At 42.3% G+C, this 71,727-nt stretch overlaps 1 protein-coding gene across 5 annotated transcripts; it reads left to right on the top strand.

The window, feature by feature from the left end:
- The first annotated feature begins 16,963 nt into the window (after positions 1 to 16,963).
- On the top strand, positions 16,964 to 69,577 carry JADE1 (jade family PHD finger 1). 5 transcript variants are annotated; one of them, XM_032684844.1, is made up of 11 exons: positions 16,964 to 17,231; positions 28,708 to 28,785; positions 44,689 to 44,771; positions 48,215 to 48,372; positions 51,428 to 51,615; positions 58,047 to 58,258; positions 59,289 to 59,456; positions 60,024 to 60,140; positions 62,664 to 63,188; positions 64,912 to 65,029; positions 65,904 to 69,577. In XM_032684844.1, the coding sequence occupies exons 1-11, from the start codon at positions 17,171 to 17,173 to the stop codon at positions 66,791 to 66,793; spliced, it is 2,598 nt and encodes an 865-aa protein (XP_032540735.1). In that variant the 5' UTR covers positions 16,964 to 17,170; the 3' UTR covers positions 66,794 to 69,577. The 5 variants fall into 5 exon arrangements, with proteins under 5 accessions (XP_032540735.1, XP_032540739.1, XP_032540738.1 ...); XM_032684848.1 differs by lacking the exon at positions 16,964 to 17,231 and adding an exon at positions 24,065 to 24,096; XM_032684847.1 differs by lacking the exon at positions 16,964 to 17,231 and adding an exon at positions 24,816 to 24,834.
- The last annotated feature ends 2,150 nt before the right edge of the window (positions 69,578 to 71,727 follow it).

Raw genomic sequence — 71,727 nt, 5'->3', positions numbered from 1 at the left:
CACCGGCTGCCGCAAGAGAGGAACCCCGAAGACAAGATACAAGGACTCCCTGAAACACCATCTCAGCCTTGGCCATATTGATCAACATAACTGGTCTACTCTGGCCTCCAATCGGGAGGTCTGGAGACACACTATCTATAATGCTGCTGCTTCCTTTGAGAACGCATGCAGGATCACTCTTGAGGAGAAAAGACAATGCAGAAAGAATTGTATCTTGCAGAATATACCACCTAAGGAGTCCTTCTGCTGTGCCTTTTGCAACCAGACTTGTCTATCTCATATTGGCCTCATTAGCCACCAGCGCACTTGTAACAAACGTGGGTAGAGCCCTCCCCAAATCTTCGTTTGTGAAGCCGAGCCATGGTGATGATGATGATGCTTGAAAGCAATAAAGTAACTTACTCTTGCCTAATCCATCTCAACTGTTAAGGGTAAACAAACACATTGGCTTTAGACATGGTCTTTATTGTTAAGCTACTGCTGCCTTTCTCTCTCCTCCTACTTCTCTAAGGATATAAGAACATTGCTTTATTTTCACACTCAAATATCAGAACAATTCCTTTTCCCCTTTTCCTCTAGGAACAGCAATACAGTAATTTCTTTCAAATTTATTTCCTTGTCTCTTTAATCATTGTGACTTTGTACATAGAAACTTAATAAATTACAACATTGAAAAAATTATGATATTGTATTGAATTTTAAACTTGCATCTACAAGATAGAAAAGAAAGAGCCAATGGATTTCCGCCCCAAACCTGAAAGATGTTAACAGCTACAGCCTAATCAGTGTTTTTCTCTGCCATTAGATTACCAGAGGTCATATCTTGCAGTTCTCAGCTACAGCTTCTCCCTTCCAGATGAACTACTGTGTACAATTCAAAAGCCATTTACAAAGCCAGGTAGCGTCAGCACCCCATTTCTTTCAAATGCATTTTTGATCCTTTTTTTACCTCTTCTGGCCATGGTATTTAAGGAACTTATTTTTGCTGATTAAATTATTAAGGTATTTGGGAAATTTGCCTCAAAATAACTGAGAAAAGCATGCATCTGTAAAAACCAAACCAAACAAAAACTTTGTATGAGACCATGAGCAGCTGAGCACTAGGGCAGGAATACCACTAAAAGGCAGATGTGCCCGCTCTGCTGTCACCCCAGTTTGGGAACTTACAAGCTAGTTCTAGTTTACTGACTTTTAGGACACACTAAAAGGCCCATTTGTTCTCCCTAGCTGTGAGAAGATTGCGAGGACTCTGGTGAGAGATCATAAAATTGACTCAATTTTCACTTCCAACAGCAGTGATTTGTATGTTAATAATGTGAAAACTGAGGGAGAACAGTCTCTAGAGAAGCCTGTGTGTAGAACTATTCCCAAAGTGTGTCAGAAACAAAACCAGACACTTAATTTCTAAATATTGAGTTCGAAAGAAAGAAATTCATGCTGGTGCCTAAATAAATAAGTTCCCTTATTTTCAGAGATGCACAAATCACACACAAATCACGCTTGCCCAGCAGTCATTTGCACAGAACATCACATTTGCTCAACTTTTTGATTTGACCAGGCAGGAAGATAAGACTATACTAACCATTACACTAATTTAGTACATGTGCTCAATCTAAGAGAACCGTAGGTCTGCATTTGCCTACACAACATTTTCCAGTGCTCCAGTCTCTCACAACTGGTACGCTCCTTCAGCCATAAGAGGTTTTAAATGTGGCAACACCACTTGGTTTCAGTATTTCAGTCAAGTTAGAGATCTTTTCTCCACTGTGAACTGAACATGGATGAAAGCAACTGTAAGTGGAGGAGGGAGGAAGATGAAGGAAGATGTTCTAGTTAAAAGCATTTCTCTACCTGAACATGAGAATTGATGCATTCAATCAGTTAGAATTCTTTCTAACATTCTAGATGTAAGTGGGCAGGACCCCAGTAGTTTTTGGTGAGAAAGAGAAGTGGAATGGATAGAATTAGTAACAGTGGCATTGCTGAAGGAGCACGTGAAAACTAGGTAGGGACACACGGAGCAGAGGGACTTCAGCAGTTGTCACTGGAAGGGAGGAGCTACCAGAGGCATCATGGCAGGCAGTCTAATGCACAACTAGGAACCACTGGCAAATTAACTCATAAAATCATGGCACCTTCATGAACTAAAAAAAGAATCATAAAATAAGATTTTAAACGCAACAGCATTAAGAAACTTTGTGAAGTGAAAGTGCAATGAAAGAAAGTAATATGATGAACAGTGAAATAAATTTTGAATTTGAAAACAAAGATCTTCAGAAGCTAAATCGTATACATTAATTTTTTTTTTCCACAGTTCTTGGGACACATTCTTTTAAATATGTTTATTAGCTGGTATGTAGTTGGCAAAATCCTGCACATATTATGCTCTAGAGAAAGAGAATGAGAGGTAATTGCCTCAAACTTTCATCCCAGATGAAGGTACAATAAAGACCTTCCCTCAAGGAGATACATCAAATAACAACCAGCAAAGAGTTCCTTATGAGGCGTAGCAGTTTGAGCCACATTTAGAAATCTAAAATCCAATTTTTAGGCTTCCCCCACCCCTTCCCACAATTATCCTAACACCGGAGAGAAACTTTCAGACTGGAGGCTTCTGTAGGGGAAGGGGGAAGTATGTACATTTATTTACACAAATAAATACTATACAAACTAAAGGCAACTACATATATTACATTTCTATCAGTCAGTCCTTTCAAGCCCCTTCTTTAACTTTAGTCCAGGAGCCTTTAAGGCTGATATGTAACACAGTCCTTTGCTGTGGGAGTGTTCTGTGTTCCTGAACACTCCCTCCTCACCAAGTTCCAGCAGTTGTTTTGTTGTAGTCTCTCCTCATGAAGTCCGAGAAGATAGCTTTGAGTCCTTGCTCCTCTGCTGCTGTGCGATCTCTCTCTCTCTCTCTGCTCGTGGTCTCACCTCTGTTCGTAGGCTGCTGCAGTGTAGCTTATCAAGCATACATGTCTTGGAATCTTCATTCCTCCACATCAGTTCTCAGCTGCCTCTGGTCAGCTTTGGCAGGCAACTCTCGAGCTCTTGGCTCGTCTCCAATTTTGCCTGGGACTCTTTGCCCAAGTGTCGGGCCTACCTCCACGGCCCGTCCACTTGGTTCAGCTTCAGTGCTGAGCCTCTCCTCCACTTACAGTGGAGGGAAAGAAAAGCCCCCCTCTACAGCTTCACTGCAGAAAAGGAGGGGGAAGAGGGCTTGGCCGCAAAGCCTGCCCCTCTCCTCTTACCTCCGGTGCTGTGAATCTCTTCCTTCACAGCATACACTCCAAATGCTGACTCTAACTCTAGCCAAAGGCTGAGTTGGGGGTTGCAGGGGTCCCCTCTCCCCCCCGGAGGGGAAGAGAGGGAGCCCAGCCACCCCCTGGCCTTGTCCACCTACACACAGCAGACACCAACAGCAAAACCACCAAGACTGCACTGCCAACCATTTCGAGTGCTGTGATATATGATTTTGAGCAGAAGCGAACAACATGAGTGGTGATTGGCTCTCCAGGGAACACTGTCCTGGCACCCAGTCACCTCTGAGCCCCCCAGCTTCTCAGGGGGGACCAATCTCAGCCTATGACACGAGGTTAGATAAGTTCCACCTCTACAAACTGCACATTTCATAATCTGCTAATACAGCAGCTCATCCATACAGCTGTCCCTTTATTTTAAATACACCTGCTGTTTTAGCTGTGCAATAAAGTACTGAATTGAGTCTTCAGAAGCAAGGATGAAAAATACATAAGCCCCTGCTATTCTGAAACTAAAGGTGAAGTAAATCCTTTGCTTTTCTTTCAATTAAATGCTCTTCCTTCATACCCTACTTTACAAACCTTGTGGCAGGAAAAGAAAGAGGCAAATTATTTGTAGGAGACACATGATGCAACGCGCTGCATGATACAACTTAGACTCTGTTATATATGGTGTTGCTACACTCCCCTCAAGCTGGCAAACATCTCCATGTTAACAGGCCCCACTTTCTGCCCAGCTGGGCAGAAAGGTCAGGCTAAGAACATCCCCATGCAGGATCCATTGTTTTCCTATGAACTGTGCCTTGTCTATCAAATTAGTCACTTAAAGAAGTGAAACAGTTACTTGGTTAAATGATTGTTTCCCCTGGCTGTTAGACAAAATGTATTACATCTCCAGGCATGTGATCAAATGATTGAGAGTTTGACCTAAATTTACTTACTGTGCTAAACAGCCAAAGGAACAAAAAGATTACGCCTCAGTGCCTACTGTCAACTATGAAAATTATTTCTCAGTCTGTAACTGCAGATGAACTGCAGTTTTGTAGTTTTCTGTGCCAACTTTTTGGAGCAATTACAGGTCAGGTGACAAAAGACATTTTGTAGAGTTTAGGGCGCTTTTTTTCTGTTGTTTGGTGGGTTTCTTCTCCTGGAAGATTTATGATAACTGGTTTTGCACTTTTGGGACCCTAAAATGATATTTTTTAGAGATGCTTTGACTAAGCTTGTGTAGAATCTCCACTTGAGACAAATTCAAGTTGAATCCTTACAAAAATACCAATCTCAAAACAGCAGAAGTACAAAGAGATCATAGTCTCACACATTTGCTACATCAGACTGAAAACACGTGCACTTTTTAGAAATAAACTTTCTATAGGGGGAGGGGGCATTCTGAAATTTCATAGACTCCCCTGATTTCCACAGCACCTGCTCAAAGCTATTAACATGCAGCCTTTTAAAAACAGGTTGAGTTCTTTTATTATTATGTCATTTAAAAGAAAGCTGGCAAAATAATGCATTCAATTAACAAGACTGAATATTTCCAATTGAAATTCAAATGTTTTGGGCATCTGACTCCCTTTAATTCTTTTATAAATAGATATTCATATTCTGGTAACAGTAGTTTTTCAGTCCCTGAACGTGTGGCTCCTGGTCATTTTGAGAGGCTGCAGGGAATGAGAAATAGGGCTAAGGGAGTGATCTACATCTACAAAATAGTACTTATGTGCATAGCAGAACATGTATATGTGTGTCTATGCAAGCTCCTTCAACAGAAAAGTAACCTGCAGTAGTACAAGGAAAAAGAACTATGGAATAAACACTAGTCTGCGACAAATCTAGTTGCTAGAGTTCAGAGAAGCCCAAAGACTAATATGAGCAGGAACTGTCTCCACTAAAATCAGCAGCACCTGGTTCTCGTCCTTGAGATCAAAGGGTCTGGCTCAATTTAATGGAAGCATTGGTACCATGCCATGGGCAAAGCCTGTCAGAAGAGGAGGCCACTGCAGGACTAGAGGCTTTATCAGGTGACAAAACCAGAAGAATAGGTTAAAAAAAGAACATGAAAAGGGACTTACTGCTTCCTTATGAACATAGAGTCCATAGTGAGACACTTGAATAACTGTGTATATAAAACTTGTGAGTTTAAGTGGCTGTATTTGCAAAGCCCATTTGGAATACTGTTTTTCTGAAGTGTAGCTTTACTGTTCGGTCTGTTACAACACTCAAGTTGACGAGTTGCATTCAGTGTTGTAAATGGTTTAACTTGACAGAAATATAACATAAAATAAGTTTTATTCACATTCCTCCCTTCACCTACTCAACACTGAGCATCTCTCACCTCCAGCTTCCTTTTGGCTCCTCTCACCAAGTTCAACAAAATGAGTTTATTCTTGGTTATTCCTGTAATCGCTTTTCTTTCACAAAAACTGCTATCGTAGGATTTTATTTAGGTTTTCTTCTTTGTTTTTATGTGAATACACCTTTTTACAAAAACAAATGTCTTTTTTTCCCAAGATGTAAAGGAAAGGTTGAGGAAGAACCAAGTTTATTCCCAGTCTTAGGCATAGCCCAGCTTTATTTTACAAGATCAAGCAACAGGACATTCAAAAGCAGGCAGGGTGAAGGGAAGAGACACACTGAGAGCATGTTGATGAACTTCTTTCAGCATCACAAGGCTTCCTTCTTTTTGCAATTCATTTAAGCTCTTACTCCAGGTTTTTGAACAAATTCACTGCTATAGAGTGAATAAGAGCTATAACCAATAAGATTTGTACTTGGCAGGTAAATTCTTTGGGGATGGCCCTTCTTTCCTCTTTTTTCAGAGCCCTGCGGCCTTGGATGCATATGTGGTGTGACTGTGTAGATCAGATATTGCATTGTGACCCTTCCTACCACAAAAACTGAGGATGTTGGTTAGACTTCACAGTCTGTAGGATTTACAGTGACTGATTTTTATTTTTTAAAATGAAACTTAAAGATGCCTTTTTTTTTCCGCAAAAGGTGAAATTACTATCTAAAATATGTATAACACAGACAATGATTTTACAAGTTTACTTACACTGCCTAATACACCCCTTCAACCCTGACTCTAAGAGCAAAGTGAAAAACTAACACACTCCACCCACCTCTCCCAAACAATTCAAGTGCTGTGATCCAAGATCCTGCAATTTTTTTTATTCTGAAAGCATGGGAACTAAATGGATTGGATACCATATTTATCCAGTGACAAGTGCAAAGGGAGCGTAATCCTTTAGTCTTTAGCTGCTTTTCAATAGAAACCATATTTTTCACATAAGATTCTGTGTCTACTTAACCCTAAAACATAAGATTCTGTGTCTACTTAACCCTAAAACTAAGAGATTAAATGACTATTTGGAGACCTGGGGTGATGGGGAGAAGGGATGTTTGCAGTCAGGCAAGGGGTGCAGTTCATTTAGTGGTGGATAAGAATGTTTGTAAATATCAAATACTGCGTTATCCAGATATAAGTACAAGAAAATAATTACCTATTTTTAAATAGAAACAGAAGAGAGAAAATACCTGGCCAAGGTTTAGAACAGTAATGGAGAGACTAAAGCTGTGTCTATATTAGCAGCTGGATTTTAAATATGAGTATGGATTTGAAATGAAGCCCTTGATTATCCCAATTTACTGCATATGGATTCAGTTCTCAAAGGGATCTAGGAACAACTGGATCCCTCTAGGAAGGATCTGGCCTGGAATTCAGGACTGAGCACGCTTTGGTTTTGGAGTTTGTTAGGCTATATCCCTCAGTTTGGGTTTTGCCACTGTGAGGTTATCTTGGAAGACACGAGGGTCAAGATGAGGCTCTCAAATGCTGATGGCTCTCACAGCAGCCTGAGGAATCCTTCCTCATTCATCTGTATCTATTTGGAGTTGAAATCCTTTTCCTTCTGTAACTGTCCATCTTTCTCTTTCTGTCTTTCCGTGCTGAATTCCTATTTCTCTTTGTTTCCACTTTGTATAATGCCTTTTCTACTTTTTTCACCACCTGCTGCCAAGTTTATAGTTACCTGTCTTACTTCATAAAATTCAGAAACCCTCAGCTTTGGGGCCTCAAGGCTCTGATTTGATCTGTGCAAGGACTGGGATATTAGTGTCATCAAATAATCCTGCTGTCTCCCTGGAAGTCATTAATCACATGATGGCTGTTGATAGAGGAGACTGGCAAGCAATGAGGAATTCAACCAGCTAAAAAAGTGAAGGTAGAACCTTTGAAGGTCAGGAACAATATTTGTGCTTGGGAACACCAGAGCAGATGTGCACTCTTTATGTGGAGCTTGAACGGATCTTTACTTGGGAGTGTTCCAGCCATCTGGTGCCATGGCTGAACTCCCACATCTCTATGACAGAGGTGCCATGTAGGAGAATCCAGACGAGAGTGCCTGTTCTGATGTTTGCTCCAGGATCCCAGTTCCCTTAGAAGGGACAGGCCAAGAAATACCTTGTTCCATATTTCCAGCCATCCCTGGATTCAGTGAGCCCTTGTGCCAGTGCCCTGGATTCCAGCCCCATAAAGTGTGCTGCTTTTTCTGTATGTTGCTCTAGGAGGGGGGGAGTCGGTGCCTGACCTTTCTGGTAGGCTCAGAGCCACAGCGACACTGTGCATTGCTGGTCTGATACCTTTAAAACACCTCCTTCAGAGCCATCAGCTGTGGAAAAACTCCTCCATGGAACAGCTACCTCAGGAATTCTCTCCCCAGTCCCAGCTCTTGGGTGAGTACATAGCTGAGCCCCAGTGTTGGGGAACTGTTTAATGCACGTTGCAAAAGCACACCTCTTCCAGGCTTCTGTGCTGAGTGCCTACAATGCAGCCCCTTTCTCACACTAACTGCCATGGATTAGCTCGCTCACAGGGCAGTAACTTTGGGGAGCCTGTCCCTGACCCACAAACACAAGAATAGGTACCATTTTTCTGACTTAGAAAGCAGTTATTGGCTGAGGGGCTGTTGGATTGCACTAATCCCTCTCTCCCCTCCATGTCTCAACAAGCAGGAGTTGCTGTGCCATCCATCAGCCCCTCAACAGGACCCACAAGGATGTGACCGTCTGTAGTTGGGACTCCCTCTGCAGAAATAATGTGCAGCACAGGGTCATCCCCCTTGTTACAGGAGCTTTGTTGGTTCCTAGTTTCAGCAGAGAGCTCACAGACAGGGTCAGTTATAAGTCTCTTCGGATGGGAAAGAGAGAAAGGGCTGTTGTTGGCTATTGTGTGCTGCCAGGCTATCACTCCAAACAGGATGTTGTGTTCATGTAGTACCATAGTTTTACCAGTTTGGGATGGATATATAGGCAGGAATGCCAGAGAGGGCAGCCTACAGCATTCTTCCGAGTTCCCTCACATGGGAGTCTGCAGAGACTTAAGCAAATGCTGATAAAAGGCTGCTGCTGGGCTGTGATCACCTATTATTCTTGGGAAACAGGAGATTTTCTACCTCCTTCCTCTATGGCACAGGCTACACAAAGTGTGTGTAGGGGGTGCTGAATGGGACAGAAGTTTGTGTCTCAATAAAAGGGAGAAAGAGAAGGTTTTTTTGCTGAGAGGGTATTATTCCTCCCACTCAAGCTGACTGCCTGTTATTAATTTTCCCTCTGCTGTGCTAAGGCTGCTGCTTTACCAGCTCTTATGAAGCTTTCCTTCACCTGTGCTTTCTTGTCCTTTCTCACCTCTTCAAGCTTGGAGGGACCCTTAGTTTAGGTTGTGAAGCCCTGGAGAATAGCTACCCTTCAGAAAGTTTTGAAGTTTTGTGAAGATGCTTTGGCCTTAGGCCATGGTCTGATCCAGTGCAACCCTTCTAAACCAAATATGATGGAGATATGAGGCATTTCAGCACCAATCTCATAGATCTGCTAAACACTCTCTTCAGGCTAAGATATTTCCTGATGAGAAATAACTTAAAAGCCAAGCTGCTGGCCCTCAGTCATTTGAGCCATTTAATGTTTTTCCTCTAACTCATTTTGTTTGCAAAGTGCATCACCCTGTTTCTGTAGCTAAATACTCACAAAGGGATCTGGTATGATTTGTGAAAACTACACCAGTTTTTATTGAAAACTTCTGTCTCATGTCGTGACTATTTTCTTAATGAAACAGCTGCATGGTTGTTGGGATCCCATTTGTATTGATATACATTACTGATGGGTTAGTTCCCTGATTCAGAATTGGCCATCAGTCATGCTCCTCAAGGTTGTGATCCTGTTAATGTTTTTAAGGTAATGGGATTTGACCAAAGTCACTATTTGCATGGGAAATGCCCTTGGAAAAACCAAAAGTGCTGAAGGAAGGTGATCTGAATTGCTAGGCAGTGGGTTTTCCTTGCTGCTCAGTACTACTTTAGTGGTGTAGCTGGGAAGCAATTTCTAAGTTGGTATCTTTTAAATGTCAGACTGTTTTAAACTAGTTGTGGTAATGCAATACCATGGTGACATTTACCATCAGCAAAGAAGTGTTAGTCTGGGCATCCTAACCTTCTCCAGCAGGCAAGAGGTGAACTTCGAAAACTTGCCTCTTTGGGAGGTGCCAGTTGCACAACACCACACATGCTGGTCCGTGTTGGGATAACAGGAGCAAGCAGTAGCTTTTGTAGCTGTCGGGTTTTCTGTAGTCACATAAGCAAAATCCAGAGTTGACAAAATATTTAAAATGCAAAACAATGCCAGTAAAACAACTGCCTTTTCATTTGGCACTGTAGCTTCTTAGGCAGCTCTGTGGGATTGTGTCTGTCTTGCTTTGCTGGATTTGGAGGTGTGTGAGACTGAGAAATGATGTTTGATGGCTGGCTGTGTTGTCAGCCTTCATAAATAAAAGCTCCATATCAAATAATATCACCTATAACCTACACCCCAAAACTTCACATGGCTCTTTGGCCAGTATATAAACATACATATGAATTGATGCCTCTTAATATGCCCAGTTATTTAAATTGATTGATATGGATAGGTATAAAAGTAAATTGGTTTCAAAATTCATAGGTATTTATGCCTATCAATTGGTATTGATATCTTAGTGATGACTCCTGTAACAGTAAGTCTCTCTATCTATCAAAAGGTATCAATATTGATAGGTATTGATATGTATCAATGCTTATCTAAATCAGTCTACCAATACCTACCTCTCAGTAGGTATTAAAAAATATAGATATTATGGAGTATTGCTATTGAAAGTATCAATAGGTATAGATGCCTACTGATATCAAAGTAAGTATCAAAATCAATAGGTATAGATCACTATTGAAATCAGTAGCTCTTGGAATTGAGAGATTTTCATGCCTGTCAATGTCTATTGATGCCTATTGATTGCAAAATCAGTATAGAAATTGACAGGTATCAATTCTTACCTTTTGATATCAGTAGGTATCTATGCCTAATGATATAAAAATAAATATTGAAATTGATAGCTATGAATGCTTACCAATATTGAGATTAGCTTTGACAGACATTGATATTAAAAGGTATTGATTCCTTTAAAAAGGTACCATACTCTTTATACGCCTATTGGTGTCAAAAGTCATATTGAAATAGGTTTTGATGCTACTAATATTGAAATTTGATTTCAAAATTTGATTTCAAATTTGATTTCAAAATCAAGAGGTACTGATAACTGTACTTATCAGTAGGTATCAATGCCTTTAGATAGATATGGAAATTGGCATTAAAAAATACAGGCATTGGTGCCTATTGATATCGAAAGGTATACCTATGTGTATAGGTATCAATGCCAGTCAATATCAAAGTTTTGAAATCAACAGTCATCAATGGGTAGTGATGCCAATGGATATTGAAATCAATAAGTAGCAATGCTTGGTATCAAAATAGTATTGATATCTTTACTATGCCTAGGTCCATGGGCCTGGGTTCAAGTTACACACACGAGATGGCAGTGGCTCAGTATGTCAGAATTCCTGTTTAATTACACTGATTTGTAATATCCCTTCAGTTAAGTGGGGATCAATGTTGAATGGTCAGACTTACCAGGAGAGTTTCTGGCACAAAAATTGCTTCAAAAAGGAAGTGTTTTTGCTTAACTAACTGTGCTGCATTTAGTACCCAGGGGACCAGGAGTGTGATGCTTTTGACTTGTCAACAGAGTCCAAGTGTCATGGCAGCTGCTGGGAGGAACAGCTGCCAAGAATGAAAACAACATAAAGAATATCCATGAGGAACAGGAGGAGAGGAAATAAGCATTAAAATGAAAGAAAAGGCTTGAGATAGGTTCTCCTCAATGAATAGAAGAATTTTGATGAGGAAACTTTATGTTGACTGAAACAGAGTAACCTTTAAGGGAACATATAGTTTGTGTTCTGGCAGACAGATCTAGCCTGTGATTTCTGGTGAAAAGTGCTATCTACTTTGACCATGTAGATTATAAATATATTGGTTAAATGCTGTTGTGTTTTAATTACCTATTAAATAGGAAGGGATGGCTCACCAGATTTTGGGTTTAAGCTAGTGCATTTTCCAGGAAAACTTTTAGCCAGTTCCTGCTTTGAAGTAAGAAACCAAACTGCAGATTGTTTTCTTAGATGGCTGGAGCTTGTTATATGTAACAAGTAATTTTCTTCTGAAAATGTTATTGCTTCTTCAGTTCATTTACTTTCTTAGCTGTTTATCAGAGGACTTTTTGTTCATTCAAGAAAGATTTAGTGTAATCACGGCATAGATTTGGACATTACACTAAAATCACTATAAAGGTCTGGAGGATATGGAGTGAAAGAGTTCAAATATTCTGGGTTTTTTTAGTTATGTCAGATTTAAGTTGTTTGATTCATTTGACCTTTAATTCAAAGTACAAAGGTTGGTATGAATAAAATACAAGAAGTGCTTTGACCTTGTATCATGGGGCACATTTAATATTCAGAAAATATTCCAAGAAGATTCTAAAAATTACATCTCAAAATTGGGGTTAAAAAAGATGAGGAGACACATTTTATGTCTTTTTCCTTTCAGAACTGCTACTTTAATACTAGAACACAAGAATTAGTCATTCCAAAGTCTGGCACCTAAAGCAGCAAAGAATAAAGTTGCCTCTCCCTATGAAATGTAGCAGTCAGCAGTTCTTCCATAGATTTAAAAAAAAAAGGAAAAAAATGTTAGGAAATGAGGACATTCCAAACTCTGGATCACAAATTTTGTACATCCACTAAGGGACACTTTGTGGTTTATCATTTACCACAAAATAGCTGTGGAATTGTCCTTCATGTATGTTCTCTTCAGTTTGGGTGGGTTGGTTGGTTTGGTTTTGTTTGGTGGGTTTTTTGGTTTTGGCTTGGTTTTGTTTGGTTTTTGTTGGTTATTTGGTTGGGTTTTCTGTGTGTGAAGACAGATGACATGTCCTGTGCTCCTCAAATGTCCTGTGCTCTTGTAGCACAAGCAAAAGGAATACCAATAATGTATTTTTCAAAATCTAAATAGAGCTCCAGAATAATCAGAAATTATTTTTATAAGTATAAGTATAGTATGGCCAGTCTTCACGAACGAAGATTTGGGAAAGGTCTTTACCCTTCGAGCCTGCGCAGTGGATTTTTTAGGTGAGACACAGGGTGCGCTGAGCTGAGCCCACCCTTTAATCCTAAGGTTCATCTGCCGGGGCCAAGCAAGCTTGGACAGTGGCAGTGAGGTCCTCAGGACGTAGGTTTGTTTAGAGTGACCTTCTCTTAGATGGATGGCCTTACAGGGCTAACGAGCTCCATCTGCCCGGGGGACTTCTCTGACCGGGAATCAAATCCGGGCCGCGGCGGATGATTTTGAATAATCATGAAAAATCAGTATTTTTTAAAATTAACAAAAGTGGGTATACATTTTAAATAAACTGACTGCAGTGATATTTCACTCAATAGGTTCTGTTGTCCGTTTGACACAAAATATGTATCTGCACACAACAGGGATAACATGGTTCAAGACTGAACATGTGTTAAGGAAGTTGTTCACTCCTGCACATGTTTATAAAATTCTTCTCTTGGGGTTATTTCACTGATTTCAATGAGATAGAAGTTTCTTTTGATTTCTGCTGTACTAGTGAGATCACAGCTTTCATCCTTTTATGATCCTCTTTGCCACTAAAAGAAAATTCGGAGGGCTTCTGAATGGAAAAGTAGCAAATTACTGGTAACATAGCTTTTGGTTGCCCTGGGAGTACTCGCTGCATCCTTCAGTTTAATTTGCTTAATATATGTAATTAATTAAGCAACTGCAAAGTGATAGAAATGTATTTGTGGATTCAGTCTCTGTAAATTAGTGATAAATTTGATAGTGCGGGACAATCGTTCTTTCTCTGTGGGACTAATGATAATGCCTCAGGAGTCATTTGTGGAGCTCATCATGTTTACCTATTAAAATGAAGTCATTACATTTTGCTGTAGAAATCTTGGAATGCTTTTGGTACTACCTGCTGTGAATTTGGCTGTGAATTTCCAGTAATGAATAGGACCTGAATCCACGTGGACAGGACTCTGTCCACTAACATAAGTATTTTCAACAAAGGCAAAAAGTGGTCTCTTAAAGGGTGGAGATCATTTAAAATGCTTGGACTGAATAGCTGGAATCTGTCTACTTGTCTACAGAGAGCTTTAGTGCAGCAGGTGTTGTGCCCACATTGTGTATAGTCTGGGCAGCTACACATGCAGCTACTGAGCCTGCCTGCACAACTGATAAATTTTTTGTATATGAAAATGTGTAGAACAAAGTTTGGAGTCTAAACTGAAAAAAAATTTGAAATTAGGTTCAAGATCAATCCTTCCTACTTCCTTATACAGCATTCTTGTTGTTTTTCTTCCCTCCAACTATTTAAAGGAAACTGATAGTTTAGCTGGAGTCCAGGCACACGGTTATTAGTGTCATCTGTACCCAAGAGATAAGTGACGTACCCTTAGTGCAAAGAAAAAAAAAAGGCAACTTCACTTGTTTTTTTTTTTCCTTGAGGAAATTTATGTGGTTTGTTGTCACTGTCAAGCAGCATAACAAACTTATAAACTTAACTACAGAGTCATTAGGGTTAGAAAAGACACTTAAGATCAAGTCCAGTCAAGATGGCAATTAGATCAAACTTCAGTGGATGAGCCATTTGGAGCCTGGGGTCTTGACTGTCTCTGTAATTGTCCCATGTTTTAACTTGTTCCACCTGCCAAATCTCTTAGAAAGTGGATTATTTGTTTATTTTTGAAGCCGCAGGCAAATATGCAGGAGATTTTCCTGTACGTGAAACAAAATGATTTCTCAACAGGGAAGATGAACACACCGGTATTATTAATAGAGCTTAAAGTCCAAAAAAGTTAAGATATTTTAGCTGGTGGCCTATGTTTGTAGCATATCTAGCAAGTCTTATGCAATTCTCAGACCTAAAATATGTGTTGTTTTAAAAAAAGTCAAGCATTAAGAGTTTTTTTCCACCTGTTTTTAAAAAGTTGTATAGTCAGAACAAAGCACAAAGATATGAAATTATTTAGCCCAAAACTTAGGCTTTAATGTGCGTTCTACATCTCTTTTGTCAAAGTTGAGACATTGTGCAAGAGAGCACATGAGTCAGGAAGTGGGATGAGAACAAGCAGTCCCTTTGGCTCTGCAGCACACTGTTGTGAAATTCATCTAGGAGAAAGTGGAAGCATCTAACCCATAGGTAGCCCTTGACCATCACATCTGGCTTTGCTGGGCTCATGCTGAAGCCATGACCTCGTTATGCAAACTGAGGCAGTTTAGATCACACCAAGAAAATCAGAGCTGTAGATCTTCAAGGAATGTAATAACCAAGCAGGGAAGAACTACGTTTAGACTATGCCAGAACCAGACAAATGTGCAAGAATTTGCTGAACTACATTTTTAGCCTTGGGCATCAAAGTCCTTTGAACCTGGTCTCGGTAACCTAGCACATTTTCCACTTGTGCTTAATGCTCTAAGACCTGGCCTAAGTTTTCACAGTGTTGAATATGTCCATTTTTCTTCTGTGAAGTGTGAATGGGGTTGGGATAAGCAAACACCTTATTAAGTAGTATTTCATTTGGTACATATGCTGGAAATGACATGCAGCTTTTAAACTTGTTGGATGTTCAGGTTGAGATGGTGGTTTTCAATCAGGGTATGATGTGTTTGATACATCAGTTTATTAAGAAATATCATACAGATAGAATGACAATGTCTATATAGAATTCTTTATAATTATAAAACGTAGGCTTGGGAAAAATCCTAGCTTCACAAAAGTTAGTGGAATAAACACTCATTCCCAGGGAAAAGAGACTTTCAAACTCATGCTTTTGATTTCAATGATTGCTTACAAACTGTAAGTACATGGAAGCAATTTGAAAAGTAAGACAAATATTGGTGTCTTCGTTCCTTAGCTGGGCTTTGGAGACATCCACACCTTGAGATACTTGTGAAAGCACAGCATGCATGTGTGTATGGAGTAGCAAAGGATTTTGTGTGTATGTTGTAGCTTCATTTTCTGGACTGCTGTTTTTTCATGGGAAAAATACAGAACTCACGATATTAGTGTACCTTTGTCAACTTTTAAAAGGATTTAAAACATTTAACCAGGTGATGTTAATTGCATTCTGAAGGATAAGCATCTTAGTCTGTCAATGGGACTCCTTCACTGGGGATAGTATTTCCAATACTTATTCATTTCCTTCACATGAACTGACAGGGCTCACACAATCAGTGATCTTCGTTTCTTATTACCTTGCCCAAGGTTTGGGACTTTTTTGCTGTCCCTGATTTCCTTCACTGAGATCAAACTCTTGCAAACAAGATAACTAGGATCTCTGAGCCACGTGTCAGGCACAACATTTTATTAAGGTAGTCATGAAGGATGTTTAATTTTATTGAAAGAGACAGACCCCAAAGAATCCACAGGATTCTTGGAAAATCCAGCAGCTCTTGGAAAAGATAAACTTTTAAGGATAGAGGCAAATTGTGGCTCTAGGCTCCAACATCAACACGTTGGGAGAGGAAAAATTCCTTTGCTCCCTCTGTGGGCATGTCCAGCCAGTTAGTCAATATGTGCTTTATTGCACATATTATTGATCCAAAGCACCACACCAGAGTGCCAGGACACGATGTACTCTGGCACAGCACTGGCTGCACTGGGTCTGGCACTCTATCAGGCTTTCCCGAACTTATCTTCTGTAAACTCTTTTTTCCCATCTGTGCTGTGGCTGGCTCCCTTAAGTAGTCGGGCCCTTTCCCAGAAGAGATCTAAGTCATTGCGGGCTCACCTTTAGCTTTGGCTGAGGGCAGAGATGCTGCTATGGCTGGCTAAATATTTGAGAGGCTGAGTAGACCGGAACTGCAGGTTTGGCACTTATATAAGGATTTGTGTGTTCACTGCAGGATGTGCCTGTTTCTCCCTTAAAGACACTGGATTACAGTCAGTTGGCACATTTGCTTTGCCCCAGTACTTGCTCTTCCACATGAAGAAAGTAACCTGCCTCAGATTGTCAAAGAAACATAAATGTGTGATGGTTTCAAAGCGTGTCCTGGGTGAAAGTGAGAGAGAATCTTTTCTGACTTGCGCAGTTTGAGGAGCAAACATGGGTGTTTACCCTGTGCCAAAATCTGCCCACGTAAGCAGATCAGACTTTTTTTTTTTTTAATGTTGTTCTGGAAGGTCAGAGACTATTTTGTTTGCTGCAGGTTTTTTTTTGCTTAGTGAAGCAAAGTTCACAGGAGCCAGAGTAATGATCTGATTTCCAACTTTTCTTCATTATTCCCTGTGTGCTTAGTTAAAAAATATAACTGTGGCAGTCTCAGCTTTGAGCAAATAAACTGTAACTTCCAAATAAGCAATAAACTCCTTTGTCCATTAAAAGAAAAAGTAACTTCAGAATTACTGATTAAAAGATATGACATGTCTCGAGGGCTGTTGACATCCTGAGCATTTGCTTTATGTGCCCTGAAAATTCACCATGCAGGTGTTTGGGGTTCTGCCTCTGAACATCTTCACATGCAAGAACTGTGCCACCTCCTGTAAGTCACTGTTCTCATAGAATATGAAGCAGAAATTTGGGGTTAGACACATCCACTATGCAAATGCAGTGTTAAGGGTAGCTGACCTTTTGTATTGTGTATGTTTCAAACAGCACTGAAGAATTATTCTGTTGTAATTTGTTAGGGTTGAATAACAAATTAGAGTCTCTTTGCTTTGTCAGGGGCATTTTTTATTTGTATCTCTTTACAATTATGTCTCAATGTCTTATTTGCAAAAGAAATAATAATTCTCCATCTGATAAAGGTATTGAGGCTTTTCTTATGTTGATGGATTCTTTACTGGGTATGTATTTTTGATAAAAAAGCGGAAGCATAACAGTGCTGCAATGTTGTGTGGCCCATGATTATATGGGATAAACTGCCCTTTTTATCCCAATAGCCCCCCGCCTTTTTTGGGTGTGAGAGATAGAGGGAGGTTAGATAAGGGCTCAGCTTCCCCTATTGTGTAAACATTCTTTTGTGCTGGATATTCTGAGCCTCTGAGTCCCATTTGGTACTGTTGAACCTCTGCATATATACAACATATATACAAGTACAGGAGACAGTTTTTATAACATTTATGTTGATTAAAACTTTCTAAATTGGTTTTTGTGCTTATTTACACAGTGGAACTTGTAGAAAAGCTCAGCAGTCAATATTGCCACAAGAAAAAGACATTTAGTATAGTTTTCTCAATAATTTTTCCTACTTGTTAAACACTGAATAATTTAATTTATAAAACATAAAATGGGTAAAGTAATATAGATGAAATAAACAACAGTTGCCTGTCTGACTAGCATTTCTTTTATTTAGTAGTGATGACTTTTTTACCCCCTTGGTGCCTTACATCTATGTACTATTGAGTGAAATTACTAATATTTGATGTCAGTTTTGGGACAACTGCATCAGTGGACCTCTGTCTATTTAGGGAGAAAATCTGCCCTTTGTCGAAATTATGATTGACACATCCCCTAGGAAGGAAGCATGGAAACTGAGGAAAAGGTGTTATACCTATTGAGGACAAACAGAGTATCTCCTCTGCATTGTAACTTATGGCTAATTGTCCTAGGTTTGCTTTTTGCTGTGGAGGGTGTAGGATTTCTTGGACCTTGTGGCAGACGTCAGTTTCATGGTCTGGAAACAGGTTTAAATTCAATGAACTGTGAGTCATTGCATTTGGAAGATGTCCCAGGAGAGACCACAAATAGAATCAACTCTGGGGCAATTCAATCAAGTACCAAATGGAATCCAAAAGGACCATGTGGGAAGTTAGTTTCTAGAAATGTTATCACAAACTGCTCAGAGCTATTTCAACATCTGATTTTTTTTTTTAAGCTTAATCTATTTCTGACTCCTAAAGATCCAGAGTTGAAGTTGCAAATTTTTTTCAAAGTTATTTTGGCACTAGATTGTTACTGAAAAAAGAAATTGATTTTTGTTGTGCTTCCCCAATAAACTGGTACCACTACTCCACTTTTAGCAACCAGCTATCAGCCTGCACTCTGCAATCAGAAAATCTGTAATCAAATTCTTTTGAACTCTTCCACAAGTCTTGTCACAGCACCTTTCTTTCACTATGTGATTTCTGCCTTCACAAACACAATTTAATATTGAAGCTCATTTAGATCAGTAGGTGTAATATCGCTCAATGAGCTGCCAGATAGGCACGTGTAGATACTTCGGCTGAGATTTGATCTGCTGCTGCTAAACTCTAACTTGCCTGAGGTTTCTACAATTCATTCTTCCTGCACTTAGGCCATTACCTTGGCTGCTGATTACTTCACTCATCCTTGTACAAAACTGTGTTGTTTCCCCTAAAGGTGATGCATCAGCTGCATCCAGGTTAACTTGCAGACCTGCAAGGTAACTAACTGCCTGCTTCCAGCTGTTCCCTTGAGGTTCTTGTTCTACCGATTTCCTGTCAGTTTCCACTTTTCAATTACAATAATTTGGAAACACTTGATTTCAGTAACTCTAGTTTTAGGTTTTGAAACCTAATAAATTTTACCTACTGGGCATACCTGTTCACGCTTCCTTTTCAGATGAATGTACAGTGTCAGCAGTTGCATATCTGTGCAATGATTGTATCTGATTTGCAAAAATATTTTAAGATCTCTATGTGCAAAATGTCATGGAGGTATACTTTGTACTGTGTTATTTTCTATAGACCAGGCCAAAGGAGAGGATATAGTTTAATCATTAGAAACCTCGGACTGAGAGGCATTACTTTAGGTTTCTATTCTTGGTTTTAATGCTGACTTAACTTGTGAAAGATATAACCTTTGCAATGCCCCTGCCTACCCACAGATAAAATTAATATTATAATCTTTACTTCTCAAGTTTTATCATTAAAAAGACTACACTAGTGTCTGTCTCAAGCCCTGTTTGATAGCTTGTCAAATATAAAGGTCAGCTCTAAGGTTTCATTTTCATCCCTCTCCATCCTTATCCCTTAATGGCACAGCTTTTAATTACTGGGGTACTGGCTCATACACCCAGTTAGTAATCTCTCACAACTACATTTCAATAAACCAAAGGAACTATAAACCAGAAGAATAAGGACTGTGAGCCCAGGAGAAATCACATCTTTGGTGTATGGCTTATAAATAAGCAATTCTAGTAGCTGTAAACCTCAGCTTCAGAGGCAAAGGAAATAACATACTACCTGAGCTTAGTCTTTTTGACCTCCCTAATCCAGACACACCAGATTCAGGTGGTTGTAGATAAGGAGAAGGACAAAAAAGCCAGAGCACTAAATAGTGGGGGTTTTTATGCATAATTCTGTGAAGTGGTCAGGTGCCATGTTGCATAAATGATGTATTTGGGTTAGACAAAACTGTGACAACTGTGTTCCTCTATGGTCCATACATAAGCCATGTGAGCAAGTTTTATTTCTGCAGGAGTTAAAAATAATGTACTTATGTAACTTGTAAGTGGTATAGATTTACATATGCATGAGTCAAAATCTTTTTTTTCCCCCTTGCTTGTGTGAGTAGACTAGCTAGACATAAAATGGACCTCAACGGGATTCGGCCCAACTGTGCATCTGTCTTATCACTCTGCTCTACAAAACATCTCTCAGAGGAAACGTGAAAGCTCTCTGGAAATTCTTATTCTTGAAGATTAAGTACAAGCTAGTGTTGACAGTGCTGGTTTGGATCTTTATTGTTCTTCTCTGCAATTTTCTGATCTTCAAAATAAAAAATGAGAAAAAGCTGGAGCCAAAAGAGCAAAAGAACAGCTTTAAGAGATACTTGGGCTAAATTTAACAGTGGGGAGAAACTCAGCTTTGTAAGCTACATCTTCATGTGCGGAGACCGCAAGAATTAGTGGAAAAGATTCCAACTGTAAAAGGAGTATTATCAAATATTAAAAAAAAAAAAAAAGGAAGAAGTAAGAAAGAAAGAAGTAATATTTTATCAGCAACAGATTTCCACAAAAAGCTGGAAAAAAGTGCTAAAAAGCCATATATTCTTTTCTTGGCTTTGTGCATCTGCTAAAAAATAACATTCAAGAGGGAGACACTAAAAAACTAATTAAAAAATAAAATAAATAAATAAAATTTAATATATGAGTGACTATATCTGATGAAGCAACTTGGAGAAGGCACAAGAAGTGTTGTGTGTTAGCACAAAGCCTAACTCTAAGCCTGATGCATATTCTCTGAGTGTTCCTGGAATGAGTGCTAATACTCATATAAAGATAAGTGAGTGAGGCACAGAGCCTAATGACATTATTTATTCTAACAAAAGTGCCTGCTTTGCTAAGAGGGTAAATACCTATTAGAGATGAAGGCTGATGCCAAAACTTCTACTTTTAGCCAGTGCAGATAGCAGAAGACTGTGAAGTTTTGTCCCACTGCTTTGGTTTCTAATCTTTAAAGTTAGGTTGTGGTCAGATGTTTAATGCAGAATTCAAATTTCTTTCTTTGCCCTGAGTGGATTGCTTTTACCATCCAGCTCTATTTCTCTGTTGGCAGTCTACCTGCTCTGGTAGGTTAACCTGGGCACAGAGTTTGTAGAAAAGCAGGTGAGGATCACTCACACAGTCCATCCTGGTGCTTGCTGCTGGCATTTTCAGGCTAAAGTCGTAACAGTGTCTTGAGCTGCTAAAGCTGATTCTGCAGTGAACAACTCATTGCTTTATGTAGATTATAGGTAAATCCATTTTTAGTAGCACTGTTTCATATTAATGGTGTCAGTAGCTTACTCCGGTATGCTCTATTATGTTCTCTCCTGTTTGACCATACCTATATTGGTATACAACTTCATACATGTAACGTTGAAGTAGTGCAGGATGTAACCTTTCCTTTTTGTTTTTCACTGACTTCCAGCTACTAGCACTTCAATTTTTTAATATTTCCTTTTAAAACATAGTGCATTATTCCAGAAGAGTCTCCGTGAGATACTGTACTCAGAGACAAAATAGCATCTTTGTTCCAGTTGTGTTACCTTCCAGTAAAGACTGGGCTAGCTACTTGTACAGCATGGAAGACTCCCATTTTGGGAGTTTTTTAGAGTAATTTAGATAGTCTCTAGTTTCTAAAACCACAGTCTGCCATTCTGAAAACATTCATATTATGTTCTTAAATGTATGGCTTTGCATGGCTTCCAAGAGAAATGTTTCCTCAAATACAAGGTGTAGCTTAAACTTGGCTGTATATGCAAAGAAAAGCTAATTACAGAAAAACAAAAATATTGCCTCAAATCCAAAGAGCTTGAGATAGAAAAGTTTCTATCATTCCTCCTAAGAAATTAAAGCACATTTAAGCTGTTCTCAGAAGCTTGTTCTGAACTTCTTGGAAAGAATTCGGAGAAGCAGGACAAATAGCATTTCTTACGATTCTTCAGTCTTTTACAATGAACAACATTATTTAAAACTATTTAAAAGAAAATAATAATTTTACCTCCAGTAGAGGTACTGGATATACCTATGTATAATAAATAACAACTGACAGTAGCTTTGCTAATCTTAATCACTTTTTATGAATTTATGAGAAGTAGTCCATGAGGTCCTGAGGGGTCTGCAGATCACTAGGGGGAAAAACTCTGACCTATCCTGTTCTGGGATTTATATTGTAGCACAGCAGTGGGCACATGTTGTTTAGATAATACAGAACAACTAAGTCTCCAGTCAGTATTGAACAGTAATGCCCCTGGAAGCTCAGGGGTAAGGTGTATGAATGTAACTCTGGCAATAAGTGGATTATTATCAGGTAATGTGATGTGGTGTATCACATGGATGACCACAGCTGATGGCTGTACCAAGAAAGACAAAAAGCTAAGGCCCTGATCTTACGAATATGAATGGCATCAGTGGAACTGCTTCTAATTAGGCTGCTATGCCAACAGGTATCTTTACAGGTCTGGATGCGAAGGCAAGTGCAAGAGAGTGTAGAGAAAGTATGCATTTTCCTATTTTCATGTAGTGGAAAACAAGGGAATCAAAGCCTTAGGCTCTAATATCTGAAGGTGCTTCAGACCGTTTTGTGAAGCAAACCCCAACTGTCTGATTTTCACAGTGAAAAAATATCTCCAGAGGGAGGATGTTTTTGTAGTAAAGTACAACTTTTTAGGATGTACAGCAATGTTTCATTATTGGGTAGGTGGGTGGGTGGGTGAGACAGCAGGATAAATGGCTCGGTTTGCATGGATGAGTAACGACCCAATTCCTCTAAGGTATGATTCTTTGGCGGACCAATATTGCTGTGGAGGCTGCATTAATTTATATTTGCATACTATGGGAATTTCTTTGCACAGATTGCCTTAATTCTGTGTCTGAGCTTATGTTGAATCTTCTCTGTGGTGTTTATTACCTCAGACTATATTTGCTCAGGAATTCTGCTCAAATGGGAGTTCTTCACGCAGGGAGCACAGGTGCATGGCATGAGGTAAAGTGATTTATGTGGAAAAATAAAGAAATCTACATTCAAGCATGCTTTTTTTGATAATGGCAAATGCACTATGTAATTTGGTGCCAATTTAATTTGCTTTCTTGCTAGAAAGATGTGAACTGAACCACAGTATGTGTTGGCTTTTTCTAGTCTTTGAAAAGTATCAAAGTTGAGGAGCCAGAGGGATAACGCTGGGGGCTGAGAACAGAGAGCGTGCGGTTTTATTCTTGCCCCGACAATTATGCGCTATGCATGTGGCCACAGCGTTTAACTCTTACATGTCCCAGTTTCTCTGCCTGACAAATAGTGACTTATGCGTTCTACATAGGGAGCCAGTGCAGCACTAACACTCCTGCTTTTGAAATCCGCTTAAATGTTTTGGAGAGAAGAGTTAATGGTTGCAGGGTAAGAACAGCAGTGCCGCGGGCGGGATCCGGGTGCAGACACGTATCATTTCCCAGCTGCCAGTCGCGCAATGTTGCATCCCAGCTGCATTTCCGAGCCCGCTCGAATACAAGCGAGGAGGCGGCCGTAGTCGGGCGGCCGCGCACCCCCGAGCTCTGGGAGCGACGAGCGGCGGGAGCTGTGCGCTCGGGACCGCCAAGAGTTAACGGCGGCTCCCCCGGGGCCGCCGCCGCCTCCCCACCCCGGCGCTGCATTATTATTATTATTTCCCCCCCTTCCCTCGCCTTCCAGTTTTGGCATGGGATTAAAGCAGCTCCCCCCTGTGGCAGCAGTGACCCAGAAACGAGTTTGATTCACGGAGTCCTTCCTCCATAACAAGTACAAACGTCAGTCAGAGGGACTCTGTGCGTGTATTTTGTGTGCGTGTGTGTGCGCGTGTGGCCGAGGGAGCCACTCTCCGCGCCCGCTCCCCGACGCCGCGCCAAACTCATGCGGCGGCCCCGAGCCCTCCGCGCAGGGGGAGCCCGGCCGCACCGCCCGCCCTCGCCGCCGCGCCGCCGCCAGCAGGTAACCGAGCCCTCCGCCGCGCCAGCCGGGGAAGCCGCCAGCACAGCCATATTTGATGGGGGGTTTTTGTCGCTCCGGAGGCGGCGGGAGAGCAATTTCGTGCCGAAGGTCGCTGCCTAGTGGAAATAAGATAGTACGTCATTAACATGGCGCCAAAAGCCGTGCGATTCGGTACGGGGCGAGGGGAGGCGGCCGAGTTGTGGCTCAGCTATCCCACAAGCAACTTGTGCGGGGCTGGGGCGAGCGAAGGCGGGAGGGAAGGCTGCGCTGCCGCTCGGCGCGGCGGGCCAGTGCCGGGCAACGGCGGCCGCCTTTTTGTTCCGCTGCGGGCAAAGTGAGGACAGCGCAGCTCCCGAGGTGCAGCGGCTAAGTGATCTGCGGGCGTGCCGTGCCTGCCATGCTATGCCGTGCATTGCTGTGCCATGCCCTGCCGTTCTGCGCCGCCAGCCCCGCGCCCCGGGCATCGCTGCAGGCTATGCCGCGGGGGGGCAGCGCTGGGGGGCAGCGCCGGGCATCATCCGCCGCGGAAAGCAGGAAGCGTTGGAGCAACTTGGTATCCAGATGGCAGTGGCAGAGCTCAGGTCCTGCTCGGATACTGATGAGTAGGAAGGGGGCGGGGGAAGCCATGGCCTCTGTCTGTCACTGTGTCACCCACATGTCCACCCCACCCGTCGCCTTTCGCCGCGGGAAGGGAGCGCGTACATGGGGGAGGAGGTGTTTGTCTGCAGAAATAGCTTTGTAAGTTACACTGATTTTTCCCGTCTCTCCTCCCCCGGCGCACTTGGCTTTGACTTATAGAAGAAAATATGCTTGGAAAGCATAAAAACTGCTCATCGGTGAAATTAGACAGAAGTTGCCTTTCGGAGCGAGAGAGCCGCAGCCGGTTTAGCCGCCTACTCGATGGGCAGGATGGGCCTCGGCTGGAAGTGCGGACCGCCGGACTGTCAGACGTGCCCCGATCCCCCCGCGGCGGGCGCGTGGTGTCTCCAGTTGGAGAACAACTTGCCCGTGGCCCTAAGTGCACGTGTTTGAGAGTGGGAAAAGCCGGGGAAAAGGCATGCGGCGCTGCCTGGGGTCGCCGGGGCGCGGGGCGGCCGGCATCGGGGCAGCAGCCGGCAGGTGCACGGTGGCCCGGCAGCGCCCGACTCCCGCCCCGGGTCCGGGAGGTGAATCGGGAGCGGGGCAGGGGGGCGCGGTGCCAACTTCGGCAGGGCGCGGAGGAGACCGGCCCCCTCCTGCCGCTCGGGCCGTGCCTGGGACAGAACGCCGGGGCTAATCCGCGTGGCCCGGCTGGAGCTTGTAGGCGCGGGAGCGGAAACGCTGCCGGCAGTGTCGGGGCGCGAACGTAATATCACAGAAGGAGCGCGGGGAGCGGCGGCGCGCGCCCGAAGTTGCGTGGGCGGCGGTCAGGGCAGCTCCGCGATTTGGCTCTTCCTCGGTGCCTTGCAAGCGGGACGGGTCCGGCCTGCGGCATCTCGGTGTAACGGGCCGGCCCGGCCTCCCCGGGGAGGTGAGTGCGGGTCCAGCCACCATTCCACTTGCTTCAATTAGACAAAGCCGCCCTGCTGCTGCTGCCATCCTGCCCGTCCCTGGGCTCGGGTAGTCGCCTGCTTAGAATAGAATTTTGGGATTTTTTTTTGTTTGTTTGGGGGTTTTGTTTTTCTGTTTTGTTTTGCTTCTCCCTTGCAGTTCGCGCCCGCCCGTTCGTTCCTGATAGGCGGTGGGATGCTGATGATTTTGGGGAGGGTGGAGGCAAAGGGTGTTTGTTTGTTTGCACCGCTTGTTGGTTGGTTTCCTGTCACAAGAGGTGATAACACAGTTTCCAGAACTGTCTGGGAGTGGGAGGAGAGACAGACACAGAAAATGAGCGCAAGTCTCCTTCGAGCTGCCGCTCGATCCGCCGTCGTGTCCCCCCCTCCATCGCAGCGTAGCGACGGGGGCGGGCGGGGAAGATGCCGTGGCCTTTGTCGTCAGTGACAGAGTTTTAGGGAGGGGCAGCGGAGCCGGGGGCACCAAGTTTGATTTGCAGCCGGGGCCGAGCGGATTGGTGCGGCCGAAGTCAGGGAGGAGCGGGAACGGGAACCGGGAGGGAGGAGGAGAAGGAGGAGGCGAGCCGTGCCGTTTCATATGGAAGCCGAGGCCGGGCCGCTGGCCAGGAGGGTAACACCCCGTGGGGGAGGTGTAGCCTGGCGGCAGCCGGGCCAGGAGGCGGCTCCGTCTCTTCTCCTGGGCGCCGGCCGTGCCCCAGCGGTGCTACCGCGAACCCTCGGCGGGCGCAGTGCGGACAGTCACCGCGCGCTGGGGTGGCAGTTGAGATGGCATCGCTGTGGGGGGAGAAGGAGGAGGAGGAGGAGGAGGAGGAGGAGGAGGAGGAGGAGGAGGAGAGCCGCCCTGAGGGGCACCCGGCCGGGCCAGGGCCGGCGAGCGGGGTGAGCATGAGGCGCCGCTTTTGAATTGACTCCCGAAACCTCGTTTCCCACCCCCTGGAGAGGCGGCTGCGAGCCCGCAGCCACTGGCGCGGCTCCGCGCACCTGTGAGCAGTGCCTGCTGCCGGCCAACTTCTCCCTGTCTTTCCTGCTCTTCAGCTGGCTGCTTTATTTTGAGAAAGTTTATTAGATTCACCCACAGGTGAGATCCAGGGGATCCTGAGACCTGTCAGTCGTCCAATAAAAGCGGCCATGTGTGACCTGGTCTGAGTGGCCGTACGCAGGCTTTAAAAATAGATTGTCTCTCCTTGGGTAGCTGTGAGGGAGTATTAGAAATTACGGTAGCATTTAGCAACACGTTTTAGTGGACATTTTAACGTAAAAGGCTGAAGATGCTTTTCTGCTAGCCACATTTTTAGAGGAAGATTTAACCGTCACTTGGAATAATTTCCTTTTTAAGCAGGCCCTGCCTTTTAACTAAGTCAAAAGCTGCCCACACTTGCAAACCTAAAACCTTCATAAAAGTTAGGCCAAAATATGCTTGTTATGATTCTGTTTCTACAGGTTTCTCACACCCAGTGGGATATTTTTGAAACAGCAAGGATTGTACCTTTTAGTGTCAGGATTTTCCCTCTGGCTCAAACTGTTACATGTTTCAAAGACAGAGGTATTAAATCCCACTCTGAAAAGCCACTCTGTGGGAGGGAGACTTCCCCCTACCTTTGTTTGCAGGTATAATATGAAAAAGGAGGCAATCCTGCAATGCTTGGGCTCTTAGAACTATATCAAATTCACTGGAAGTGTAAAATAGAATCTCAGGTTCAGCTGCTTGTGATTTGCTAAAATGAATTCCCTCAAAAATGCTCATTTCTTTTTATATTAAGAAGAGCAGATATTTTTGTGCTCTTTTGGAAATAGTGTCAGGCTTTGGTTAGGCTTTTTGGGTTTCCTTATTTTGGGGATTAGTCTTGTAAGAGTGTGTAAAATAGTCTCATAAAAGTATTACTGAGTTTCCTACAATGAGCCATATTGTCAGTGAACGAAGTTGAAGCAGTTAATTCTTATACTGAAGGGTCAATGAAAAGAGTTTTGTTGAGAGGTTCTGAGGAAATCCAAATGCATGTGAAAATAAGAAGGTTAGATTTTCTACACCTACCTAGAAGCAAAAAAATATTTTGGCATCTGATCTCTAAATCCGTACCCCAGAGGTGTAGCAGAATGCCCAAACCTTGTTGATATCTTGATTGATACATGGTAAGCAAAGACTTAGGGGTTTTGATGTGCATGTCGAGTCCTTGTCAGTTTAACTCATGGTGGATATGCCTTTCTGCACTTGTCTTGTCGTGTTTTTTCTGTTCTTCAACTTATACTTTTTAATAGCTTTTTACAATATTGACTAGCTATTTACAGCTTCCTTGATTTTTTTGGATTTGGTTTTCTTCCAGAGAGACTACACACGAAAGTACCAGCACCCTGAGAATAGCAGTTAAAAAGATTGGGAATTTTTCCCCTGTACATCACTGGCTCGTGTGCAGTTGAACTCAATATGGGTAGAAATCTGATGGTTTGGAAGAACTTCTGAATAATCAATCTTATTCACAAAGAACAGTTAGTGTTAGGAATGATGCTAGAAATGTGCGTGCACCTTAGAGGGTGGTGCTTTCCAGGGCATAGATGATGCGTGTTTAGTTAATCTGGGAAAACTGGGCTTGCTACTGCTGATGTTTAATTTTTTATGTATAAGTGGATGACTTTAATCTCAGATATTGTAAATCTGGCATTTTAAGCAGGCATAAAATGGTTCTAAAAACATATTAGCCAAAGTAAATATTCACACAAGCAGTAAAAGTGTTATTGTGTTGCAAATCTAATGTCAGAATGGGCAGAGGAAGTTTACCACATTAACTGTAGATATTCAGTGATTGTAAGACCTCTCAGGACAAAATAAGCTTCTGTTGTGGGGTGAAAGGATTGGTGGGGTTGTCACTGATACTCTCCAGTGTTGTTCACCTGCTCATATGATGACTACCTAATTAAGCATCCTTGAGAGATTCACTGTTCATATTTCAGCTGCTGCTTAAAGTTGTTTGTTTTCCTTTGTGTAAATCCTCACATTCCATCAGAAACACAACTTGATGATGGTGTGTTATCACCTTGGGTTAAGTGCTGTCTCATTGCTTCTTAGGCTCCCTGCTGTTTTCCAAGGACATCATGAAACGACATCGGCTTCCCAGCAGCAGTGAGGACTCTGATGACGATGGCAGTAAGTGCTCCTTTGTTGTAGAGTGCAGGAGGTTATGAGTTTGAAAACATGTTTTAATGCAGTGTTTTATGTGCCAGAGGCATTTTGCATATTTGTTGAACTGGTAGAAATGTGTATGGTAAGGATCTAGTTTTGATCTCAGTTATTCTGAGCACAGATGGACAGTAGATTCAGGATCCTCCCATTGAATTAACTATATAGTTTTAGTTGATAAGAGGAAAAGTCAGCGGTCATCTTTAAAGGTCTTTGCAAGTAGCATAATTTATCATTACAAGGACAAAACAAGCATGGAGACATCTGCTGACATTGTCCATAGAATTTTGCGTAAGGATTTTAAATTTGCTTCAGTGTTCTCATACTCTCTTATACAGTGGAAAGGTATAGTGCTTCAAGCTTAAGCAGGAAAGATTGATGGAACATGAAAGTGTTCCTTACTTCATTTGAAGATTATCTTTGAGGAACAACTTTCAAAAATTTGAATTCAGTAAATCAGTAATTTGGATACAGAATGTATTTATGTTTTTTAACTGTTTCTGTACTGATATAACTAAGACTGAGCTCTGTGTGGTTGTAGTGGGTTGACCCTGGCTGGATGCCAGGTATCCTCTCGCTCCCCTCTGCAACTGGACAGAGGAGACGAGACATAACAAAGGGTTCATGAGTTGAAATAAGGACTGGGAGAGATCACTTACCAATTACCATCATGGGCAAAACAGACTCAAAGTAGGGATATTAATTAAATGTATTACTAACAGGATCGGAGCAAGAGAGTGAGAAGTGAAATAAATCTCAAAAACACCTTTCCCCACCCCTCCCTTCTTCTGTGTTCTACCTCCTCCCCCCTAGTGGCACAGGGAGACAGGGAACTAGAGTTGCGGTCAGTTGTTGTTTCTCCCGCTGCTTAGGGAGAGGAGTCCTTTCCCTGCTCCCTGTGGGGTCCTTCACGAACCTCTCTGGCATGAGTCTATCCCACAGGCAACAGTTTTGCACAAACTGCTGCAAAGTACTCCACGGGGTGCAGTACTTCAGGCACAGCCTGCTCCAGCGTGGGTCCCCCACAGGGTCATAAGTCCTACCAGAAAAACCTGCTCCAGCATGAACTTCTCTCCACGGGTCAGCAGGTTCCTGTTAGGAGCCCGCTCCAGCATGGACCTCCCACAGGGTCACAGCCTGCTTCAGATACCCACCTGCTCTGGTGTGGGTCTCCTCCACAGGCTGCAGGTGGATCTCTGCACTCCTGAGATCCTCCATGGGCTGCAGGGGCACAGCTGCCTCACCATGGCCTTCACCATGGGCTGCAGGGGAACCTCAGCTTCTGCGCCTGGAGCATCTCCTCCCCCTCCTTCTCCACTGACCTTGGTGTCTACAGAGCTGTTCACATGTTCTCACTCCATTCTTCTCTGGCTGCAGTTTTCATCTGCACAACAACTTTTTTTCTCCTTAAATATGTTACCTCAGAAGCGTTACTGTCATTCTGGATTGACTCAGCCTTGGCCAGCGGCAGGAAGCCCGTCCCTGGCTCTACTGGACATGGGGGAGGCTTCCAGCAGCTTCTCACAGAAGCCACCCTTGTAGCCTCCTCACTACCAAAACCTGGCCACAGAAACTCAATACAGGGGTATATCTTTCTCTTGTGTTTGGATTCCAGTGATTGATCATCTTTCATTTAAGCAGAAAAAAGGAGGGGGGGGAGACAAAATGGCAGTTCGGGAAGTGTGCTAAGGTGTTTTATTTGCCCAAATAAGATTGTACTTGACAATAGTGCAGCTTAGCCTGTTGTCAGAGATTTTCCTCGTTTTAATATGATCTGTCTGGGTGCACATCTTCAAATCTGAAGTCTTTTGTAAAACTTCAGTCTGAAATGTAACAGAAAATGGTCGAGGTGGTTTTCCAGATGCTTTTGAAAGCTTTGCTCTGAGAACTTAGCCCTGTGCTGTGCTGTGGCTCTGTACATGAATGCTTCACCCACATGCATTTCTAGGGGTGTCTTTGCTGCATGGGAGTCTGCTCAGGTATGGCCAGATCTTCCTCTTAAAACAATCTTAGGCAAACTATTGCTGAAATGAAGCAGTAAATTATTAGAGAAGGTAAGAACTAGCAAGCTGGTTAGGAATTAGTCCAAATGAGGATTGGATAACATCTATTAGAGGTGAGGGATTTGGCTTGTTTTTGGAGAACCACCTGCAGTCGGGGAATTTTGGAATAAGAAAAACTCAAACAAAATAGACCTGTTTTTCTTGGTTAGAAGTTTACTTGGGGTTATAAAAATTGAAGTTGGTGCATTTCCTCAAAGGCGATGCGTACTTCCCAAAAACAAAGGTGTGTTTTTACTTGTGAAATAGGCAAGTAGCAGCAAACATGATGTCTTCCACTAGAATTTTGCTTCACCCTTTTTTTATTCCCTAGTAGCTTTATAAAGTGTTTCATATTGATAATAGTCTTTATTTCCACTCCCTTAGCTGCGTTTTTTTCATTCTTTGATCCCTTCATGTACCTTGTGTTACAGGCTTTACCAAATAAAATCTGAAGCAGCTAATTTTGTAATTGAAGTCCTGAAATAGATACAATTGACTGACCTGTTGCTTATTATAGCGCTTGTTTGTAATGTCATTTGATATATAACTATTCAGAATAGAGTTGTTGACTTTGGAAATATGTTCTCCACAAAATCTGTTCCATAGATCAAGATCTAAGAAAAAGAGTTTGGAAAAGAAAAGCAAACCCTGTGTCCTGCTAGGGTGTCTCTATTTTAAAGCCTACTTATTACAAATAACTTTGTTGAATAAATGGCATGGCAAAGGAAGTGAAATTTAAAATATTTTCAAATATTATTTGAAATATATACCACGTCCCTTTCATTACACTTTTTTTTCTTGGTTATGTTTTTTTCCTCTTTTGAAGTTAGTTGGCAAATTCAGATACAGGTTCCTGCATATTTGTTCTATTACTTTATACGCGTTCAAACAGATTAAGGGTTATTAATCAGAAGCCCAGATAACTTTGAATGTGGAGTCAGCACCTCCAGGGCTTTTTGTCATTCACGCTTCCCTGAGAAGGACGACTGACGTTCAGACCCTTTCTCTCCACTTTTCCTGTTATAGAAGATACTAGTTGTTCCTTGCAACTATGTTTGAATGTCAAGGGTCTCCTCTTACAGATTCACCTTCACAGGTTCTTTTCTTGCCTTTAGTAGAATTACTGATTACTCTTACTGTTCGTTTCTCTATTCTTACTCTGCCAGTAGTATCTCCAATCCACTATACTTGCAGTAATGTTAGAAGGGTAAGCAAGTTTTTTTCCCTAAAAAAAAGAAAAAGAAAAATTCTATGAGTTTCTGCACTCACTATTGAAGGCTTTAAGTTCACTAGCTATTTTTCCTTCTTGGAGTTTCCAGAGACAGAAAACAATTAAATTGACTATTCTGGGAGCTTCAGACAGATGTCTTTTAATTGAAAAGTTGAAATTTTAATCAACACTTGGAATCCTATTGCCAAACATCTGCTTCCCTTCAGTCAATGGTACCTCTTGACCCTCCAGTGGGCTTTTTGCATTCCCATCATTCTGAACTCAATAGTCTTTGAGTTTAGGGCTCAGCACTGCTCTCCCTTATCTCTCAAGGTGAGGATTGGGCCTCCAACTGTTGTTTTTCTGCAGTTCTGAAGCTGAGTTTTCATACTGTGCCTTACTAGACTGATCAGACATCTCAGATTCATCATGTGTGTCACTGGTTAAATGTGGTTGGAGTAACTGAAATCATGGCACTTTTATGGAGTGAACTACTCCATGTAGAGTAGTGCCACCAGGAAAATACTTTGGTATGAAAAAATCTATTATTTATTCTGGTAAACTCAGGAACCTGAATATTTGTAATACAGTAATAATGATGCTACTAATAATAGAATTTATCTTTAAAAAAAAGTGTTGTTTTCCATTCGGTCACTGAACTTAATCAGTTTCTGTCTCAGTTTAATGAGGCGGAAGTGTTTTGCTAAGGAGGATGAGTTATGAGGTAGACCAAACTCCTCTCTCTCAGCAATTGTAAATCTGAAATTAAGAGACTCCAGTTGAGGAAGTATGGAGAAAGAAAAAAAATAACAGCCCTTTATTAAAGGATATATGTGTATTCGAAGGACAACAAAAGAACACAAACGCAACTATGCAACAATCCTGTACCCAAAAAGGAAACAGTTCGATACTTCCCGTCCTTTGGTGCAATTCTAATCACGGTCAGCAGGGGGCGCTGTTGGATCACTGGAGGTGCAGAGCCTGCAGTTGCTCGATGTTGGTTGGCAGGGGGCGCTGTTGGATCAGCTGTCTGCGACTGGCTGTGGCCAGGATTTCCCCTCTTCATGGATGGGCACAAACCACTGCCAAAACACGGAAGCGGAGGAGGGAAAAGGGCGACCCCCTCCCCAAAAAGTTCCTCTGCAGGTGGGCCAAACCTTTCTGATGAAGTCTGAGCCAGTCCGGGCCGAGGGCAGAGCAGGGTGCAGGCAAGCTGAGACCAGAAAACAGCTGGATGACCAGGCCGAGAGCCAAAATGGCCCTGGACTCTTTTCAACACACACACCTTGCCTAAGTTAAGGCAAAAGTGAAGTGTCCCTTTTCGGAGGAGAGAAGAAAAAAACCACATCACCCCTCCCTGCAGTTTTAGGAAAGGCCATCAGCTTGGAATGCAGGTCTGCCAGTTAGTTCTTTTGTATGGGTCAGTTACCCCTTCCCCCTCCCTCATTTGACATCTTTCTTTTACAGCAAGACAGAGGAAGGAAAAATTCCTGCTTGGCTTTTTAGAACAAGTAAACCTATGACAGTTTCCTTGATAGTCACAAGGTGATAGAAAAACAAAGGTCATACTGCAAGCACTAGAAATACATTATACTGAAAATATAATAGTTCTTCAGAAGAAAAAAAAGGTGCTCTCATTTTGTGAGATGAAAGAAGAGAGAGTGGTTTTCATTTAGGGGTGAAATACAGAAGAGAAGAAAGCTTAACAACATGACTGCAGTCCTAGAGTATATACATACAGTCCTAGAGTATATACTGACTTATGTAAGTTATTTGATTGTTGGTGGTTATGTGTTATTTGCAGTATTTTAAAGCTTTGCAGCTTAAAGTCAGCACCCTTACTTTTCTCATCACTTCTTTACCCTCAGACTCGATTCTTTCCCAAAAGCTAAGTGCAGGCTTTACGCTCCCAGAAGTATTTATTTTATGTCCTTCAGCCTAACTACTGAAAATTGTTAGGCTGTGTCCCCTTAAAATCGGAATTCCAAATCCTCATTTCAACATGAGGCCAAAATAGCATATTTGAAGTTCTGGGCAAGAGGTGTCAGTGCCAGTTGTGCCCAACAGTTCTGCACTTAGTCCCTGGATATCTAGGTGTTTTCTCAGGGATTTTATTTTCTGAAATTAGAGGTCAGTTTTGAACATTTTATCCATGAAATATAATTGAATGAAAAATGTGATGCAGGCAGCACTCTAGATCTTGAACTTTTGGCTTAATACAAAGGAATGATATTGAGAGGGGCCTGGTGAACTGTTTAAGAGTGTTGGCTCCTGGAAGCTTTCCTTTTTCTGTCACCTTGCAGCTTTTTAGTTTCTGTCCCTTTGCAGATACTGTAGTAGAGCAATTATAATAGACATTAATATTAGCCAGGCCCATCATAAGAGCCTTGTGATGTGCATGGTAACTTCTTCAAAGCCTGTATTAAAAAAATTAGTAATTGATTCATCTCAAGGCAATTATGCCTCTGTTTTCTGGTGGCTGGATAGGGTTTTGATAGTTTTTAAGCAATTTTTGTTACACTGCATTTCAGCTTGCTCCTCTGTTGCTAAACCTTCTCTTTATGGTTGCAGGTCTCACTTCAATTAAATACTGAAGCCATGTAAGCTTTCCTAATCGGTGTTTGACCTGACTTTTTTGCCTGGTTGGTCTGTAAATCTGCAAAGGTGGTTTGTGCTGAATATTCCATATGCTTTGTTTCCTGGTGAGATCAAGTTGTGCAGTTGATTAGTTCTCATTTATAGCTTCAAACTGTTCTTTTTTGCACAAATTGGTTGGACATGTGGACAGATTGTGTTTGAGAAATGTCTGAAGCTCATGGACAGTTGTACTGTAGGGAGATAGGGTGAAATCTGGGTACTCGATGTCAAAGAAAGTTTGTTTGACGTTTTCCATGAGCAAGGAATTCAGAGCATGATTTTCCTCACACTTTACTTGCTTCCACAATGCTTCTTCATTTTTTCTTGGAGAGGTTATCAATTTATCATATTCCTACATGGAGAGTGTCTGACAGAAGAACTGAAGACGCTTGCAGATGAAAAATACTTGTAAGATGTACTGAGGTTCAGAGTTCTGAGAAATGAAAGATTTAATACTTATGGATTATGAAATAGAGCTCTGTAATTTAGGCAGACCCTTATTCTGTCATTGCTAAACAAATGTTATTTTAAAGTTAAACGAATTTTGTCAGTATCCATTGCTCTGACTGAATGATGGGGATCTTGGATTTAGAAAGGGCTTTGAATCCCAGTGGATTCCTGTAGTGTTTGAGATGGACCCCAGAGTGCTTTCACAAAGGTTACTGAGTATGTAACCTTAGGTGTGTGTGTCATTTACTGTGGAATTGCAGCTGCTGCTGGCCTGAAATGCGGTGATTACATACTGAAATACTGTGCAGTGTTTTATGAAAAAGAATGAAGAACATTTTTTGCTTTTCAGTTAAACTGGCTGGTAGGTGAGGGATGGTGATTAAATAACAAAATTTAATGCAATTACAGTGCTAAGAATTTGGGCAAAGCAGCAAGTTTAGCAGTCTCTACTGCTCTTTTTAAAAAGGCATTTAGAGTGATGACAAATCTTACCTGAAGGTTAATCTCACTGGGGCAGGGTGGCTTTTGGTGAAGTTGTTTGAGCACTCTGCAAGAGAGATTTGAAAGGCTTATCTGGACTGATAGGGTATCACATCTGAGGAAGGGACTTCACATAATCATCACCGTCATTTGACAGGAAAAAAAGTTGACAGGAGGAAAAGTGCCAGTAAAACTTCAGCTCTGGACATGAGGAGAGCAGACTTTGAGCTGCTCAGGTAACTAGTAGGTAAAGTGCTCTGGGAGAATGTTTTTGCAGGTGTTGGGGTCCATCAGTGCTGGTCACTTTTTGACATCACATCCTAAGGGCACCAGAACAGCAATTCCCAAATGTCAGATGTCAATCAGGCGAGGCAGAAGGCTGACTTGGCCGAGCAGGAGTCTTCTCTTGGATAGAAGGCAAAAAAGGAAAGTGTATTCCCAGTGAAAGCAAGGTCAAGTGATATGGAGAATACAGAGGTTCTGCTTACCACTGTACGAAGAAAATTCGTGTGGTCAAAGCTCAACTGGAGTTGCAGCTGTCAAAATGTGTTTTTCAAATATATTAATAGCAAATAGTTTTTTCAAATATATTAATAGCAATAGGCAGTGTAGAAATATCATAGGCCTGTTACAGGATGAGGATGGTCACCTCCCAGACAGGGACAGAGGCAAGGCAGAGGTGTTTAACACTTTCTTTGCCTCTGTCTTCAACACGGATGATGGACCAAGGGGGTCTCAGTGCCCTGAGCTGGAGGGCCATGACTGTGAGAATGATCAACTCCCAGTTGACCCTGAAACTGTGCAGAATCTGCTGCTCCAGCTGGATCCCTACAAATCTATGGGGTGTGATACAATCCATCACAGAATCCTCGAAGAGCGGCTAATGTCATCGCCAAACCTCTCTCAATGATTTTTGAGTGGTCTTGGGAATCCAGAGAGGTCCCAGTTGACTGGAAGCTGGCAAACATTGTCCTGATTTTCAAGGAGGGTGAGAAGAAGGACTCCAGAAACTACAGGCCTATCAGTCTTTCTTCAGTGCCAGGTAAAATCATGGAAAAGATTATTCTGGGAGGTATTGAAAAACACCAGCAGCCAGCATGGCTTCATGAGGGGTAAGTCCTGCTTGTGGAACCTGATTTCTGGGTAATCCACCTACTTGATCTAGGAAAGCCAGTAGATGTAATCTTTTTGGACTTCAGCAAAGCTTCTGATACTGTCTCTCACAGCATCCTCCTGGACAAAATGTCCAGCATACAGCTGGATAACCACGTTACAAAGTGGGTGAGCAATTGGCTGGGCACAGAGGGTTGCAGTGAATGGGGTAACATTGGGCTGGTGACTGATGTGGGATCTGTGGGGCTCTATCTTAGGCCCAGTTCTCTTCAGCATCTTCATTGTTGACTGGGACACAGGACTTGAAGGAATACTAAGTATGTTTGCCAACGACACTAAATTAGAAGGAGCTGTGGACTCCCTGAAGGACAGAGAGGCCCTGCAGAGAGACCTCGAAAAGTCAGAGGACAATCACCAACTGTTTGAAGTTTAACAAGGGGAAGTGCTGGATTCTGCACCTGGGGTGGGGCAACCCCAGGTTTGTATGTTTGTATGTATAGACTGGGGAACGAGGTGCTGGAAAGCAGTGCTGTGGAAGGAGACCTGGGGGTCCTCGTCCATGGCAAGCTGAATATTAGTCAGCAGTGCCCTGGCAAGTCAGGAGGGCCAACCGTGTCCTGGGGGGCATCAGGCAAAGCATTGCCAGCCAGTGGAGGGAGGTGATTGTCCTGCTCTGCTCTGCAGTGGGGTGGCCTCACCTTGAGTCCTGTGTGCAGTTTTGGGCACCACAACATAAGAAAGATATTAAGCTGTTAGACAGCTCCTCCAAAGGAGGGCCATGAGGATGATGAAGGGTCTGGAGGAGAAACCTTGTGAGGAGCAGCTGAGGTCACTTGGTCTCTTCAGCCTGGAGGAGATTGAGGAGTGATCTCATTGTGGTTTTCAATTTCCTCATGAGAGGAAGTGGAGGAGCAGGTACTGATCTCTTCACTGTTGTGACCAGTGACAGGACTCAATGGAATAGCATGAAGCTGAGTAAGGGGAGTTTTAGGTTGGATATCAGGAAAAGGTTCTTCACCCAGAGAATGGTTGAGCACTGGAACAGGCTTTTCAGGGAAGCAGTCACAGCATTAAGCCTGACAGAGTTCAAGAAGCATTTGGACCATACTGTTGGGCACATGGTGTGATTCTTGGGGTGTCCTGCTCAGGGCCAGGAGTTGGACTTGGTGGTCCTGATGTGGGTCCTTTCCAACTCAGCATATTCTATGATTTGTTTTTGGAAAGACGTATTTTTCTTGTAAGACCACTACTATTGAGTACCCCTAGCTCCATTGGACTTTTAAGGCCTGACAACATCATGATATCAATCTAAAAATGCTTACATGGGAGGTCTCAAATTGATAACCTGTAGTAACTTGAGTTAAAACTGTACTGTTATGGTAAAACATGGCTACCATGGGAATTGAGCTGGGCAGCTAGAATGGCACTTGAGTCTTGTGCTGAAAAATAAGATGGGGTGTAGGAATTCTTGACTGTTAGAAGAGTGACATGCCTATTCCTGGTTTTGTGTGTGTTCTTTGAGATGATAAAACTCAAACGTGTGCTACTGAGGAAAGGAATGACACGAGGGAGCTTGTATTAAACTGCTGTGGTAGGGAGCTGCAAGGACGGTTCATTATGTGTGTCGGAGACTTAGCAATTGTGCTGTGTTGTTGTAAAGCACTGAAGAAATTATGGATCCGTGCATTGTTCAGCAGCTGCAATTGGGGAGTTGTCAAATGACACTAAATTTTAAGTAACATGGCTGTTGACAAGAGATAAAAGGTTGTTGCTGCTTCTGTTTTGATCTTGAATGAGATTATTGTATAATAATACACTATAAAGGTAAGAAAGATAAGTGGGCAAGTCCTCTAACAACAGAAAAGTGAGAAGGGAAGTTTCACTATATGAAACGACATCACAGGTTGTGTTCGCTTACATGCTGCTTTCTCTGTGAGAAGGCCTGAAGACTACTTCTGCCCAGCCGGCTCTTTTTGTACCTGACATAATGGAAACTGCCCATAGAATAGTCTGCTTCTTTTTGCTTTGTACTGGAATTTGGGTCTAGACATGGAAACATGTCTAAGTTACCAAAAGAGCCCCTGCTGTAAGGAGTTGTGGGCCAGGCATTAAATGGGGAGACTGAACATCTCTGTTTTCTCCTCTGGTCTTTTTGACAGCAGCACCTCATTGGTCTTGGAATGGCAAAGGCATCTGGAAACAACAGTGTTAAGCAGAAGTGACAGCCAGACCTAGATCCATGTCAGGGCTGTTTTGCTCTGTTGTGCTGGGTAGCAGGAGTGTATTTATGGTGCAAGAAGTGCTTACAGTGATCTGAAGCTTCGAAGTATTCAGAGGCTGTGGCAGCAGGTAGTTCTCCAGGGACACAGCTGGGTGCCTACAGGTGTCTTTACAACAGCCTTGTGCATGATACCCAATAGCTGAGCCTTTTTTGCTCATAGAATCATAGAATGAGCTGGGTCAGAAGAGACCTTTTGAGATCATCAAGTCCAACCCTTGATCCACTACACCATGGTTACTAGACCGTGTCATTGAGTGCCACCTCCAGTCTCATCTGAAAAACCTCCAGGGACGGAGAATCCACCACTTGCCTGGCCAGCCCATTCCAATGCCTCATTACCCTCTCTGTAAAGAATTTCTTACTAATATCTAACCTAAACCTCTCCTGGCAGAGCTTAAGACCATGCCCTCTTGTCTTACTGAGAGCTGCCTGGGAGAAGAGACCAACCCCCACCTGGCTACAACCTCCTTTCAGGGAGTTGTAGAGAGTGAGGAGGTCTCCCCTGAGCCTCCTCTTCTCCAGCCTAAACAACCCCAGCTCCCTCAGCCTCTCCTCATAGCACTTGTGCTCCAGTCCCTTCACCAGCCTCGTTGCTCTTCACTGGACCTGCTCCAGCACCTCCACATCCTTCCTGAACTGAGGGGCCCAGAACTGGACACACTACTCTGGCTGTGGCCTCACCAGCGCTGAGTCCAGGGGCAAAATCACTTCCCTGCACCTGTTCCTGATCCAGGCCAGGATGCCATTGGCCACCTGGGCCACCTGGGCCACCTGGGCACACTGCTGCCTCCTGTTCAGCTTCCTGTCAATCCAAACTCCCAGGTCCCTTTCTGCCTGACTGCTCTCCAGCCACTCTGTGCCCAGCCGGTAGCGCTGCAGGGGGTTGTTGTGGCCAAAGTGCAGGACCCGGCACTTGGCCTTGTTGAACCTCAGCCCGCTGGAATCAGCCCAACTCTCCAGTCTGTCCACGTCCCTCTGCAGAGCTCTCCTACCTTCCAGCAGATTGACACTCCCCCTCAGTTTAGTGTCATCTGCAAATTTGCTAATAGTGGACTCAATCCCCTCATCTAAATCATCATTAAGGATATTAAACAGAACTGGGCCCAACACTGGTCCCTGGGGGACACCACTATGACCGGCCACCAACTGGATGCAGCCCCGTTCACCACCACTCTCTGGGCCCGGCCCTCCAGCCCCATGCCGAACAGTATATTAGTTGTGGGGTAGAATTACCTGGAGGCTTGAATTGTTTTATTGGTCTTGAGCAATTTTCTGTTTTCATGGGCTTTTTTGGAATCAAAACATATTCCTGACAGATCATTTAATAAATTGATACAGTTAAAATTGCTTATGTTTTTCCTTTTGGGAAGCATGTGTTCTTCATAAATATGGAAAAAGAATGCACACTCCTTGATTGCTTTCTTTTATTATCAGAATATATGGTGATATTATAAAAACACTGTATTTACAGTGTAAAATGTAAAGTAGCCTTGGGGAAAAGAAAAAATTCCTACCTGAATCTTATAAGTTGCCTTTGCAGCACCAGTAGTGTGTTAGAGCTCTCTCTTCCCTTGCTGTGAGTTACATGTTGTAAGTGGTTTGGGATTACTTTTTGCTTTTTGTCTTTAAGTAGATAAATACAAAGGGAAAACTGAGGCATATAGTATTCGTATGATCGCTCTCCCATTGTTCTCAGTGACAAAATCCTTGGCCATCTGAAAGGATTCTAACTGTAAAAGAATCCAAATGAGCTTGGTGTATCTTCTGGAGTGATGTTAGCTAGGCTTTTGTGTTCATCCTTAACTTGCGTGATCATATAACACTCAATAAGATACCTTTTGTCTCTGATATCTAACAATGATGGTGATGCATGTTTTGGATGTGATTATTTAGCTTTGTGGTTTGGAGTTGTGTGTTTCTCATATTTACTGTTTCTCACGTTGCTTTTGGTAGTATGAGCTCACTTAACAACTCCTTATATCTGCTGTGGAACTCATTCTTCCCATGGAGGTATATAATGTTATCTTACAGAACTTTTATATCTTCCAAATCCCAGTGATTCAGACTTCCCTTATGATTTTCTTTTTTCAAATTTAAATTTTATTTTACTAAAAGTGAGTTTAACTCTTGTCTTGATCTTTAGTTGTTTTTCTAGTTTTGGTGGTCCTAATCTAGTTTGGAACGAAGACTAGTATTCAGAAAACTATTGATGAATATAGTAATTTTGGATACTTAATGCAAGAGGATAGTTTTATTGAGAAATCTCTGGAATCTTTCTAAAATAACTCAAGTTCATGTGCTTTCATAGTACAGAAGAGATGTTTTAAATCCTGTATTTGTTTTGACCACAGTAGATTGTTATATTCCAGGAATGGTTCTTACTTCATGCATTTACATGTAAAAATCAGATCATTGATCACTGAAGGAGTTTTAATTGCCTGTGAATTTTTGCTTTCAGTGAGGTCTCTTACCTGGCTTAGGTATGAAAATAGGGAAAGGATGCTTAAAAGACAGATAACATCCTTCATTTTCCTCCTGCTCTGCTGTATTTGAAATGGGCGGATTGCTTGTTAATGAGAGCAGCTTTGAGAAATTCAGTGACCTGGGCTTGGCATTGGTGAAAGCAGTGATATTTTTCCATTAGCTTTGATGGAAGCAGAATTGAAACTCTTTTTTGAGATTTCAGAAGTAGTTAAATTCAATACTGTTATGGGATGGATATTTTACTATCATTTGGCTGGCTTCTTCAATTTCTTACGCTTTTGTGTCGAAGTAGTGGTGGTAGTTTGAATCTATGAATTCAAGGCTTACAGTTGGGCTTTGTTTATTCAGAGTAAATGTTTTCCCTATTGAAGTAAAGCCCGTGCCAAAGGTCATCTGTTGGCTGCAGTGCATAGTAAAATCTCAGTCCTGTGAGAAATTCTTCCACTGTTTTCTCCTAATATTATGTACAGTTGGTCTACATTGCTCAGAAAAATACAACAGCCTCTTCAGTAACTTAGTGAAAACAGTATGTGTTTTCACTGTGCATTCACCAATTTTATGTGCAAGGAAACGGCTATTAAAGAACTATGTAAGAAACAATTTGTTCCCTTATTCAGTGTAGGAAGTTAGTTGGCATGGAAAAATACTGATTATAATAAATCATGAGGAAGACTGGCTGCATTTGAGTTGTCCCTTACCCATGGAAATTTTATGTAGTGTGCTCTCTTATAGCACTTTTAAAAAGTCACTTAAAATGAAGATCCTTTAGTTTTGGTGACAAGAGTTGACCTTTCGTGTTACATGGAATAGTTAATTAATCCAGTGCCCAAACCATTGTGTACATGAAGGTAGAAGTAAGACACTTGTTCTGATGTGTAAGATGACACAGTAAAGAAATGGAGATGGCAGATATGCAAGGGTTGTTTTATTCCTCATCTTTGTACCTTCTTTGTGACACAAGAGAGACCATCTGATAATACCCAAGTTAAAAAAAAAAAAAAAGAAAAAAGACAGCCTATATGCTTTTTAAATTCAATTTAAGATAAGTTGTAATCAGAGCTGTATTAAAGGACACTGGTAAAGACCCAGGAGTATATCATACTGCCACTGTATCTAATTTTGCCAGATACTTGCCTTACTTGGGAACAACTGCATTAAAGCCTCCCGACTCACCAGCTCTTCTCCTTGCCGGTACAGCTTGTTCTTAATTCGTTACCTTGTATGCCATCCCTCTCCCAGGTCCAATAGTGTACAAAACCACTCCGATCCATAAATGAATTGGAAATTTCCAAGTGCCTGACTTGCTGGTGCAGTGGTTTAACTCACTGAACACCTCAGTGGCAGATGTCTTGCCAATGGAAAATATCAGAACCCATGAGAACTGAATCTGTGTGGATATGTATGTGATCTGTGTCTTCTAGTGAGGCTGTTCATTGAAGAAATCATGTTTGTCTGAATGTTCAAATGTTAATATTTACATTGCAGGAAAAAATGTTGAGTGTTTTTTCATGCATTTTAGCTGTATATCTTTTTGAGGGATTTCACTTATTCCCTTCTCACTTTTGGTTGAGTTTGGGTATGGGCGGATAGGATCCTCACAAAGGGTTCATACTCCTGATTGTGTTTTTGATTTAGTTTTCAAGAGAACATTTAAATAGAGTGGTAGTTAAATGATCTTGGGAGTCTGGCTTTCCTCACAGATCAGTAAATGGCAGTCAGTCACTTTTTTCCTTTTTTTTTTCTTTTTTTTCCCTTCATAGAAACAACAAATGGTAATTGTAAAATAGAGGGGTTTAGGAAGAATGCTAATAACTTCACCATCTTTTACATTAAAACATTGACATTTGCTTAAAATCATCTTTTCTGTGTTCTTACCTCAGAAGATAAGATTTTTAGCTGTTTGCTGTGAACCTTGCTTAAATTTTTTAAACCATTATGCATGTTCTGTGTAGTATCTGTTATTCATTGCTGTGTTCCAGAGAGTTTTTACTGGAGCAGATTCCTTAGTATATTACTAACTGAAAAGAGAAGGCAGATGGATAACTAAAACATAATGAATTCTTCTGGTGACTTATTATTCAGTCATATCTTTCCAATGAAAGTCTCAGACAGTTACTTCACTTTTAAAATTATTTTTTTGTTTTTAGTAGAGAACTTATCCTGTGCTTTTTGTACAGTGATTTCTGATCCCTGGGAGGTTTTCGCTGGCTTTATGCTGCCCTTAGAGGCTGTAGCCATACTGTTTTTTACTCCTGCTGTGTATGTGCACAGGCTGTGAAGGAATGAGCGGTGTTGGAAGGCCTTTGCATCAGTTTGGTTTGATTTTTTTCTACAGTTAATGCCCAGATTTGCAAAATCTATGTGCATCCTTCAGAGCTTGACATATAGGCTTGAGCTTCCCTATCAGATAAACCTATTCCAAGTCCTTCATCTCTCCAACCCAGAAGGATTTGTTGGCTTTTTTCATTACTGTTGTGTAGTTGGCAGTGGAAAATATCTTCTGTACCTGTAAATCTTACTGTGTTGAAATTAGATGATTTGCACAGATATAATATATTCTGGTGTCAAAGCACTACTTTGTCATAGGAGTGCAGATTCTCCCTCTTTTCCCTTTTCTCCTGTTACAATATTTCTGAAAGCTGACAGAGACTCTGTCGAAAGGTTTCAAGGCAAAAGGTAGCATTTGTTTGGAGTGTAGTGAATAATTATGCAGACAAAAATCGTACAACCACACTGTGAGATTTGCTCAGGAGAAGATACAACAGCTTGTTCTGTGGGCTCTGCTGTGTGTGCGTGGTACTGCTTCATTTTCAAAAGGCTTGTGCTGACAGAAATCTGGTAAACTGATATAGGTATCTAGGACATCAATACATTGACTTCAAAATCTGCAGTCAGGCTATTGGCAGAGCTTCCGGTCTATCTCAGAAAGTTGTTTATTGATGCTCAGAGGGAAGGATGTTATGAGGTGGCTTTCTTCAAATGTTGGGTGGAAAGCAGGTAAGTGCAGTGCAACCAGTACATGCACACCTCAGTTAGGGAATGAGAAACAAAACAGAACCAGGAGAGTCATCACAGAAGCTTAGGACTGAGTAACTTTTATTGTCTGCTACATTTGAAAGACTTTCCTGGAGGTTTGTCATAGAACCCTGTAAATGGTTATTTCTGTATTTTAGGTCTGTCTGCCTGGTCCCAGCATTCCAGATCTCAACATCATAGAACTTCATGCTCCAGAGATGAAGATCAGAAACCTTCTGAGGTATTTCTGGAATTTGATTTGTATTTTGTTTCATCTGTCAAAGTATGTATACACACAGTGTATACATACGTGTTCTGGTAATGGATCCATTTCTTCCCATTTACGTTTTCTTTTCTTTTTGCTACATTTTGGCTGGCACATGCCTCTCCCTCCCCAAAGATTAGAGTTCAGCTGTTGGCATGGCTACTGCCAGCACCAGTTTCTATCTGTGAATTTTGTTGTAGTCTGACACCCATTCAACATAGCTGCAGAGTTCTTCTTGTACTGTTTTAGGCATTGGGATTTATTTGTAGTTTGATTTGTGAACAGTGGAAATTTACATTAGTTGCATTTATTTCATAAGTTGGTATTGGGTCTTGGTATGTGATTTTTGTTAAAGTGCTTGTCAAACTAGAATCTTCTTCCTGAGAGTTGTCTTGCTTAATGCTTTGAAGAAATCCTGTCAAGGGAGATATAAATCTTTAAACTTTCCAGGATGGATCAGCTGTTAGTAACACACAAATGTGATCCAGTTCTTTGGAAATGTTCTTACTGAATCTCCCTGTCTTCAGGCAAATACTACACTGCAGACTTTGCAGAAGCTTAGCTCTGGAAGATGGAATTTCTCATTTGACTTACTTGCCCCGTACATGTATTTCTTACGCATTAGTGAGTGATGTTGAGGAAAATATGCTTTATTAATCTCCCTAATGACAGTATACCTAAGTCTCAGAGAAGAGTTTTCACAAGGAGAATCCCACTCATTGTTCAGTGTGAACTACACTTAGTACTAGTGATTTCCAACTTCTTTTTGGTTGTAGGCCAGTAAAGACTTTTTTTTTTTAATGAATGTGGAGATCCCTGGTGAATTTATTCTTGCTAGAGATAGTCTTGTTTCCCTTAGTTATCATTTGTGCATCCCTTAGAAGTAGCCCCTTATACCTGGTTTTGAGAACTACCTCATGAAAGGCTATCAAGAAATAATCTGAGATAATTATGAGTCATGCTTTTGTTTTTTGTGTGCTTCTGTTTTCTTCTCTCCCTTGCCTTGCTGTTATTGTCAGAATCTTTGCAGTTTTGTGCTGTTCACTCATGTTTCTTCAGGCTGGATTGAATTCTCTTATACTTCCCTTTAACTCTGTTTCACAGCCTTTTCCCCTCTTCCTTCTTCCCTGTACAGTGTCCCCTGCTCACCACAGCACACTATTGTGATGAGAAGCGCACTGGCAGAAAAGTGACACTTGTTAAACTCTCCAGGTGAAATCCTGGGCTCATTGAAATTGGTGGCAAAATTCCCATTGACTTCAGTGTGGCCAGGGTTTCACCCTTTAGCTTTGAAGTCTTCAGTGCTTCTGAGAGCCAGCACTTCTGTAAGCTCAGCTTTGCTCCAGGCATTCTGCATCAGAAGTTAGAGCAGAAAGAATGGTGTCACAGGGCAACTGGACCCGGGAAGGAATTTCTTGGCTGTCAGGTACTGCATTAGCTTTGCTTCTGAGGGAGTTTTGTTACAAATTTATCTAAGACCCAGAGTTATTTTGGCTCTGAGATTGAGCAAAGTTTGCATCCCATTTTATATTTTTAGTCTTCTTTCCATTTGACTTTTGATTGCTTTAATTCAAATCACTCAATAGTGCAGATTCCCCTGGCCAGCTGTGCTTGTTTGTTTTGTGAGCCTGTTTACTTTATGGCTTACTTTTCATTTCTTGATTAAGTCTCACAGGACTTGTAATTGGATTGTTTAAAACATTTCATTATATTTCATTACCTACATTCACCCTGTTCTTCATATGGTAATATCATTATTTACTTTTTAATGCTGGCAGTTTTTCTGAACATGTCAAGACAAATGTTAAGAAAAGTGTCATGATTTTGTGCTGTTTTTATGACAAAACCAGAGTGGAAATGGAAAGATACGGAGACAGAAGTGGGCTAGTTATGTCTGTGTTGGGAGGGAGGAAAGGTTTCAAGATGATGCAGTGTCTTAAGGCAAATCACACTTGAAAATTTTCTCAGAAGTATAATTAGCCATCAGATGCACTGTTTGCTTAAAATACTTCCCCAAAATCCTGAAGTTTTCAGATGTGTGAACAGTGTGTGACAGAAATGGCTGTCTTGAGGAGACCTGCCTAGTTAGCTCTCTGTATCCTTCTGGTTCTTCTTCAGCCACATGAAACAGCAGGCTGAAGCTGAGCTAACCAGTGTGATCATTGGTTTGGGGATGGGAGGGTGGGTCACTCTGCCACCTTAGCAGCCTAATAAGGGAATCTAGGAGCACTGCACTGATAAACCATCTTTTCCTATATAACTGCAACATGGGGCTGAGTGGATGTTGACTCTGACCACCACAAAGTGAGAAGTCTGCAGGAAGTTCTTCTTAAGATGTTACCCATCTTCTTGTTCTGATGGAGCTTATTTTCTGTCACCTGGTTGCTTTTTGACGCTTTCCTTTGAACATAGCATTGCGTAGTTACAAATTAGTGGTTATGGAGATGAGGAGCGCAGTGTTGGAGCCCTATAACAGGCTCTCCTTTTGTGGGGAGCAGGGTGGGGAGGGCGGGGGCTGGTGTTGGCAAGTGCAGGCTTGTGGTTGGGATGCCTGTGATAGGAGCACACTTTGCTTTCTGCAGCACCAACAGGCCATGGCCAGTCAAGCTGAAGCTGCCCCAGCAGTGCCACAGCACGCCTGCTGCAGGAGTGAATCCCTTTTTATTTCATTCTGTGGCTTGTTGAAGACAGCATGGCTGCTTATTCACGGCTGCTGGCTCAAAAGTTGCTGCACATTCTGCTCGTTTTAGAGCTGGATACCTTTGCCAAGGCAGAGTAAAATTACAGCTATGACAGAGCTGTCTCTAGCTGATAGAATAACAAGCACCTGTGCTGAACGGGGGAGCTGCCACCAGAATTCCAGTTTGGGTCTTGTTTCGTCTTTTGGGTTATTTTTTTAAACACTTACACAAAGAGTTATCTCCTTAGAATTTCCTTTTGCAGCTGGTCATGGTGGAATCACGCCTTGATTTCTGCCATAAGGAATTTCTAGAACGTTTTAGGATTAGTCAGAGCTCCAATAATTAAAAAAAAAACAAAACCAAAAAACTTTGGAACAAAAATGGATCTTCCTTATGCTGCTGTTTTACAACTCAGAGCTCCTGCAGCTTTTATTGCAACCAAAGTGGAGATGAAAGTAGGTAACACCTTTTAGCGTTATGTCTCCAGTGCAGGAGGAGTGCCAGGACCTGTAGTGGAGTTAGCTGGAAGTTATCCTGTCAGGATTCGTGCCCTCAGCCACCCCCCTTCCCTGCCATGAAACCAAACTCCTGTCCTGCAGTGGGCTGGGTTAGTGCACTGTTGGTACAGTGACCTTGTTACACGCTGTGCTCCATGGTTACCCTGAAGCTATGAATCGTAGAGTGTAAATATCAAATGTCAATGTCTCTGTTTTTCTCTCTTGGTCACTCTCTTTGCAGGTGTTCAGAACGGACCTGATCACTGCCATGAAGTTACATGACTCCTTCCAGCTGAATCCTGATGAATACTATGTCCTGGCAGATCCCTGGAGGCAGGAGTGGGAAAAGGGAGTTCAGGTGCCAGTTAGCCCAGGGACCATCCCAGAACCAGTAGCCAGGTATAGTTTGGAGGAATGTGAACAAATACGTACACGTTTATGCTAGCAGCTTATACCTTACATTGCCTTGACTTCCTGAGTGTCTAGCTGGGAAGGTCTTGGTTCTTGGAGACAAAGAGCAACCTGCCTCAGCTTTTTGAATGGTCAGAGAAGTCAAGAGTCAGGCCTGTTCTGCCTGTGTGAAATACAAATGTCAGAGAACTGATTTTGGCATTACGTTAGCATGGAGTGTGATGACAGAACCTTAAAAATATCTTCTGTTTTTAAGCCCAGACTTCAGCTCACTCATCGTTGCTGGAAGAGCCCTTGTGGGGTGCTCTCTGTTCTTAGTTCCAAGCCATAGGTTGCTTTCATGGTACATATGGACAAACCAAGCTTAAAGGCTAGAGAAAATACAGCATTTATTTTGTTTTCCTGGTTTTTTTGGTTTTTTTAATCTCGTTTACTAACCTAGGAAAGGGATTGTTGTACAACATTTTGTCTGTTTTAAGAACCATCCAGATGCGCATGAAACTAAATAATGTGAGCTATCCTAGCTCTTATCCGAGAAACCCTTATTTTCCTTACCTTGTTTGTTACACTTAGATACTGTTTGCTGTTTCAAATTAAACAGTGAAGTTGTAAGGGTGGGAGTGTGCTGCAGCCTATTTTATGCTTAATTGGGATGGAGTTGGAGAATGTAAGAACACAGATTTTTACCATTTAATCATACTAGATCTCTTTGAGGAAGTCCAGGCTGGCCCATAAGGCGTTATCAAATGACCGACCAGTGCTGGTGGGACCAGAACAGCCTGATATATAGCAAAAAATTTGTGATGATGCTACACTGCTTTTGTTAGGTTTGCATCTGTCAGCTTGGATTAGAGGGGCTACAGGAATATTTGTTAGTGTTGTTTGTGTTCTGTGCAGCAACCTGCAGACCTCTATGCAGCCCCACTAGGTCTGTACAATAAGGAACTTGCCTGTTTATCAGGTAAACCCTGTACTTCCTTATTCTGAAGGATTGGACCTGGAACTCCAAGGAGAATCCAGCATTTTCCCCTCTGCTCTGCAGTTTAGAACATGGGAACATACCATTTCCCTGTTCCACGTTGACCTCACCCAGTCCCTGCAGAGATGCACACTCATGTTACATGTACTCACATTGCCTACTGATTTCTCTTTCAAGCATCTCCCAAGGTTGTGGAGGGATGAGAGACCTGTGGACTTGAACGGAGGGAAACCTCCTAGGGGATTCCCGCTGTGTATGTGTCAGGGAGGTGGTTTGGTGACTATATCAGATCCAGGTACTTGCTTGGGAGAGAGCTTTGCTCTGCTAAAGGCCAACAGATATATTGCTCCAAATTTAAGATATTAAAAGATAGGGAGAGGAGGCACCTGCAGTTCTAGGTATCAGCACAGCAGGCACCACTCCTGTTTTAGCTACTGAACTAGTTGCTGTAGTCCTGCTACTGAGCACCTGCTGGTCAGAATGGCCCTCTGATGCCTGATTATTGTCCTCTTTGCTCCTGATCACAAGACTCGGAGAGTCCTGCCATGGTGGTGTTCGAGTACAGGAGCTGTTCTGTGCCTAACTTTGGGAGGGAAGGGGGTGTTCTGTACATTGAATAAGCAATAGCCAAATCATACCTGGTGTAAGACAGAAGCCAAGACTATACGGGTAACTGATGCTACTGAGATACATAACAGCAAATAAAAGGTTCGGCCTTGTAGTGACTGGTAGGCACAGACTGGGGGAAAGGAGTGACGCCGTTTGGAGATTCACTGGAAGCGTGTGGTCAGATAGATAATTCAGTCGAATAGTTTTCAGTATGTAGTAAGGGTTGGGGTTTTTTTCACTTCTTTCTCTCATGGAAATAATGCCAGGAAAGGGGTTTGTTTTGAGGTCAGAGTAGCTGCGCTTGTTTCTTCTGTGACACTACCATGATATTTAGACAGCATGTGTAGGGTGCTGCCCAGAAGTTATGATTTCCACATGGAGAGGTACTCAGGAAGGAATTTACAATATGGAAGATTTGGAGAGCAGTGCCCAGTTGAAAGTAAATTCTCTGTGAAGATGCAGTAGTCTGTGACATTTTAATACCATGCGGTGTGACCAGAAACAGTTCAGGGAGTGCAGTTAGGCTGGCAAGGTCATTCATATTTGTATTTTTTCACAGCACCTCAAAAGCCCCAAATTCATCATTTGGCTCTTGCTTACCATTTCTGTTCATTGTCTGAAATAAGCTAGAGAGAGAAGTTTTAGTGCTGTGCAGAAGACTGAAATAGGTAGGGCATTTACTGAGATCTGTTTGTGCAAATACAGTAGTGGCAGATAAGGGTCTTCTGCTAGGAGAAGGAGTTAACACATTGGACCTCAGATGGGAGAAATATCCTGCTTATTGTGGAGCTTAGATTGTTTCCAGTGTACAGTTGCAGCCCCACAGTGGTACAGTCTCCTCCCTTGTAGCCCTAGCACAACAAAAAATCACCTCCACTGGTACTGCAGGAGGCAGACATTTGGCAGCATGGCCTGTCGCTCGTGGAGGTACCAGGGTTATGTCATGAAGGGTGTTTCATCCAAACTGAATTTCAGTGCATGCTGTTAACTAAGAGAAAGTGCAATGTCTTCTACTGAGACAGTTGGAGTATTACATTTTTTCTTGAATCTTCTTGTAGTTAAACAGATTGATTTAAAAAAAGACTTAAACCAGAGTTTAACATCTGTGTGTATGGCAGCCATCAGTGTGTAAATACAGTATTCCTACTTTAGCTTTGAACAAGTGTGAATTTCGGATAAGAGTAAGCACAGCTCTGTCCTCTAATACTTAATTTTATTTAGAATGCTGGTAGTGAATTGGATTTCTAGACAACTCCAGTTCTTGTAATGCCACCAATCTGTTATGGAAGTGCATGGTACTGTTTTCTGATTTCAGTGGTGCCAGATGATTGCTGGGATGGTTAGATGGCTGCTCTGATGGTTGTTAGTCACTTAGACTGAGGCATTTTGAACTCTCTAGAAACAAGCCTCTCAGCAACCCAGCACACCTCATGTCTACTTGTCTGTCTGTTTCAGGATTGTGTCCGAGACAAAAGCTGTCACATTTACACGTCCCAGGAAGTACATTGTTTCCTCAGGTTCGGAGCCTCCAGAGCTGGGCTATGTTGACATTCGAACCTTGGCAGACAGTACGTGTCGCTACGATCTCAATGATGTGGATGTGGAATGGTTGCAACTTGCCAATGAAGAATTCAAAGAAATGGGTGAGCAACGAATGTTTTGTTGCCTTCTTTTTCCTTTTTGTTTTTAAAGCTGGCAATCTTAAGAATAATTTTAGGGAGGGCAGCCGTAGCAAGAGATGGTAGAGGTATGAGGAAATAGTAATCATATTTCACAGGAAACCGGACCTGATGTGATTAAGCCCTGTGTTGTATCTGCTTAGACCTGGTCTTAATCTGGCCCTATGCTGTATTTTTTTCATTCTGCTGCTTTCCCTTTCACAAAAGAATTCTGACAAAGTTCCCATTTCGCCATCCAAGTTCTCAAAGAGAACATCAGATAGACCATTCTGGTAGTTTTTCCAGGTAGTCTTGCTTATTTGTTTTTATCTTCAGCACAAATCTGTATCATCTTTTTAGCTAGTGGTGTTCAGTGTGAAGAAGGCAAGATGATGAGTCTTGGGAGTTTTAGAGAACCTACACCACCTGAATGGCACAGGGAATGAGACAGTAAGGAATTCCTGAGTGACTTATTGGAGGAAAGTGCCAAACCTCACTGTCACCGTGTGCTCTAGTTCCAAAGCAGGAAAAGGAGCTGTCACAAGGGGAACAGCTGTTCCATTTTCTACAGAGTGGGTTGTGTGTGGGACAGGACAGGGGAGGGGGCAAGAACAGGAACATTTCTTTGGTAAGGTGTGTGCTTCATGAGAGGATTTCAGTGGAACTAAATAGGATGTAAGTCAGCCCAGAACTTTCACCAGATTGTTTGGATAAGGGAAAAGATGCTGTCCCAGATGGAAGAGGTTGAGACATGTTAGTGAACACTGCTGGTTTTTGTTTTGGCATTGTGGCAGTTCCCTGCTTTGGGTTGCAGTTTAGTCAAACATGTTTCACCTGGCTGTAGCCCATACGTGGCATGGCTGAAAAACTGGTCAACCACATAGTGACCATTTACAGTTATTTCTCCTTTTTAAACCCACACATAAAAGAAACAGATGACTGAGTCTGGACCTAGTCTCTTAACCAGGTCTTTTTTGCAGATCTCACATCAATCCCGCTCAGGTTTAGTGTAGGGCTTAGAAGATTTCAGTTATGATTCCAGAGTTTAGCTTACCTTTCCATCTGTCTTCAGAAAAACAGCAGCAGCAAGATCCCTTAGCTTTCCTCAAAGCTTGTTTGATATCCATCTATCCAGTCTGCCTGTCTTTTGCCAAAAGCAGAGGAGAGCTCCCACAGTGTTACACTGGGGTATGAGCAGCACAAGAGGGGCTGTGCTTCGAGTAGATTTGTACCTCTGCAAGAAGCCTTGTGGTAGCCATTCTGTACATGCTGCATATGACACATTGAACACTTGAGCTTTGGCCACATGAGTTTTCTCCCTACAGTGGTAAGCAGAATCTCTGTATTCTTCACGTCACTTGACCTTGCTTCCACTGGGCATACACCTTCCTTTTTTGCCTTCTATCCAAGAGAAGACTGCTACTCAGCCAAGCCAGCCTTCTGCCTCATCTGCTTGACTTCCGACATTTGGGAATTGCTGTTCTGGTGCCCTTAGGAGGTGGTTTAAATTGTGACCAGCACTGATGGACCCCAGCACATGCAAAATCATTTTCCCAGGGGACCTTACCTACTGATTCCCTGAGCAGCCTGAAGTCTGCTCTCCTCATGTACAGAGTTGAGGTTTTGGTGGCACTTTTCCCCCTGTCAACACCGATTTTAAACTCAGTTGCCCATGGTTGCTGTGGCCACCAATCTCCACTTTGCTCACAAGGTCTGCTCTGTTGACAAGCAGCAGATCAAGGAGAGTCTTTCTGAGTTGGCCCCCTTAGGACCTGTTCCATAAAATTGTCATCCAGGTTTTTTTGGAATCTTCTGTCCTGGGTTGTACCAGCTGTGCGATGCTCCCAGTTAACTTCTGGTAAGTTGAAGTCCCCCATAAGGACAAGGGCAGTTGACTTGGAAGTGTCCCTTAGTACCTCAGAGAATAATTCGTAGGTGTCATTGTCCTGGTTGGGAGGTCTGTACCAGACTCCCATGATGACATCTGCATTATTTGTTTTCCCCTTGATTCTTACCCAGAGGCTCTCAATTGTGCCATTGCCAACTGTGAGCTCCATGCCTTCTAACCCTTCTACATTCTAACCCTTATATTACATACAGTGCCAAGCCCTTACTTCTTCTGCCCTGCCTGTTCCTCCTAAAGAGCCTGTAACTCCAGTCACAGGATTCATCCCACCAGGTTTCAGTCATGACAGTGCTGTCAAATCTCTGGGACTGGGCCAAAGCTTCGAGCTCCTCTTGTTTGTTCCTCATGCTGTATGCATTAGTGTAAAAACATTTCAGGAGTGGTACGTTGTAGCCAACACCTGCTGAGGCAGATGGAGGGATCCCTTTAGTGCTCCTTTCCTCAAGTTTCAGCACACCATCCTATCGCTCATCACTGGCAAGCCTGGTTTTGTCCCTTTCCCCCTTCCAAGCTAGTTCAAAGCTCTGTCAACAAGCCCTGCTAGCTCCTGTGCTAGAACTCTTTTTCCCCTCTGAGATAGGTGCATCCTGTCCAGGTGTCAGTAGACCAGATGTTGAATAGATCATCCCATGGTCAAAAGCCCAAAGTTTTTCCCATTACACCAGCCTCGGAGCCACTCATTGACCTGATGGATCTGCCTATTCCTATCAATATTACTCCTTGTTACCAGAAGAATGAAGAAATCACTACCTGTGCTCCTTATTCCTCTACCAATTGTCCCAGTGCCCTGAAGTCTCTTTTCATCACCCTGAAACTTTTCTTTGTTATTTTGTCGCTGCCATCTTGAACAACCCACAGTGGATGGTAATCAGAGGGCCTTATAAGACTGGAGAGTTTTCTAGTAATGTCCCTTACCTGAGCCCCTGGGCGACAGCAGATTTCCCTCTGAGTTGGCTCCAGTCTGCATATTGGGCCCTCCATTCACCTCAGAATGGAGTCTCCTACAACTACCCTTCTTTATCTCTTAACAGAGGAGGTCTTAATGCAGGGTACAGTTGGTGTTGCTTTAGGAGGCCCATTACCCCAAGAAGGACCTTTGCCCACCTCATCAGTTGTCTGGCCTTCTAGTTCCAGGGCCTCATATATGTTGTAGAAGATTCCAGTCCTACTTGTCAAATTCAGAGAAGGAAGAGGAACTTACTTCCTGTTCCTTCAGTGACCAGCTTCCAGTCTTCATCTTTAACAGACCCTTGATTAACAGTCTGTTTACTAATTACTCTGCAGTCTACCTACTTCTCCACTACAACAGAGGTTCAAGACTCCTGTTATGATCCGGTTATTAAACTTATTAGAAATGCCTCTGCCTGAATCAGCATTCCATGGAACCCTGCAGCATCCCGTCAGTCCAGTCCTTCTGGTCTTCTTGGTGGTGAGGGTCCTCCAAAACATAGAGTTCAGTGGATAAATATATGTTCAGGAGATGCCCAGGCACCTGCCCTGGGGGCGGGGGGAAGCTTTGCAGTCTCTTGCAACAGGCTCTGGATTTGTTGCCTCACTTGAATCATGTGTTTAATCCTTTGGTGGTAGAAGGCCTCAGGAATGAGTTGGGGGGACACTTTGGGGGTCTTTGATGGTTTATGATCCCTTCTCAGCTGCCTCTCATGTGAATGTCCTGTGTGTACCTGGCCTTCCCAGAGGTTGAGGAGGGGGTTACTCCTTTGGTTCGGTGTGGAGAGATTTCACCATCACACCCCCAAAACCCTTTACCTCTACGACCCCCTGGGCCTTGTTTACTTCTCACAGCTGAGATGATTAGACAATAGTCTTGTCTCAAGTCTCCCTTCACAGTCCAAATTCCAATCAGGCTTCAGTGGTCCTGGACAGGCAGTTGCTTCCTTGTAGTTCTTTCTGTTATTTGACAATGTTTAAGACACTGATAACATTTCAGTCCATCACAACTCCCAAGAGTCTTGAAACTGTAGCATCTCTGAAAATAACCAGTCAATCTATTTCTCATTTGCTCGAATCTTGCATAGCCTGTTTACTTCCTCCTGTGTCTCCTTCACCTGGCAACACAGCTCTTCAACCATGGCACACCTTCTGCAAATGAACTGTTTGTCAGCCCCAGTCTCACAAAGAGAGGCACTCCTCTGCCAGGCATTCCTGGCAGCCTTTGTCCTGGAGAGCTGCATCTGCTGGAGGCCTCCTCTGGCTGGAGGCCTCCGAAAATGGCTGGTTCAGTGACTCCTGCACCTACAGGGGATCGAACTTTATGGCCTGTCAATGCCATAACTGAGGGAGGTTAAACTGGTGTGCTAATAAGGTTGGATCTGAAAGGATCTCTTTACTCTTCCTTACTAGCTACTAAGTCTGTTTGCTGCCTTTAAATCTCCCTCAGATGCTCTCAGTACTGCTTGCTCCTCTCCAGGTTGGCTGCTGAGGCTTTCTGTGTACTGATGAGAGCTGGGGCTGCTGCTCACGTGTCCCTGAGCTCAGGAACCACCTCGTACACCTCGGTCTCACCCCCAGTGCTTACCTCAGTTGCTGTCAAAAGCTTAAAAAACCATAGCATTTATGAAGCTAGAGTTCAGTTGCAAACTGCTGTAAAACCTGCCATCATCTGCTTTGCTAGTGCAGTAGTTCTGGCGTGCAGGGCAAAATTCGCTCTCTTTTATCAGCAGGATTTTGGATGTTCCCTCTTGCTACCTTTCAGCTGCTCAGTTCGGGTAGTATGGGATGCACTGATCTCTGCCACCTGTCAGTAAGGAAAGCTGGAAGTACTTTTGTGGAGTGTTTGTCTTCTGATTAGGGGGAGCTAGAGAGGTTTTTAATAAAAAAACCTTTGTTTTGTGGAATTTGTGGCTCAGTTATTCACAGGGAGAGCCGAAAGTAGGGTTTGACAAACACCCATTGTGAAGTTGCTGTCTCCTATATGTCTGTCCTGGTTTAAGCTAGGATAGAGTTAATTTCTGCTGCAGTTTGAATTTGAAATGAGGATGGTGTTGATAACACACTGACATTTTGGTTGTTGCTAGATCACGTTTATGCTAAGTCGAGAACTTTTTTCTTGTCTCATGCTCTGCCAGTAGGGAGGTTTGCAAAAGAAGCTGTGAGGGAGTACCTCTGAGACAGGTGACCCAAGCTGACCAAAGGAGTATTCCACACCACAGAACATCATGCCCCGTATATAAACTAGGGGGAGTTACCCAGGAGGGAGACTGATTTGGATTCGGGAAGGGGGTCTGGCACTAGTAGGTGGGTGGTGAGCAATTGTATTGTGCATCACTTGTTTTTCCCTTTTTATTATAATTATTATCATTTGCCATTATTACTGTATTTTACTTTATTGTCAATTATTAAACTGTTCTTATCTCAACCTGCAAGTTTTACTTTGATTCTCCTTCCCATTGCACTGTTGTAGGAGGGAAGAGAGCGGGGTTGAGCAACTGGCTGTGTGGTGCTTCATTTCCAGCTGGGCTTAAACCACAACAGTGTTACAGTAAACATTCTATGGGAGTTAGACCAAAAGCAGGATATATCCTAAGACTACGTTTCACTGTAGTGATTTAAGTCTATGGAAATTCTTGTGCTAAACCAACCTTGCAAAAGGAAGGTGATTCTTTGCAGTAGCAGAACTTGCTTGGTTTCACAGGTGTTTGTGTTGCATGATTTTGTGGGAAAGGTTCGTGTAGTACCAATTTGGAAGCATTACAGCCAGCTCCTTGTCACAGCAAGTGGGAGATGGAAGCCAGAAGCACTGTGCTCTTTTTTGATACTTTTCTTGCAATTTCTGTGATAGATATTTTTTCCAGGTATATAATAGTCATTTAATATAGTGGATGATAGACTACCATGACATAATGAGCTCTATGTCATGATTAATTTTCTGATGGATTCTGTTGGAAAAGAGCAAATTCCAGATTTGATGTTGCATTTATTTCAGCTGTGGTTTTCACTTTTAAAAACAAGTTAATTTACTGGTGTAGTAGGGTCTGATGGAGACCTTAGTTGGGGTTGCACCCTGTTGGGTTGGAACTTGTGATAAACCAACAACTGATGTTAGAAACTGCAAGTTTGCACCAAGTATCATAGCAGATTTTGGTATTGTTTTCCTCTCCCTGCCCCATCACTTTTGGTTCAAAACAGTTTCAAATCTTTCACCAAAGAGTCAACATCTGGGTGGCAGAATTGGAGCAAAAGCCATAGATGGTGCTGTCCCAGAAGGAAAATGAGAACAAAATCAGGAAGCCAAAATCAGTTTATGGAAGGTTTTGTCAGAATTTTGAAAGAATTGGGTACTCCACTTTTGTTAGTTTAATACAGTTAGAAAACAACTTTGACTTTTTTAAATAATTTCCCTGATTTATGCTGGAATAGGCATGATTTTCTAGGAATGAAATGTGTACATGTGGGGGTTGGCTGTATCTACTCAGCTACTAAAAAAGAAAGTGGAGTTGTGTGTGGCGATGGCTATCACTCTGTCCTTTAATAAACAACTCTTGTCTTCCAGGGATGCCTGAGCTGGATGAGTACACGATGGAAAGGGTCATGGAGGAGTTTGAACAGCGCTGCTACGACAACATGAATCATGCTATCGAGACAGAAGAAGGACTCGGGATTGAATATGATGAAGATGTTGTCTGTGATGTCTGTCAGTCTCCAGATGGAGAAGATGGCAATGAAATGGTGTTCTGTGACAAATGCAATATTTGTGTGCACCAGGTATGGCAGCCCAAGCACAGCAGGGGGATGTAGAGTGGTGACAGAAACTTTTTCAAACCACCGAAGATAACAGGTTAGATTTTTTTTTTCAGTGACAGACAGCAATCTGTTAAGTTGCTGCAGGGTTCGCCATTGAGCAATGGGATGAATTCAGAAATTATGTAAATACGAAGGAGTAATTCTAGAAATGTTATGCTAAGGTTAAAAGTGGTATTGTGCATGTGTGGAAAAAGCTGTAAGGTGACGAATTGCCCACCCCAAAACATACATTGTGCGTTGTTGTACATTCTCACCTGGTCACGTCTTTTCCTGTATTTTCCTCTCCTTGTACAGTTCTGGGGCTAACACACCTTTAGGATCAACAGCTTAGGCTCAGCAGGGAGGGAAAAAAAGGCAGTCAGTAGGGACACAGGATTTATTACAGATAATTTCATAGAGAACCTACTGAGCCAACCTAAGAAAGCACCACTATGTGATGCCTTTTTGTGGCAGTTTTCTTACGTGAAAGAAGAGATACAGTTTTAGCATATCTGTTTCCATGGATGCCTCTTAGTGTGGCAGATGCTTTCCTATCAGCCTGTCCTTCTTTCCCAGCTTTAACAAATTTGTGTTGTCATTCTGTGTTCGGAAAACTGTTGTCTGGTGAGCAGAAAACACATTTTCTTGCATGTTCATTACTTAAATGCATTTGTATTAATGATAAAGAACCAAGCCTAGAAGACCTGTAAGGTACAAGTGGCTACCCTATGAGGTACGCAGAGTAAAGCAGATGTTTTTAGACCTGTAGTGGTTTTCTGATCACATCAAACCTGAAACTTAAGTGCACTAAAACTGACAGTAATTTGGATAGAGGTCTCCATAAAGATGCAATCTTCTGAAAAGCGTGTTCTCAATCAGTTTTCTGCACTTAGCCTCTCACGACTCTCAAAATTTTTTTATTCAGAGGGAAAAGTGTAAACAGCTAAGAAGTACCAGAAATGAATGTTTTTTCTTCTGTTTTTTTTTCCCCGTGCTGTATGTGGGAATGCAGGCATGTTATGGGATCCTCAAGGTGCCAGAAGGCAGCTGGCTCTGCAGGACCTGTGCACTGGGTGTCCAGCCCAAGTGCCTCCTGTGTCCCAAGAAGGGCGGTGCCATGAAGCCAACCCGGAGTGGCACCAAGTGGGTGCATGTTAGCTGTGCTCTGTGGATTCCAGAGGTATGTGCCGATCCTCTGGGGGTTTGGGGCTGTGGCAATTCTGGGAGTTGCTTCAATGTGTGTAGTATAGATTTAGCGGGACTTAGGAAGGCAGTATAAAAGAATTTTGGTTAAATATAGAGTCAGTCGGGATGATGCTTCATCAGTAAAGAAAGTAATTACATTTCCTTTGTCAGCCAAAATTAGGCTTTGGAAAATGAGGCCTTTTCTACTGGCAAAGCTCATTTAAAAAGTACACAAGGTATGGTTTCATTTTGTAGATGGAACTGTAGAAGTGAATCAGGAAGGTTTGGATGTGACAGTGAAAATTCCTGCAGGTTCTTATAATCAAAGTATTCATCTTGTATGATAATCTTAAATTCATGGGCTTCACCTTGAAACTGGTTCGTTCATGAAGTGAGAAACTGATTTTTTTTAAAAAAAGAATTTTAATTCCTTATAAACTGAGAAATTTGGAACACACTAAGTTTGCATATGCACACAGTGAATTTGATTTCTTTGATAAAATTGTTTCTCTTTCCAGTTAACAGTGTATAGTCACTGGTTTTTTAACCTTTTTTCTCTTAGGTAAGCATTGGAAGTCCGGAAAAAATGGAGCCCATCACAAAAGTTTCGCACATTCCCAGTAGTAGATGGGCACTTGTGTGCAGCCTTTGTAATGAAAAAGTTGGAGCTTCTATACAGGTAATTTAATCATACAAATATACTGTGGGGTTTTTGTAAGTTTTTAGTAGATAACAAAATGTATTCCTGGTTGTTACTATGGACTTAAGTGCACACAAAGGGCTTTGGAGTGTTAGCGTGCTTTTACTTTCTGGTAAAATTTTAATAATAATAACCAGGTCATCCCATAAGAGTTCCTAATTTGTTGATAGGCTGATACTTTTATTACTACGCTGAAATAAAACTTTAATGTTGTTGAGGGAAAAAAATATATTTCTGTGATGTACCACATGGGAAAATGAAGCTTGAATACCAAAACCTATCTGCCTGTCCCTATTTAGTGACTTTTAAAATGTTGAATACCAACAGCTCACATTCTTGGGTCAGTGCCTGTTTGTCTCATGGCCTACCTTTTAAGTTCTTTCTGCAGTTTCAGTTGGATTTGGGTTCAGCTTTTCTGACCATAGCCTCTGAATTGTCACTGTTAAATAACTGAACTGATCTGCACCAGAGCATTTCAGACTGGGCAGTGTCATTTCATGTGCATAGTTGCATTGGGTTGTTGCCATTAAAGCACCTGTAGATCCTTTACAGTGGAAAATCACTCAGAAATGGTAAATTTTAAAATCTAGAAAGACTGAGAAAACACATTTCCAAGTCTCAGATTTTTGAAAGAGGGGGTATTTAGTTTCCTGAGACAGTGGACAAAACTTTGATCTCCTTTATTTGAGAACAAATGATGAAGGAGTGTAAGGACAGGTGACCCTTTGGGGCAGTGTTGTGATTGGGTAGAAGAAGATAGTAAGATGTAGCTTGGTTGTTGTGGTGATGCTCTTTACCCTCCAAGCACCTCCAGTACTTCAGCAAAGTGATCCTTAGGAAGCTCCCTGAGACAGAGAGGTTGATACTATAGTCTCATAAGGAGGCTGAAGTAGAACCCTTTCTTTTTGGGGTCTAGCCTGATGTTACAGGATCCATGGTGGTCAGACCATCATTAAGGCACACAAATTGCTCAAATCCCACACTACTTTGAAATTAGTTTATATCCATTTCCCTTTTCCCCCCTGTTCCAAGTCAGTCGATGAGGTTTGCCAGAAAGAGCTGTAGACCAGCAATGCAGCAGTAATTCCAGTGAAACCTAGGAAACTGCTTCCATGTAAGGAATGTCTGAAATACGAAATGTTAAATAGAGAAAATAAATCTGTCCACAGCATATAAATTTGCAGTCGTATTACCTCCTTGCAGAGCCGTCCCCTTCCTCTTGGCCACTGTTTCATAGTTGAAACTGGTTTGTTCTGTTCTCCAAACCAGGTTCTGAGATGTGCCCAACAATTAGGAAAGCTAAGAAACTGTGTGTCGGGCTGGGCAGATAGCTGCTGCAATAAGCTGGGAAAAAACAAGACTGCATATTCTCCTAGGTTCAGCAGATTTCTTTCTGATGAGACAGGTTTTCCCCTCTTCTCCCAATTAAAACCTGGTCGGCAGTAAGAGCTAGTACTCCTCTGTACTGCTCAGTGTTCCATTTGGGATGCTTCTGCCCTATTTGTTAGTAGGAGAGTAAAGGGCAAAAAGTGCTTTGATATTTTTTAATTCCTTTTATATGCTGATTTTATTAAAGACTGTTCATTTGAAGCTTGTGCAGTTTAAACCAAGCTGTACCTTTATAAGCCATCTGGCTGCTGAATCAACCTAAGTAGGAAAACCCAGACGAGAGAGAGATTTGGCTTCTTTACAAATTGCTGTATAAACATCCTAGTGCAGTGTGTTGCTCTTTCAGGGTCAATGGCTTGAGTTAAGCATAGTTTTGTTTCCTAGTACTAATATTCATTTCCACTTTAAATCCTCTTCACCAGAGGCAGAGGTGTGAGTCGATACAAACACGTGTGTGTATACTTTTAAACCTTTCAGTTGGTGGCTGGCAATAGCTATGACGACATTTTGCAAAAGGAAGTTAGATATGATGGAAGTGAAGTGCCAAATCAGGTGAATTAGTGCCCATCACTCCATGATGGCTGGGTTCACTGGGAGGCAAGAAAAATGACAAAAAATTGAATTTCCTATTCTCCTCCTCATAACAGCAGAAAAAAAATGCCTCTCAATTGAGGCCTTTTGTGTAACAAAAGGTGCTAGGAAGGACTTTTAATTAAAAGTCTCAGACTGGCCTGTAGCCACCAAGATATTTTCCCCCCTCATACTGGCACAGTCCAAGGGGGAACACTTTCCTTTGGGTAACACTGCCATAGATGAGTGGCTCTGGTGTCAGTAGGAACGCTCCTTTTGTGGCTTTGCTGGTTATGGAATAGCATGATGGGGCTGTGAGAGGTTAACCACTCCTGTCCCTCTGGGCCACTTGATCCTTTCCTGACCTGAAAGCACTAAATCATAAACCTAACTAAAAAGGAATAAGGAAGTATGTGCAGCTTAGAAGCAGAACATGGTAACAGCATTCTTCTTCCAAAGCAGCCCTGGCTCCTTGAATAGTTTTACGCAGTGTGGCTTCTTAACTTTATATCTATTTGTTTGACTTTAATCTAATTTCTGTAGTGTTCAGTGAAGAACTGCAGAACAGCCTTTCACGTCACCTGTGCATTTGACCGTGGCTTGGAGATGAAGACCATATTGGCAGAGAATGACGAAGTGAAGTTCAAGTCATACTGTCCCAAGCACAGCTCCACCAAGAAAGCTGATGATGAGATTTCAAATAAAAGCCCAGGTCAGGAGAAGGGAATTCAGGACAGCTCTCTTCCTGCCTGCATTGACCCTTTCCACAGCATGGATCAAAACCAGGAGGAGGCCCACAGAGTCAGCCTTCGCAAGCAAAAGCTCCAGCAGCTGGAGGATGAGTTCTATACATTCGTTGAGTCTTTGGAAGTGGCTAAAGTGCTGCAGCTACCTGAGGAGCCGGTGGAATTTCTTTACCAATACTGGAAGCTGAAGAGAAAAGCCAACTTCAATAAGCCTTTGATTACCCCAAAGAAGGATGAAGAGGACAATCTGGCTAAACGGGAACAGGATGTTCTGTTCCGAAGGCTGCAGCTCTTCACACACCTCCGTCAGGACCTGGAGCGGGTAAGACACATCACCTGCGCCAGCTAGAGTTGGCCAAGATGCCAAATTACTCTCCTGGTGATGGCCTGTGTGAGCAGGGCACCTCATGCTGCCTTGTCAGAAAATACCATTAACACTGAATTTCTCCAGAGCATAGCAGTTACCCTTTGCACACCGAGGGTCAGGGGCCAGCAGGTCTTGGCTTGTGGAATTCAGTCTCCTACAGGTAGACTGTTGGATTTTTTGGTTTTTTTGTGATTTGTTACTGATGGTTTTTTTAGTGATTTTTTACTGATTAACACTGATGGCTGTGGACTGTACTGCAGCCCTCAGCTGGAGCCTTCTTTGCCTTTAAGGGCACATTCCTTTCACGTTCCTTTCAGCTGGTGCACAAGAAGGAAAAGATTATTGATTTGCAGCAGATCTGGTTTTCATTGGCACAGCAGAGTAAGATGACGTTTCCCTGGACAATCTGTGTAGCAGGTTTGGGAGGCAAATTATGTTCGAGTCATTTAGGTTTTGAATGTTTAAAGAACAGTTCAGTAGGATCATAAGCACCAGGTGCTTATGCATCTACTGCATCCTTTGTAAAGGATCCTGATGACTTACTCTTGTCATTGCTGCAGTTCTTCTGAGTATTTTCTAGTTTCAACTCCAGCCTATGGGCCTTCTCTAGCTCAATAAGATCTTAGCTGTTACCTGGGATCTTTTGTTCCTGCTCCATGTGCTCAAGATTTCTTTTCATCCTCTCTTTGATCTACTAAGTAATTAAGAGTTTGTAACTATGTTCTCTGGATCTTAAATTATTCTGTATGTATCCTTTCCATTTCGACATGTGATATCAAAACAAGATACATGAGTTTTGTAGTATTTTTAGTATTTTACTACTCTGTGTTTCTGCTGATTTTATGTATGTATGGCCAGTCTTCACGAACAAAGATTTGGGAAAGGTCTTTACCCTTCAAGCCTGCGCAGTGGATTTTTTAGGTGAGACACACAGTGTGCGCTGAGCTGAGCCCACCCTTTAATCCTAAGGTTCATCTGCCGGGGCCGAGCAAGCTTGGACAGTGGCAGTGAGGTCCTCAGGACGTAGATTTGTTTAGAGTGACCTTCTCTTAGATGGATGACCTTCCAGGGCTGACGAGCTCCATCTGCCCAGGGGAGTTTCCCTGACTGGGAATTGAACCCGGGCTGCAGCAGTGAGAGTGCTGCATCCTAACCACTAGACCACCAGGGGTCCCCCTGCTGATTGTACTTCCAAGATAATTTGGATTTTTTAAAAAAAAAAAAAAAAGGGACTTCTGCAAAAACAGTTACACTTTTTACATTTATCGAGATCAGCCTGCAAGGTTCACAGGGCACCACGATGTATGCAGCTGAACTGAGTGAGAAGCCTTGGAATCATCCATGTGTACTATTCGGTGATTCCCTCATCTGGGAAATATTTAATATTTGAGTACATTTAAGGATTTCCAACATTTGTTTAAGTTTCATGTGTGTGTGATTTAGGTGTTCATAGAAGTTAGTTCTGTGCTGCAGCCCTCCAAATCTGATAGAATATTCTGTCAGTTAAATGGTATTTAAGACTCTTTTCTAAGAAATGTGTTGAAGGTGATTAAATTTAAATACATTACTAACTTGTTTAAATGGTGTATAGTACTTCAACTGAATTAATTCAAAGCACAGATAGACAACATCAGAGAAACACAATTCCTGTAAAACTTATTGACTTGCTGCCTTCCAGGTGCGTAACCTCACTTACATGGTGACACGGAGGGAAAAAATCAAGAGATCTGTTTGCAAAGTTCAAGAACAGATATTTAATAGCTACGCCAAGCAGTTGGAACAAGAAAGAGTTTCAGGTATGCTTCAGTGTTCTCTTCTTCATGTAAGAGCACAGGCACAAGGTTTGCTTACAGGCTGACAGCTGATTGTGAAGGACAAACAGGACCTCATTTGTTCTCATTAAAATGTGGTGGAGTTCACCATGCATCAGGAGAAGGAATGAGAATGTGTGTAGCTGGAATGGTGGGCACATTGTTGTAGGAACTGCTGTGTCTGTCCATATCCATGGGGCACTGCCTGGGTTGCTGCTTCTGCTCCTTGCTGGTGTGATGCTTTAATGATTCCTTAGGACAGGGAGACCATGGCTCACATTCAGGGGCCATATGGCACCATGCAAGGCTGTGGTTTGTTAGTGCCGCTGCATTAGCATTTAGCATGTGCTGCTCTGCAGCATCCATGGCAGTTTAAACACATGAAAAGATAGCACTCTGTTTTCCTAAGGCCGTGGGTTTTTTATGCCTCATCTTATTGACAGTCTTTTCTCAGAAAGATTAATACCTTCAAAATTAACTGCAGTGACTAGATTATCCCTTAAGTATTCAGTAACTAATAAACGATATTTTAGATGGAATCAGTGAGATCCACTTGCTGGTTGCTTTTTGCCTTCCTCTCTGAGAAGCATCTCTGTCTTGGTGGATAGAGTAATGCTATGACTTGTATTTGCTACAAGTGTAATAAGGTGCAGCATGGCTACAGGAAAATAAGCTACACCAGCAGGATGTGGTGAAACCACAACATACCTATGGAGTTGTGGTGTAAAGGTGCAGGACAGGCAACTAAATACCTATTTCTAATACAGAAGTCAGGTATGAGGAACTGCTGTTCAAAACTGCTATTTACACAGATATGGAATTGCATGACTTGAACTTAATTTGATTTGTTTGCATTCAGGTGTGCCTTCCTCATTCTCTTCAGTGGAAAACACAGTGTTGTTCAACAGTCCATCTTTGGGCCCCAATGCCCCTAAGATCGAGGATCTGAAGTGGCATTCTGCATTCTTCAGGAAACAGATGGGCACATCTCTAACCCACTCCTTGAAAAAATCGCATAAGAGAGACAGGTCTGGGAATGACAGCAAATCCCTGCTGAGGCAGCCCAGCCTGAGGGAAGGCAGCACTGCTTCAGGTAGCTTTTTAAATTTTGACAAGACCTTTGCAGAAATACGGTTTGTGTCAGCACAGCAGAAAAATGATATAGTTATACCAGACCACAGGAAGAGGAGAGACAGTCGCTCACAGTCCGAGGTGGCCAAGGCAGAACTAAAAGAAAAGACTTCTAAACACAACCACAAACCACTGAGACCCACAGAACTCTCTCAGAGGCAATCAGAAAACAAAAGGGCTGTGAACCACTCCAGTGGTAGGTCAGAACCTGGCACTGGGAGGGATATAGTGCCTAAATGCAATGGGGGTCTCATCAAAGTAAACTCTAATCAGAGAGTAGTTAAAGTGCCTACAACACCCACGACCCCAGTGAAAAACTGGGGTGGATTCCGAATTCCAAAGAAGGGAGAGAGGCAACAGCAGGGTGAAAACCTGGAGGAGTCCTGCTGCCAGAACTCCAGCTACCCCTACATGGGCATGGGCAGAGTTCTGCCGAAGGATAGGACAAAAAGGAAGTTGAAGCCTGACAGTGAGAATGATGGATATGTCCCTGATGCTGAAATGAGCGACTCGGAGACTGAAGTGGTTGAAAAAAAGTGCAGGCAGCAGAGGCTCAGTCCAAACAGCACTATCAGCAGGAGGACGGACATTATTAGGAGAAGCATCCTGGCATCCTGACTGGACACAGGGAGACGGTGTCAGTAGAGTCACTGCCTACAAGCCAACTCCATGTTTATTCATTGGTGCGAGAGAGGAGCATTCTTAGACATGGCTACAGACTGACAATAACCCATTCTTTCTGAGTTGTTTTAAATATGTTTACATGCACTTAAAGCTGTTTTAAGCTTTTTGTTTTTTGCTCTGCTCCATCCCCCCACTCCCTCACCTCCATTTCTCTCACAGAAATGAAGTTTGAGTCTCTTTTATTTGCAACTTTCCTGAGTAAGAGAGAAATGTCATCACGACTATAATAGGATTTGGGATGAACAGTAAAATAACTCACAGAAATCTTTTAGAAGGGGCTAGGGTGGGTAGGAGGAATCAGGCTGCATTCATCCCTTTTAGCTAAAAGGCACTGAAAATTTTACTTCCTTCCCCTGCCTTCTGGAAAAGCACAAGCTCTTAATTTAACTCATGTATTGAATGGAAGATGGTTGTTAGACCATACTGCACTGCACTGCTAAATCCCATTACAAATGGTCACTGTCCTTGGATGGTGGCAGCTCTTTCTCTTCTCTTTGCAGAATGTGTCTGTTGCGTTCAGTTTGAGCACAGGTGCAGCTCAAACCCCTCTGTATGCTCCAGAGTTTACATGGAAATGATGACCAGGAGTAGACATGATGTTGTACCAGAGAAGGAGGAAGGGACAGGGCAGGGCTGGAAAGACTCAGACCAAGCACAGAGGATGCTCCCAGCTGGCTCAGTTCTGAGCAAGGGGCAGGTTTGTGGGTTCCAGCACCCCATGGAATAATCCTTCACTGTTAGTCAGTCACTGTCCTCTGGGCTTGTGATGACAATTCAAGACAGAAGTTTCCTAAAGCACTAGTCAGGAGAATTTCCCAAAGGCCACCACAGATGCACTAATAGTATGTACTGGGAAAGCCAGTCTAATAACACTGAAAAGATTGCTTTAAATGGACATGAATATATATTTTTAAATAGAATAAAATGCAAAGGCAATAAACTGTGATTAGCTCTTTACAGTCAAATGAAGAAAAATTATTTCATTCTATTCTGGACTAGATTTGATGGAAGAGGGAACTCGTATTCTGATTGTGTACTTTTTTTAATAATTGCAAATGGCAATAATTATTAAGCTGTCAGCAATAATATTAACAGGTTGTGAGGACACCGTTTTGTACCAAGTAGAGCGCACACAGCACAGTGGACTGTTAGGAGTCTGTAGATTTTGGAATTCTGCATAGATGTAAGACAGGTATGTACTGGTGAAAAAGTTTTAGCAGCAATGAAAGGTGCAAAGAACCTCCTTCTCCCCTTTCCTACTCCAAGCCTGCTGTTACAGTGTCCACTCACTTCGGAATGTCAGACCCTTGCCTCCTGTGCAGGGAACACTTGACAACACAGAATTCCTCTGCCATAACTGAGTCTTCCAGAGGATTCAATCAGAAAATAAAAAAGGCTTATTAACACCCTTTCTATGCAAGTTATCAAGTAAATATTTCAGCAGAATGCATCTCTATTACTGTTTAAAACTCAAGAAGTCTTAACCTTTTGAGGAAGGGGAATTTTATGTACGTCTAAATTCTATTGCTGGTCCCAAGTTGTCAGACTAATTACATGACTTGCAAAGGTGAAAGTCAGGCAGGGCACTGGTGCCTGAGGTTACATAAGCACTCTTGGGATGTGTTCAAAGTACAGACAGCAGACAAGAGGTGAAAGCAGGTAAGTTCTACTCAACATCCAGCAATGTTCTCTAGACAGGCACTGATAGATAGGGTGCTGTAAGCAAGCAGCTCATAATCACATGAGAATTGTCAAGCCATAGATGGAGTAACCTAAATTTGGATTCTGAGTAAACCTTTAACCTCACACCAGTTGGACAGAGGTACCTTGTTAATTTGCACTATTACGAATGCTAATGTGCAAAGTTAATGCCTTACCTGTTTTGTCCTCTTACATTTAGGGTAAAAAGCTTTGTAATGTTTCCAGTTGAGTTGAACGAAAACTGAAAAGGCTGTGAGCCAGCTGTGGTTACGACCATCTCCATAGGTTAGTTTTGTCTCCATACTTAGCTCTCAGCAGAAGGTGTTTAAAGTACAGCAGTGATAGTACAAACCCACCTCTGTGTTTTATTGGGATTTGCTGGATTTCTGTTTTCAAGCGTTCCCTTTCCTTGTGCAGACTGACCAAGAGATCTTTGATGTGATCAGTGTGTTCTGTCAAGCTGTAGGCTAGTTGAATGTCTGTAAAGTTGCCTGGAATACCATTTGTTAGGTTATAAACTTAGACAAATGTAAATGAAGGGTTCTGCGTGTTGTGTATAAATCCTAATTTCAGAAATCTAAGAAAATTGTCATTATATTTGAAAAACTTGTACAGAAGATTTTTCACTATGTGCCTAGCTTGGGTGTCCATTCAGCTGAAATTAATTTAAAAAAAGGTGCATGAAGAGAAACAGATAGAAATAAAAAGTATATGTAGAAATTACTATTTTATATGACATGGCCCGATCCTGTATTTATTTTCTCCCTTTTCTGAAGTATTTCTAAAGACCTAGTTGAAGACAGCTGTATTTTTTGTTAAAATATTTGGTAGAATTGTGCCTTTGTCTGTATGTGAATAAATGCTGTACATTTTTGCAATATCCTTGCCAGCAGCGTTTTAGACTTCTCAGTATTTTTGTTTGGGTTCTGACAGAAACATTTCACTGCAATGATGTCAACAACTTTCATGGTTAAAACAAGCACTTAATTTGGATTAGTACAGTTATCACAATGCAGACTGCAGTTGCAAGATTTTTTAAGTATTTTTTTTTTAGGACTACTACTTACTGACAGCTGTGCCCATCCCATCAACAGAACACTTTTTTTTCCCTTTAGATCCTTCAAGAGATGTTGCGTACCTCAAAATGTTTAAATTTGTTGATCTGTGATGTCCTTCCAAAGTCCATAATCTTCATTCATGTTCCACTGGAAGAGGCACACCAGGTTTCATACCTGTGGATTTTCAGGATAATTAGGCTGAATGTTCATTTCACATTCTGAATTGCCTGGAGATATCCTGCTATAGCAGGATTTCTAGAAGATGAGGATTCCTCTAAACTCACGATGCAGAAAGGCGTAATGGACTTGGAGCAGAGCAAGAAAAGGACAAGGCTGTAAAGGCTCATATCTAGCAATGCATCTTGAAAAACACCAGTGATAGATCTTTCACTGTCTGGCCTGTTTCACAAGGGGTAGGGCTCTTGGGAAGATGCAAAATGAAATCTCACCTGTTGAATGCAAAGAATCTGATCACCTAGAAATGTTTCCTAAATAGACAGTCAAAAACATTTTTAGTCAATGGGAGGCAGTACTATCACACTAAGGAATCTTTAAACTACTCAAAACCTGGTGAGGGGGGTGGAGAAAGGAAGTTTGCAGAAACAAACTTTCCAGTGGAAGAGGGACAAGAAATACGCAGCTAGAAACAAATGTAAAACAACCAGGACAGCTAAATGAAAAGCTCCATGCCATGAAGCATCTCAAGGAAAGGAGCAAAACTTACCTAACTAGAAAGTCTCAAGTTTTAATTGCCTTAGCAATTGCCTTTTACTCTGAATGTCCAACTTGGGAACAACATGCAAGCAGTCTCCTCTAAACACCGAAGGAAAATGACAGGAGTTGGTGGTAGTATGATGAGCTCCATGTGACCACATTCCTGCTTGTGGTTCAGCCAAATGCATTTGGTCTGTTTTTACCTGCTCAGAGGATTAGGCAGACAGAAGGGAAACCTTTTCCTTTCCTGTGTCATGTGCTGTAATTGCTCTCCTGCCCCTTAACTTCACTATTAGGTGCTTGTGTCATCACTGCAATTTCTGTTCTGGCAAACAGCCATCACACAAGAGCTAGAATGTACCCATAATTAATGAAGAACCACACAGGTGCCCTTCTGTGCCCTGAAGAACAAATACACAAATACTCAGACTTGCCTGATGCTTCCAGCCAGCCTTCACTTCACAGCCAGAGCCTGTCTTAGAGGAGTGAAGGGGATTAATAGCTCACACAAAATCTCCCAGGTGGTTGGTCATCATCTCAGCTGTGCATTATGGAAAACAAAATAAGGTGCTTGGTACTTGCCTCCCTCTGTATCATACACATGGCTGATTAATGAAACTTGACACCTACAGAATTCTGGAGCTTTTGAACAGTGTATCCATGTCACTTTGAAGAATCTTCATTATCATTTTATCAAAATTAGATTGCAACGAGTACAGGTGTATATCAAATGAAGAAAGCACTAGTAAAGACACGTACCACTGTAGGAACTAGTGACTTCCTCTTGCAGTAAGAAGGAATTGTTCCTGAAGTTGCATCCATCTTGCAGGCTCTACCTGCACAGCCAGGGTTTCAGGAGGTGGCACAAAGTCTTGAGCTGATCAACCCAGCTCTGCCTTTTAAAATACAAATATGGTGAAGATCCACTGCTATGATCATACAGGTTTGTTAGTCCAAACCAGCAGTTTTGGGTAAGCACTACCCATCAACTGAACTAGAAGTTAGAAAGCAAAATTATACTCTTGACATTTAAGAGGAAGGACAAGAAATTATGTCACTTAAGGCTAAGATCGAAGTACTTCAAAACCAGTTAACCTATCAAGTGCTTATAATATGTGCTGAAAGAGAAAATGGAGTTTGGCTCTGATTTTAGAATGATAGATATGAAGTTTCTCAACTATCAAGGAAAAACACGTAGACAAGAGGAATCCCACATACTGGCATCTGTAGAATTCAATCCCACTATTTCAAAAGGCATAAAGGCTGGATGATGTCACCTTCGTGCAAACTGAAGTCAGAGAATGGATGTTCCCAGATACATACAAACCAAGGGAGCAGATCAACAGAAAAGCAAAGAATTGTAAAGTAATGGCAAAATAGTAATTAGGAAGAAAA

This window comes from Chiroxiphia lanceolata, chromosome 4 (assembly GCF_009829145.1).
Source record: "Chiroxiphia lanceolata isolate bChiLan1 chromosome 4, bChiLan1.pri, whole genome shotgun sequence".
Classification (NCBI taxonomy): Eukaryota; Metazoa; Chordata; class Aves; order Passeriformes; family Pipridae; genus Chiroxiphia; species Chiroxiphia lanceolata.
This window is presented reverse-complemented; position numbering and strand designations above follow the sequence as displayed.

Bases quoted from the DNA above. Each gene is read 5' to 3' on its own strand.
- JADE1 (XM_032684844.1), top strand. From the start codon at position 17,171: ATGCAGGTGTTTGGGGTTCTGCCTCTGAACATCTTCACATGCAAGAAC. The intron at 48,373-51,427 runs GTATAGTTTGGA...TGTCTGTTTCAG, and splicing joins ATCCCAGAACCAGTAGCCAG to GATTGTGTCCGAGACAAAAG. The intron at 58,259-59,288 runs GTATGGCAGCCC...GTGGGAATGCAG, and splicing joins GCAATATTTGTGTGCACCAG to GCATGTTATGGGATCCTCAA.